This window comes from Gobio gobio (genome assembly GCF_949357685.1).
Source record: "Gobio gobio genome assembly, chromosome: 17".
Classification (NCBI taxonomy): domain Eukaryota; kingdom Metazoa; phylum Chordata; class Actinopteri; order Cypriniformes; family Gobionidae; genus Gobio; species Gobio gobio.
Window position 1 is genome coordinate 5,665,198 of NC_137110.1, and position 72,089 is coordinate 5,737,286.

Genomic DNA, 72,089 nt, shown 5'->3' on the forward strand with positions numbered 1-72,089 from the left:
ATGCAGTTGCTAGGGTGTTCTGAGTGTTTGTGTGTTGCTATGCAGTTGCTATGGTGTTCTGAGTGTTTGTGGGTTGCTATGCAGTTGCTAGGGTGTTCTGAGTGTTTGTGTGTTGCTATGCAGTTGCTAGGGTGTTCTGAGTGTTTGTGTGTTGCTATGCAGTTGCTAGGGTGTTCTGAGTGTTTGTGTGTTGCTATGCAGTTGCTATGGTGTTCTGAGTGTTTGTGTGTTGCTATGCAGCTGCTAGGGTGTTCTGAGTGTTTGTGTGTTGCTATGCAGTTGCTATGGTGTTCTGAGTGTTTGTGTGTTGCTATGCAGCTGCTATGGTGTTCTGAGTGTTTGTGTGTTGCTATGCAGTTGCTATGGTGTTCAGAGTGTTTGTGTGTTGCTATGCAGCTGCTATGGTGTTCTGAGTGTTTGTGTGTTGCTATGCAGTTGCTATGGTGTTCAGAGTGTTTGTGTGTTGCTATGCAGCTGCTATGGTGTTCTGAGTCTTTGTGTGTTGCTATCACTGATCTGTATAAATGACTGGATAGCTCATCGCGTTCTAAACTGCCATCAGGCGGTGAAGCCACCGGAAGTGCTCGAGTGGCCATCTTACTATTCCCCACCAGCAGAGGGCATCACTGACGTACAGCCAAAACATTGAGCATCTCAGTCTCACAGGATCAGCTTTACGATATATGTATGTAAATTAATAGTAACTTCAGATGTTATCTCTAATGTTTATGGTCCTTTCGGAGAGGATTAGTCATATAATGAAATGGTTAATGTGGGTGTGTCTACTGCACACTGCCGACACAGGTAACGCAACTGAACTAACACAAACATATTTCTTTATGTATGCAATTATGGAGGACATATTCATTATTAACGTATATCTGTGTTTAGCTGCAATTAATACAAGGCTCTATATTGCACTATATTGTATTACAATTCAAAGTTTGCCATGCGTCATCTCGGAAATATAGTAGTCGGCGTTATGATGTGTGTATTTTATTTCCTGATTGAGCAACGTCTATTTCAGACACTTAAAGACAGCGCAAATGTGTGCTGTTTACAGTTTCCATATGAGTTGCCATATATTCCAAGTGTTATATGAGTATAAGTGTTTTGTATGCCATGTTGTTGAATTAAATATTTATTTAATCATCATTTAAATAATGAACTGCTTCAAAATTGTTGCCATGTTAACAAAATCATTGTGCTATGGTGTTCTGAGTGTTTGTGTGTTGCTATGCAGTTGCTAGGGTGTTCTGAGTGCTTGTGTGTTGCTATGCAGTTGCTAGGGTGTTCTGAGTGTTTGTGTGTTGCTATGCAGTTGCTAGGGTGTTCTGAGTGTTTGTGTGTTGCTATGCAGTTGCTAGGGTGTTCTGAGTGTTTGTGTGTTGCTATGCAGCTGCTAGGGTGTTCTGAGTGTTTGTGTGTTGCTATGCAGCTGCTATGGTGTTCTGAGTGTTTGTGTGTTGCTATGCAGTTGCTAGGGTGTTCTGAGTGTTTGTGTGTTGCTATGCAGTTGCTATGGTGTTCTGAGTGTTTGTGTGTTGCTATGCAGCTGCTAGGGTGTTCTGAATGTTTGTGTGTTGCTATGCAGCTGCTATGGTGTTCTGAGTGTTTGTGTGTTGCTATGCAGTTGCTAGGGTGTTCTGAGTGTTTGTGTGTTGCTATGCAGTTGCTATGGTGTTCTGAGTGTTTGTGTGTTGCTATGCAGTTGCTATGGTGTTCAGAGTGTTTGTGTGTTGCTATGCAGCTGCTATGGTGTTCTGAGTGTTTGTGTGTTGCTATGGTGTTCTGAGTCTTTGTGTGTTGCTATCACTGATCTATATAAATGACTGGATAGCTCATCGCGTTCTAAACTGCCATCAGGCGGTGAAGCCACCGGAAGTGCTCGAGTGGCCATCTTACTATTCCCCACCAGCAGAGGGCATCACTGACGTACAGCCAAAACATTGAGCATCTCAGTCTCACAGGATCAGCTTTACGATATATGTATGTAAATTAATAGTAACTTCAGATGTTATCTCTAATGTTTATGGTCCTTTCGGAGAGGATTAGTCATATAATGAAATGGTTAATGGGGGTGTGTCTACTGCACACTGCCGACACAGGTAACGCAACTGAACTAACACAAACATATTTCTTTATGTATGCAATTATGGAGGACATATTCATTATTAACGTATATCTGTTTTTAGCTGCAATTAATACAAGGCTCTATATTGCACTAAATTGTATTACAATTCAAAGTTTGCCATGCATCATCTCGGAAATATAGTAGTTTGCGTTATGATGTGTGTATTTTATTTCCTTATTGAGCAACGTCTATTTCAGACACTTAAAGACAGCGCAAATGTGTGCTGTTTACAGTTTCCATATGAGTTGCCATATATTCCAAGTGTTATATGAGTATAAGTGTTTTGTATGCCATGTTGTTGAATTAAATATTTATTTAATCATCATTTAAATAATGAACTGCTTCAAAATTGTTGCCATGTTAACAAAATCATTGTGCTATGGTGTTCTGAGTGTTTGTGTGTTGCTATGCAGTTGCTAGGGTGTTCTGAGTGTTTGTGTGTTGCTATGCAGTTGCTAGGGTGTTCTGAGTGTTTGTGTGTTGCTATGCAGTTGCTAGGGTGTTCTGAGTGTTTGTGTGTTGCTATGCAGTTGCTAGGGTGTTCTGAGTGTTTGTGTGTTGCTATGCAGTTGCTAGGGTGTTCTGAGTGTTTGTGTGTTGCTATGCAGTTGCTATGGTGTTCTGAGTGTTTGTGTGTTGCTATGCAGCTGCTAGGGTGTTCTGAGTGTTTGTGTGTTGCTATGCAGCTGCTAGGGTGTTCTGAGTGTTTGTGTGTTGCTATGCAGCTGCTATGGTGTTCTGAGTGTTTGTGTGTTGCTATGCAGTTGCTATGGTGTTCAGAGTGTTTGTGTGTTGCTATGCAGCTGCTATGGTGTTCTGAGTGTTTGTGTGTTGCTATGCAGTTGCTATGGTGTTCAGAGTGTTTGTGTGTTGCTATGCAGCTGCTATGGTGTTCTGAGTGTTTGTGTGTTGCTATGCAGTTGCTATGGTGTTCTGAGTGTTTGTGTGTTGCTATGCAGCTGCTAGGGTGTTCTGAGTGTTTGTGTGTTGCTATGCAGTTGCTATGGTGTTCTGAGTGTTTGTGTGTTGCTATGCAGCTGCTATTGTGTTCTGAGTCTTTGTGTGTTGCTATCACTGATCTATATAAATGACTGGATAGCTCATCGCGTTCTAAACTGCCATCAGGCGGTGAAGCCACCGGAAGTGCTCGAGTGGCCATCTTACTATTCCCCACCAGCAGAGGGCATCACTGACGTACAGCCAAAACATTGAGCATCTCAGTCTCACAGGATCAGCTTTACGATATATGTATGTAAATTAATAGTAACTTCAGATGTTATCTCTAATGTTTATGGTCCTTTCGGAGAGGATTAGTCATATAATGAAATGGTTAATGTGGGTGTGTCTACTGCACACTGCCGACACAGGTAACGCAACTGAACTAACACAAACATATTTCTTTATGTATGCAATTATGGAGGACATATTCATTATTAACGTATATCTGTGTTTAGCTGCAATTAATACAAGGCTCTATATTGCACTATATTGTATTACAATTCAAAGTTTGCCATGCGTCATCTCGGAAATATAGTAGTCGGCGTTATGATGTGTGTATTTTATTTCCTGATTGAGCAACGTCTATTTCAGACACTTAAAGACAGCGCAAATGTGTGCTGTTTACAGTTTCCATATGAGTTGCCATATATTCCAAGTGTTATATGAGTATAAGTGTTTTGTATGCCATGTTGTTGAATTAAATATTTATTTAATCATCATTTAAATAATGAACTGCTTCAAAATTGTTGCCATGTTAACAAAATCATTGTGCTATGGTGTTCTGAGTGTTTGTGTGTTGCTATGCAGTTGCTAGGGTGTTCTGAGTGCTTGTGTGTTGCTATGCAGTTGCTAGGGTGTTCTGAGTGTTTGTGTGTTGCTATGCAGTTGCTAGGGTGTTCTGAGTGTTTGTGTGTTGCTATGCAGTTGCTAGGGTGTTCTGAGTGTTTGTGTGTTGCTATGCAGCTGCTAGGGTGTTCTGAGTGTTTGTGTGTTGCTATGCAGCTGCTATGGTGTTCTGAGTGTTTGTGTGTTGCTATGCAGTTGCTAGGGTGTTCTGAGTGTTTGTGTGTTGCTATGCAGTTGCTATGGTGTTCTGAGTGTTTGTGTGTTGCTATGCAGCTGCTAGGGTGTTCTGAATGTTTGTGTGTTGCTATGCAGCTGCTATGGTGTTCTGAGTGTTTGTGTGTTGCTATGCAGTTGCTAGGGTGTTCTGAGTGTTTGTGTGTTGCTATGCAGTTGCTATGGTGTTCTGAGTGTTTGTGTGTTGCTATGCAGTTGCTATGGTGTTCAGAGTGTTTGTGTGTTGCTATGCAGCTGCTATGGTGTTCTGAGTGTTTGTGTGTTGCTATGGTGTTCTGAGTCTTTGTGTGTTGCTATCACTGATCTATATAAATGACTGGATAGCTCATCGCGTTCTAAACTGCCATCAGGCGGTGAAGCCACCGGAAGTGCTCGAGTGGCCATCTTACTATTCCCCACCAGCAGAGGGCATCACTGACGTACAGCCAAAACATTGAGCATCTCAGTCTCACAGGATCAGCTTTACGATATATGTATGTAAATTAATAGTAACTTCAGATGTTATCTCTAATGTTTATGGTCCTTTCGGAGAGGATTAGTCATATAATGAAATGGTTAATGTGGGTGTGTCTACTGCACACTGCCGACACAGGTAACGCAACTGAACTAACACAAACATATTTCTTTATGTATGCAATTATGGAGGACATATTCATTATTAACGTATATCTGTTTTTAGCTGCAATTAATACAAGGCTCTATATTGCACTAAATTGTATTACAATTCAAAGTTTGCCATGCATCATCTCGGAAATATAGTAGTTTGCGTTATGATGTGTGTATTTTATTTCCTTATTGAGCAACGTCTATTTCAGACACTTAAAGACAGCGCAAATGTGTGCTGTTTACAGTTTCCATATGAGTTGCCATATATTCCAAGTGTTATATGAGTATAAGTGTTTTGTATGCCATGTTGTTGAATTAAATATTTATTTAATCATCATTTAAATAATGAACTGCTTCAAAATTGTTGCCATGTTAACAAAATCATTGTGCTATGGTGTTCTGAGTGTTTGTGTGTTGCTATGCAGTTGCTAGGGTGTTCTGAGTGTTTGTGTGTTGCTATGCAGTTGCTAGGGTGTTCTGAGTGTTTGTGTGTTGCTATGCAGTTGCTAGGGTGTTCTGAGTGTTTGTGTGTTGCTATGCAGTTGCTAGGGTGTTCTGAGTGTTTGTGTGTTGCTATGCAGTTGCTAGGGTGTTCTGAGTGTTTGTGTGTTGCTATGCAGTTGCTATGGTGTTCTGAGTGTTTGTGTGTTGCTATGCAGCTGCTAGGGTGTTCTGAGTGTTTGTGTGTTGCTATGCAGCTGCTAGGGTGTTCTGAGTGTTTGTGTGTTGCTATGCAGCTGCTATGGTGTTCTGAGTGTTTGTGTGTTGCTATGCAGTTGCTATGGTGTTCAGAGTGTTTGTGTGTTGCTATGCAGCTGCTATGGTGTTCTGAGTGTTTGTGTGTTGCTATGCAGTTGCTATGGTGTTCAGAGTGTTTGTGTGTTGCTATGCAGCTGCTATGGTGTTCTGAGTGTTTGTGTGTTGCTATGCAGTTGCTATGGTGTTCTGAGTGTTTGTGTGTTGCTATGCAGCTGCTAGGGTGTTCTGAGTGTTTGTGTGTTGCTATGCAGTTGCTATGGTGTTCTGAGTGTTTGTGTGTTGCTATGCAGCTGCTATTGTGTTCTGAGTCTTTGTGTGTTGCTATCACTGATCTATATAAATGACTGGATAGCTCATCGCGTTCTAAACTGCCATCAGGCGGTGAAGCCACCGGAAGTGCTCGAGTGGCCATCTTACTATTCCCCACCAGCAGAGGGCATCACTGACGTACAGCCAAAACATTGAGCATCTCAGTCTCACAGGATCAGCTTTACGATATATGTATGTAAATTAATAGTAACTTCAGATGTTATCTCTAATGTTTATGGTCCTTTCGGAGAGGATTAGTCATATAATGAAATGGTTAATGTGGGTGTGTCTACTGCACACTGCCGACACAGGTAACGCAACTGAACTAACACAAACATATTTCTTTATGTATGCAATTATGGAGGACATATTCATTATTAACGTATATCTGTGTTTAGCTGCAATTAATACAAGCCTCTATATTGCACTATATTGTATTACAATTCAAAGTTTGCCATGCATCATCTCGGAAATAAAGTAGTCGGCGTTATGATGTGTGTATTTTATTTCCTGATTGAGCAACGTCTATTTCAGACACTTAAAGACAGCGCAAATGTGTGCTGTTTACAGTTTCCATATGAGTTGCCATATATTCCAAGTACAGCAAAAGATGCAGTGACCAGTGCCTGAGTGGCCTTTGGGTTTATTTAGCTGTGGTTGACACACAATCAAAAGGAGAAAAAGAGAGAAAATAACTGAATATTTGTAAAATATTGCATAAATATATACAAATTAAAACTGTATTAATTAAAGAGTTCTCAAGTCTGGCCGAAATGCACCATCTTGCAGAGTTTATGTCCAGACCTGATCAATCTCACCTGCTTGTGACTTTCTATTGACTGAACCAAAAGAGCTTGATTAGCTTGTTCAGGTGTGCTGGACCAGGGTTGGAGCTAAAATCTGCAGGACTGTGGTCCTCGAGGGCCAGACCTGAGATATTATGTTCTGAGCATGACAATTCAGAGATCCAGACTGAGTACGTTGAGTACATGGACAACAATACTCAGATATTATCCTGATTAAGACAATTCTCTGATTAAGAAGCTACCATGTAAACAACGATTTCTAATGTCCTTAATCCGGTTAAAGTCATGCTTATTTTAGTCGCATTATCGGAGAGCATTACAGACATATACACACCTTAATCTAACTATTAACGGCATGTAGAAGTTTTCGCCACATTGTGTGACTGGACACATTCACACCAGACAAGTGCAGAGGGGAGGGCTTTGGGGGCTCGAGCCCCTGCCCTTTTTAAAAAGTAGCCAAAAGTGCCCCTTTCAACAATCATCAATAATATTGGGGCCAATAAAACAGAATTTGTATTATAATTATTATAACAACACGTACAAAACAGTTACAAAGCGCTCAAATGTGGGAAAATTCCTGTTTATCTTTTACGTAGGGCTGGGCGATAAATCGATTTTATCGATTAACTCGAATGTGTAGTTTACGTCGATTTGTTTGAATGAAAATCGGTTTTCTTTTTAACATCCGCCGACATGCCCCTCTGGCCTCCCGTAGTTCTGAATGGGCTCAGCCCGCCCCCCGCGCGTTTGCCAGAGATACACAAACAACACGGACAGTGTCATCTTACAACATACAGTGTCATTCGCAATTGGTTCGGGTTTTCGGAGCCAGTTGCAGAACAAACAATATCTCGCTGCAAAGTGTGTTTGAAGTAGGGGTGCTCCGATTGATCGGCAACCGATCTCTATCAGCCGATAATCGCTTTGGGATGATTGATCGGCGGTCTCTAAAAAGGCAGATCTCATGAACCGATCGCATGCTGACGACTAATAAAAACCTGCGCCTGCCGTGAGAGCTAGGGCATGATATGCAGCGACACCGTCTCGTTCTCTTTCCGGCGCGGGTAACGTTAAAATAATTATAATGCTGAAGGTGAGGTACAATTCATAGTTCTATATTAAATAACTTACGCAGTCATTTGAAAACTTTCTGTGAGACGCAAGTTCACAAACAGCGCGAGTGAATCACCATGTGCGCGCGCTCTCTCTCTCTTTCCCTCTCAAAATGCTGCATCGCATCTGCACTAAAATCGAGCTGCACAGTTGACAGGATTTGCCACTTACACAATCGAGGCAGTGTCGCATCGTCACTAAAGTTTATCATTTGCATTTATTTTTAAGTCTTGCCAGTGTTCAAACCGCACAGCACTCGAGCGCTCTCCAGACCGTGAGCACGCACACACACACACACACACACAGGCCATCTCAAAAAAAGCTTGCGAGAACAAATTGCACTGAAATGGTCAGATACACACAAATGTATGTACTAAATTACCGTCTTGACGAGTATGCATGTAAACCCCATCGTGACTCGCGAGTGAACATTTGTGCAGCGGCATGTAACCGTGTTCGCTCTTAAAGTGACAGCTGTCGAATAAACTGCTGCTGTCTCCGAGTTTCTCTTTGTCTTGTGTTGTTTGATGAACCTTTATGACACTCACTGCTCTTGAATGACTAACTTTTGCAACCTTAAGTGTAAGGATTAATCTAATGAAATTTATTCAGGGAAGACCAATATTAATTTACATTTGATTTCTTATTAAATGTCTTTAGTATTTCTTACCTCAATACTAATGTTAGACCTACCTGAAAATTTGTCTTTAAAAACAAAAATGCACTGCATGATCAAATATTTAGGTGAGATAATTATATACATTTATTATATACATTTATTTGGGAAAGATGGCCTACAGTAGCCTTAAGTTATCTCATTTTCTAAAATAAACACTTGGTGGTTCTTCAAGATCTTGACTCTAGTCAGGGGTGGGCAACTCCAGTCCTCGAGGGCCACTGTCCTGCAGAGTTTAGCTCCAACCCTGATAAAACTCACCTGCCTGTGGCCTTCTAGTAATCCAGGAGACACTGATTAGCTGGTTCAGGTGTGTTTGATTAGGGTTGGAGCTAAACTCTGCAGGACAGTGGCTTATTTCTACAGTTTTTTTCTCAATACAGTTAATTTAGAGTTAGTTTCATTTCTACAAATGGTGCAAACTCTGCAAGATTATAGATAAAAGATTCCCATTCCCCTGCCATTCTGTGATTGGCAATCGGCAGATCATGATCTTGGTGATCGGTAATCGGCCCCAAAAATGCTGATCGGAGCATCTCTAATATATAACATTACAAAAATAAAAAGTTTTTATATATATATATATATATATATATATATATATATTAGTGCCGGGCAAATTAACGTGTTAACGTGGGCGATTCATTTTTTAATTTTAATGCATTAAAAATATTTTACACAATTAACTGTTTTGCTAACCATTTAACATTTTGCTAACCATTCTGTTTTTATATCCATTTTTGCCTAGCGTTACATTATATGATCACGCTCTTATTCATGTAAATGCTTTTAAACCATCTAAGCGCGACAAGACAAGAGAACGCGATGTATGTCAAGTGTCCTGTCTGTGTTAGGCCGACATCACGATGGAGCGCCACCATCGTGATGCCACGCCCCCGTTGCGAGTGCGACACACACTAATCCGCTTCTATAGTATTAGTTAAACTAAAAACTTAGCAGGGATTGCTCTGTAAATTAAATTGAGAATGTAACTAATGCATATATGCTATTTTAAATACTGTAGTCTATGCCAGATATATATATATAGCCTACATGTTGAAATCATTTGAGGCTGAAACATCCATAAGCATGCGTGTTTATTTTAGCACTTCCATCAGTGAAACAATACAGCCTATAAAACATTTAAACGATTTTCAGAAAATAATGGTTACCTCAAGAATATAAGAAAATTAAATATTAGTTAGAAAAATATTTGATTCATACTATTTCCCCGCAAAGATGCGTCATATACCGCTCTGTGCTTTGAGAGGAATGTGGGACACAAGCTGGATAGACACCTTTTCGAATATCTTCATCTTCATGTTTTCTCCTGATGTTGCAAGGCAACACTGTTTGTAAAATGTCTGAAGAGCGGATTTTATCTTCCACAAGGTCAAGACATTTAGGCAATGTTTGATTATTCACTGCCAGAGAAAACGAAACTAAAATCACCGGCGTGCGTGTGAAATGCGCTATTCAAATAAACCAAACTTGACGCGCCTTACCAAGTTTAATAACAAGAACAAACTGTGTTAAATACAATTTGAAGTAAAAAAGTATTCGTCCCACAGTGTTTTGTTATACTTTCCCACAGTAAAGGATGTGAATAGTTATAATAGACTTAATTATAAGCAAATGAAAGGAAGAAACGTTTATAATCCCCTGCGAAAATGGGTGCGAGTGAAGATTTGGGAAAAGAAACGAGATGTCCATGTCCATTGGGATAAAATGGACTAGGCCTATTGTTAAAATTCACGGAAAATCGAGTGACCAGATCCAGATCTGAAACAGAATGAAAAAGTGCTCTCTGACCATTATTTCCTTTGTAGGCTAAACAAAGCTTTGTGCTTCACTCCTGTGGTAATATTCACGTGAAACAGCATTCACATACAAAACACTGGGTTAGTAAAATAATGAAATTAATTTTTAAAAGTAGAAAATAGTATTTATGTAAAGAGATATATTAAAATAAAAAGAGCTCAACTCTTAAGTGGAAGGAAGCTATTTTTCCCCCTCACGTGCAACCTAGCAGATGAGTCATTATTTGGGTTAGTAAAAATAACGAAATTATGGTTTTAAGTAGAAAATAGTATATGTAAAGAGATATAGTAGCTAAACGGCGATATCATCGACCATCATGATGTTTTACTGTAAACATCGTCAACTGCCAATTTAGGGGATATCGCCCAACCCTAGTCTGTGTGTGTGCGTCTCAATCCTAGTTGCGCCAGTCGCATACACACATTGAAACGGGAACATAAACGGAATATTCTAAAAGCAACTCATGTAAACACCTTAATCAGAATATTGTCTTATTCAGAATAAGCTCAATAATTAGATTACTGCTGTCCATGTAAACATAGTCAGTGACTGCTAGACTGCTAGGTCACTTACAACAGTGGGATCCAGTCCTGGTCATGGAGGACCAACAGAGTTTAGCTCCAGCCTGCCTGTAGTTTCTGCTGATCCTGAAGACCTTGATCAACCGGTTCAGGTCTGTTTAACTGGGAATGGAGCTCAATTCTGCAGTCAGGACTAGACGGCAAGAGAGAGGACAAACAACATTTAATGGTATAAAGCCAGTTTAAAACTTTTATTCATAAATATGTACAACAACATCTGAGAATGTACGACACCGATGTTATTGAGCAATATTTAAATGAAAATACAGTTAACGTTATATGGTGCAAAGAAAGTAAAAAAACTGGGAATGTGTCAAATGGAAGAATACTTACAGAGCAGAACCAATTATCTCATTACACACAAGGAAAAGAAAGAAAACAAACAAAAATTAATATCTCAGTCCAATATTGATCTGTATGAGTGAACGTGCTGATGAACTACTGTATATATTCAAGAGAAATTATTACATTAATATTTAACGCACATATTTCCTGGCCTCAAACATGACTGCTTCAGCCTGGCCATATGACTAGCTCGTTCTTAGATTGCTAAAAAAGCAACTTGAAAACAACAAAAAATCTAATTAACACCAAAATGGACGTAAAACAATTCAAGGTAATGAATTCAAGCAGTTTTAAAGTATATATTACCTCAGAGATTAACAGAAAATGGGCTAGTCGACCGTTATGACCGTTTATCGTTTAAATGGCAGCAGAGTATAACTTTAATCAGATAAACCACTAAAATGAGAGTGTAGTTTAATATCAATTAATTAATTTGTTACCATTTTGACCTGTTTCACTAATTATTATATGAAACTCACATATTAATATGGAAACTTAAAAAGCTTAACGTTAGCTGTTTTGAGCGTTGTTTGACGGTACCAGTCAAATCCGGAATGACGGCTGAGCTCATAAGCGGTGCAGTTCCAGCAGTCTCATTGGTTAGAATTGATCATGTGATGACGCCATCTAGTGTATTACTAATCATATAATTTTCCTTTTCTTTTTTTTTTTGCCATTTCAGATATATAATATTATATAAAAAATATAAAATTAATCAGTGATGTTTTTATTATAATAAAAAATATAATATAAATAATGTATATAAAAATATAAATACATTGTAAATAATAACTGATTAATGCCAATGATAATAATGACCAAATCCAAATATAAAATGACCAAATATTAATTAAATGTATTTATTTATTTAATAAATACAGTAAAAAAAAAAGATATAATCATGGATTTCATAGAAAGTTTTGCATTACAACATACAATTTTTAGTATTATAATAATTTAGTGTTATTTATGAATGTATTAATATATAAGTGCTGTGATTTATTGAGATCTAATGGTCTTATGGTGTTTAAACTACTGTAATATGGTCCCTCTGACTTTATCAGTCTGTGTGGGAACAGCTGCAATGGAGGGTTCCCTCATGGTGGCCCCACAGTGGAAAACGTACTCGGTTACTCACGTAACCTCGGTTCCCTGAGAGAGGGAACGAGTATTGCGTATGGGAAAACTCCTTTTCTCGAGAATATGAAGCAAATACTTTATTCTATAAAGTGTCTATGTAAAACGCAGTGCCGCTGCACAGCCGATAGACCAGCGCGAGCTGCGCGCTGATTGGCTGTGCAGTGGGAACTGCATGAACCTATGGCGAGGCGGCAGAGAGCGAACCAATAGGGGTCGCTAGAATTCCCTGCCCCAATTAGCATATCTAAGGCTATAAAAGACCTTGTTTTGCCATAGGAAATCAGGTTAAAAATCGACTGAAGCGATACCCTGAGAAGCACAAGCACGGCGCGTTACGCAATACTCGTTCCCTCTCTCAGGGAACCGAGGTTACGTGAGTAACCGAGTACGTTCCCTTTCGAGAGGTCTCTCGTATTGCGTATGGGAACCCAATTTAAAACGCCGTGCGTGCTTAACTGACCCAATGGCCTGAGGCACGTAAGATGGGTAACAGTGAGTCACAGGAGACCAACAAAGTGGGTCTCTTGAGAGGACATAAAGAGTATATAGGCCGGATAGAATCGGGCCATATGATATAGAATTATGACCGGACATAGTCGGGCCTTATAGATATATAGTGTAACACATGTTATGAAAGCTCCAACATGCTTGTGAGATCTTATCATGTATGAATAACAGGGAGACCAGACGCATCGGGTCTAGATAATAACGATAGGAAATACCTATTAAATGGAGATAATCCCAGCTTGTAAAGCGGGGACTTCCAGTTTATAAAATCTGATAAAAGTGGACGGAGAGGCCCAGCCTGCCGCCGCACATATATCTTCTAGCGGTATGCCACGTGACCAGGAAGAGTGCGTGTAAATGGCCCACTCGCTTGACTGAGGCAAGTGCCAGCAGAAAAGCGGTTTTCAGTGAGAGGTGCTTTAGGCTCACAGACTGAAGCGGTTCAAAGGTAGAGCCCTTCATAGCTTCTAACACTGTGGCAAGGTCCCATATAGGGACTGAGGGGGGCGAGGCGGGTTCAGCCCTCTGGCCCCTTTAAGAAAGCGTACTATAAGTTCGCTTTTCCCCGGTGATTGTCCCGCGACCTGAGCGTGATAAGCTTTGAGCGTGGAGGGTTGAGCGTTTGAACGACCTGCGTCCATCAGCTCTTGAAGGAAGGCGAGCACTTCTGCCATCTCGCACGAGTGTGCGTCAAGGTTTCGTGCTGTACACCAGTTAGAGAATACCGACCATTTCAGTGCATAGAGCCGCCTGGTTGTGGGTGCTCTAGCTTCAGAAATAGTATTTAGAACTCTTTCAGAAAGGTTCACGGGTTATGGTTGATGGGCCAAACGTGGAGAGCCCACAGTTCGGGGTGGGGATGCCAAATTTTCCCCTTCGCCTGCGTGAGGAGGTCTTTCCTCAGCGGAATCGGCCATGGGACTGTGTCTGACATGAGAGTCAGTTCGGAGACCCATATTTGATTCTTCCACAATGGGGCTATTAAGAGCACTGTGGAATTGGTTTCCCTGATCTTTTTGATGGCCTGCGGCAACATCGCGATCGGAGGAAAAGCATACAGAGGGAGACTGGGCCAGACATGGGCCAGCGCATCTCTGCGTTTGGAGAAAAATATTGGGCAGTGAGCATTGTCTTCTGAGGCGAAAAGGTCTACTTTCGCTTCGCCGAAGGTGCTCCATATCAACTGAATCGTTTGCGGGTGAAGAGACCACTCCCCGGGGGGAATACCGCCTCTGGATAACATATCCGGACCCTGATTCAGGATACCTGGCACGTGAGCCACCCTCAAGGAGCTCAGGAAGTGCTCTGCCCATAAAAGAAGGTGATTCGCCATGGAATGTAGGGAGCGTGATTTCAGCCCGCCCTGGCGATTTATATTGGATACCACTGACATGTTGTCCGTTCGGACCAAGACATGGTGACCCTTTATGTACGGAAGGAAAGCTTTCAGCGATAGGATGACCGCTTTCATCTCTAGACAGTTTATGTGTAGCCTTTTCTCTGTATTCGCCCACTGGCCAGAGACTGGCTTGCCCTCGTGTAGGGCGCCCCAACCTAGGTTCGCGTCTGTCGAGACCACTTTCCGTTTCGTAACTGTACCCATCATAACACCTGTTTGATACCAGGTGGTCGCCTTCCAAGGAGCCAGAGCTTTGACACAGCTGTGGTTCACTTTGATGCGAAACTGGCCTGATCGCCATGCGTGAGCCGGAACGCGGGAGTTTAGCCAGCATTGCAGGGGGCGCATGTGTAATAGACCCAGTTTGAGTACTGCTGATGCCGAGGCCATAAGACCTAGCATCCTCTGAAAACGTTTGAGAGGAACGCAAGCGCCAGCTTTGAATGACTTCACCATGTTCTGAATAGAGAGGGCGCGCTGTGACGTAAGCCGCGCCCTCATCTGTATAGAGTCTATGACCGTACCCAGAAAATATATATTCTGGCTGGGAGACATTGAACTCTTGGCGATATTGATCCTGAGGCCCAAACATTCTAGATGGTTGAGGAGCAAGGACTTGTGTATCGTCAACTGTGCCTCTGATTGGGCTATGACAAGCCAATCGTCGAGGTAGTTGAGTATCCGCATGCCTTTCAGCCTCAGCGGGGCTATGGCTGCGTCCATGCACTTCGTAAAAGTGCAGGGTGCCAGGGATAAACCGAATGGCAGAACTGTGTATTGATAAGCCTGACCCTCGAAGGCGAATCAAAAGAATGGCCTGTGACGGGGCGTTATCTGAATTTGAAAGTAGGCATCTTTCAGATCGACTGGGAAAAAACAATCCCCCGGGCGAATGTGCGCGAGGATTTGTTTTACTGTCAGCATCTTAAACGAGCGCGTCATAAGCACTTTGTTCAGATGTCTGAGGTCTAGGATGGGCCGCCATCCTTTTTTGGAACGAGAAATTAACGACTGTAAAAGCCTGACTCGCTTTGTGTCGGGTGCACGGTTTCCACCGCTCCCTTCTCTAACAGTTTCGATACCTCGGCGCGGAGCACGTGGGTCTGCGAGCGAACTGTAGCGAGTAACCTCGTTTTATAATGTTCAACACCCAATCTGATATACCGGGGATGGCCTGCCAGGCCTGGGCCCGTGAAGCCAGGGGTTGAATTTGAATCGGGGGCGGGCCGCTTAGTGATAGGGACCCGGTAACCCGTATGTTTTGTGCTTGCAACACTGTGGGGATAGTGTTTATGTTTGGCGGCGTACACTGTGCAGTGGGCGCGCGCATTACATTTTTGGCACAGGACAGCGTGTGAGCTGTGTGGGGGGTGCTTGAGTGTAGGGGTGCTGACACATTGTCTACATAGAAAAAGCTCTTTTTGAGATTTATTTGGGTCGCCGTGAGAACGGCGTTTGTGTGCAGGCGAGCGCTTTTGATAATGGGCTTGTTGGCTGCGAAAACTGAGTCGGCAGTCACCTGGTTGCAGGGAACTGTTACCCCTTTTCCACCAAGGCAGAGCTAGAGCTAGATCGGAGCCAGAGCCTAGTTTCAAATCGGTTCTTTGTGTTTCCACACCCAAAGCCCCAGCTCCGAGCCAGGAAAAGTGGTTCTTAAGTAGCACCAAAACATTGCTGGGCTAGAACAGGGCTAGAAGTAAGAACCGATTACGTCAGGCGCTGGGGGCGGGGTCAACAAGACCAACACAAACTTGAGATCCGCCATTGTTGAAATAGCAGCTAATGGAGCTAACAGCTGCTGCTTGTTTGTAATCTCCGTCTATACAAATTACGGCGAACTGCATGAATGCATTGGATTCACTTGGTTGCCTACTAAAATTCGCATTCCCGGGGCTAAATATTACATAATTGGGGTCGCTTCAACCCACAGACATGAAAAATGGCCAGCGGCATAACCGCAGACATGGCAACACTGCCGCTGCCTCACTAGCGTTGCTGAGAGAGATGAGACGTATACAGTGACGTAAGACATGGCTCTGTTGTGGCTCTCAGCATGTGGAAAAGCAAACGGTTCTTAGAAGGCTCCTCAGTCGAACCAACTATGAACTGGGACTAGCTCTGGCTCTGAACTAGCTCTAGCTCTGCCTTGGTGGAAAAGGGGTGTGTGAGACTGAGAGAGTGTGGTGGGGGTCCAGCTGAAGCGGGACCTGGCCACCTTCTTTTCTCCCTTACGGCTAGGACGGCTTCGGTGGCTCGGGTCTCGACGCAGCTTTGGGTCAAGGTCCCCGGGACTCAGGCTGTCTGCCGCGGCTTGCAGAGCGTGAGCGCTGCCGATTCCTGGACACCAAGCGTGGTCGAGAGACCGGCGGCGCCGTCTTGGTTTGAGTGTATGGAAGCCATTTTACAATGTGGTTATGCTCTAGTCTAGACTGAGAGCGCAATGAGCGTGTTTGACCACAGGCTAGTTGACTGCAATATTTACATCTCCAGTCACCTGAACCAAGGGAACTGGGAGAATATAAGGAAGTCCATGGTGGTAATCCGGCCGCAGCGATGGCGCTGAATTAACAGTGCTTATACAGGGGTTAGGGTTTTGTGAAAAACCTTTGATTTGTGAAAAACCGGGACACTCAGATAAAATATGTTTTTTTTTAGGGGGGGGGGGTCAACCCATATTTGCAAATATACTATGTTAACAGTTGTAGGACTCCCTTTATTTGTCATAAACGTTGCAATGGCTGTAGATTTTTGCGTTTGCTTAATGCAAAACTCGGGTGCTTCTTTGTTTTTGCATGATTTTCCGGCGCTTTTTTTCCTTCATATTTAACTGAAATTTTGGCAGAACACAAAACGCAGGTAGCGGAGAATGGGTCTCCTTGGGGGTGGGCCTTACCCATTCAGAAAAAGTTCTCTTTTCGCCCAGTCTGAGTTGTAGGTTGTAAATCGTTTTATCTTTGACACTGGCGGTGGCTCATCCGATTTTGTTGCGTTATCCTCCTAGTCCGTCTCTCCCATTTCACAAAACTGAATTGATATAAAGTTTTAAAAAAGCTAGCAACTGAACACTGTTTTATCCTGCATGTGCGTGGATGGATGCGTGCGTGCGTGCGACCGACAGCACACAGGATTGGATACATAACCATAAAGAAAACACAGTAACAGGAAACGGTTTAATTGAAGCCAGGAAATTCTACTTTAGAAGTACATTTTCACAAAAAAACGGGACAATTTGTGTCCCGGGAAAGAATATACATTTTCCGGGACAGACGTTAAAAAAAAAGAGAACAATCCCGGGAAAACCGGGACGGATGGCAACGCTAACAGGGGTGCATGCTGTATAGTGGACACATTGCCTACAGTGTTGAACCTCTCCAGCCGCCTGAATAGAGGGGACTGGGAGAAGTGATAAAGTGAAAAAGGCGCAGGGCTTGGCAGCCATATTACGACGCCGTTATGCTCTAGTCTAGACAGTCGCGCTTCTAGTCCGCGAACGCGCGCTGTGGAGAGTGCATGCGCGCTGACATAACAAGGCAGCCATTTTACAAATTCCTAGGTAGTAAGCACGCGCTGCAGTGAGAACGGCTGTAACGTAAGCCGCGTTCTCGACATATCCAGCAGCTTGAGTTCGCTTGTCTAACTTACTCTAGCATTCTCTGTCCGCGGCGCTTCTTCCGCGCGGCGGAACGAGAGAACTGGAAAGAGCTCAGTCTGCCCGCGGCGCTTCTCAACGCGGCGGGAGACAGAGAAGAGTAGAGCTTCGGCTCGAGTTCGCTCGTATACTCTAGCATTCTCTGTCTGCGGCGCTTCTTCCGTGCGGCGGAACGAGAGAACTGGAGAGAGCTCAGTCTGCCCGCCGCAGTTCGCTCCTATACTCTAGCATTATTCTCTGTCGAGAGAAGAGGAAGAGTGAAGCTGGTTGAGAGGAACGAGTAAAGCCTCGTATGCTCTATTGAAGAGGCGTTGCAGCGGCAACACACACACACACACACACACATAGATAGACAACAGAATAAAGGATATTAAACGCCGGATGGCGCGGCTGAAGGCGGAGACCAGGCGGGAATCCGGAGTCCTCAAGGCTGCAGAGAAGTTCCGCTGAGTGATTTTCGACGGCGGGGCTTCAATTCCGGAGGTCAACGACGGTATCGCTGAAGGAGATTTAATTTGATTTCCCATGGCAAAACAAGGTATTTTATAGCCTTAGATATGCTAATTCTAGAGACCTTGTTCGGCGGGAATTCTAGCGACCCCTATTAGTTCGCTCTCTGCCGCCTCCCACTGCACAGCCAATCAGCGCGCAGCTCGCGCTGGTCTATCGGCTGTGCAGCGGCACTGCGTTTTACATAGACACTTTATAGAATAAAGTATTTGCTTCATATTCTCGAGAAAAGGAGTTTCCCATACGCAATACGAGAGACCTCTCGAAAGGGAACTACTGTGGGCCCTGCATGAGGTAACCCACTGGGGCCCGTGTGGGTTTTCTGTGGGTACGCCCAACTGTGAGCGTGCCCACAGTAATCCCACATGGGGCCCCAAAGGGTTTGCCCTTGCCCACACTGTCCCACAGAAAACCCACACTGGCGTGTTTGCTGGGTATGAGTATAAGTGTTTTGTATGCCATGTTGTTGAATTACATATTTATTTTATCATAATTTAAATAATGAACTGCTTCAAAAATGCATGCTGTTAACAAAATCATTGTTGAAACATTTGCAGTTAGCCTAGTGTATGAATAAAAACAACACTATAGCACAACATAAACGCAACAGTACAAGGCGATTTCAGGTTACAAGGCATAAATCTTTATTCCGATTTCAAAATGCGCGCTTTGACAGTTGTAATACATGCGCAGAAGTGTCTCGTCCGCCCGCCGAGCTGATGTTCACTACTATAATGAATATGAACGTAACTTTTTAATCAGCTGGGGAAATTCCTGACTATAAACAGGACGTTTGTGTTGTAATAATGTACAGGGAGACTTCAGATATAAAAACGTTGTCTCCTTAGGCAATGTTTTCTCAGTAATATCATATAATGTCCTATTCATTCAATAGAACGCGTGAGCTGACTAGGGAACACCAACATGGCGGCGCGGCGGCTTCACTCTTTATGACGTCATGAGCAATCCAGTCATTTATATAGATCAATGGTTGCTATGCAGTTGCTAGGGTGTTCTGAGTGTTTGTGTGTTGCTATGCAGTTGCTAGGATGTTCTGAGTGTTTGTGTGTTGCTGTGCAGTTGCTAGGGCGTTCTGAGTGTTTGTGTGTTGCTATGCAGTTGCTAGGATGTTCTGAGTGTTTGTGTGTTGCTATGCAGTTGCTAGGATGTTCTGAGTGTTTGTGTGTTGCTATGCAGTTGCTAGGGTGTTCTGAGTGTTTGTGTGTTGCTATGCAGTTGCTAGGATGTTCTGAGTGTTTGTGTGTTGCTATGCAGTTGCTAGGGTGTTCTGAGTGTTTGTGTGTTGCTATGCAGTTGCTATGTGTTCTGAGTGTTTGTGTGTTGCTATGCAGTTGCTAGGGTGTTCTGAGTGTTTGTGTGTTGCTATGCAGTTGCTAGGATGTTCTGAGTGTTTGTGTGTTGCTATGCAGTTGCTAGGGTGTTCTGAGTGTTTGTGTGTTGCTATGCAGTTTCTAGGGTGTTCTGAGTGTTTGTGTGTTGCTTTGGGGTTGCCATGGTGTTTTGAGTGTTTGTGTGTTGCTATGCAGTTGCTAGGGTGTTCTGAGTGTTTGTGTGTTGCTATGCAGTTGCTAGGGTGTTCTGAGTGTTTGTGTGTTGCTATGCAGTTGCTAGGGTGTTCTGAGTGTTTGTGTGTTGCTTTGGGGTTGCTAGGGTGTTCTGAGTGTTTGTGTGTTGCTTTGGGGTTGCTATGGTGTTTTGAGTGTTTGTGTGTTGCTATGCAGTTGCTATGGTGTTCTGAGTGTTTGTGTGTTACTATGCAGTTGCTAGGGTGTTCTGAGTGTTTGTGTGTTGCTATGCAGTTGCTAGGGTGTTCTGAGTGTTTGTGTGTTGCTTTGGGGTTGCTATGGTGTTTTAAGTGTTTGTGTGTTGCTATGCAGTTGCTAGGGTGTTCTGAGTGTTTGTGTGTTGCTTTGCAGTTGCTAGGGTGTTCTGAGTGTTTGTGTGTTGTTATGCTGTTGCTGGGGTGTTCTGAGTGTTTGTGTGTTGTTATGCTGTTGCTGGGGTGTTCTGAGTGTTTGTGAGTTGCTTTGGGATTGCTATGGTATTGAGTGTTTGTGTGTTGCTATGGTGTTCTGGGTGTTTGTGCGTTGCTATGCAGTTGCTAGGGTGTTCTGAGTGTTTGTGTGTTGATATGCTGTTACTAGAGTGTTCTGGGTGTTTGTGTGTTGCTATGCAGTTGCTATGGTGTTCTGAGAGTCTGTATGTTGCTATGGGGTTGCTATGGTTTTCTGTTTGTGTGTTGCTATGCAGTTGCTAGGGTGTTCTGAGTGTTTGTGTGTTGCTATGCAGTTGCTAGGGTTTTCTCAAAAGTTGTTGCTGTTTCTGGAAACATGTTTGCTTTGACCTCATATCTGGAGTTAATGCATTTATGATGTTAATGTGTTGCAGCTTGGAATATTTATAGGCCTACTTAATATTAAAATTGAATATTCAGACATTATATACTCATTGTATCTCTGTGCTTTGACGATTTAGTAAAAAAAAAAATTCTGTGGTAGAAAACGTTGTGGCACCAAGAACAGCTAATATGGGGGCCCTTGGGTTTGTTATTGCCTCAGGGACCCGCTTGTTCTTAATCCTGGCCTGGTTGCAATGGAGTTAAAAATACAAATCACAGTTCCAGTCAATATGCGTTTCAAACTTCAATAGCATTTGAAGGGAATGACAATCATAAAACTGACTGTAAAGGGGTCATCTAGGTGTCAGGTATGATGCACACATTTTGATATTTAATAAAATAAACTGTCAAATCATATGGAAATATGGATATGCATTATTTCACTAGGATACACTGTATGGGCTCTTACACAAAATATGCTAGATTTAAATGCATCATTGCTGAACACTGATGAGAATATTGCTTGAGAAACAGAGATAATATTAGAGATTATATTTACACCAAATTATTATTATTCATGCATTGCTATTGACGACGGCCATTTTAAGGAAGGATATCCCACATAACCTATCTTAAAAAAGTGCATAGAGCTGCTTGATTTATTTGTTGTTTGTTTATTTTCAAAAATAAAACTTGTTGAAATGTTTTAAGTGTGTGCATCTATTCTTTTTGAACACTTTCATCTCATTTCAACAAAACCGTGATAATATTGATAACCGTGAAAATTTGGGTCACTATAATCGTGATGTGAAATTTCCATACTGTTTCATCCCTATATGCACGTGTGTTTGCGCAATCTTCTAAATGCCAAAGTTATGTTATCTACATTTATACTGCGCACTGTAAAAAAGCTGCTGCCTTAAATTTTTAAGTACAATCAACTTGGATGTTTAAGTCATTTCAACTTAAATTACATTAAACTGGCTTAAAAAAATGGTTGAATCTTGTATAACATAAAAAAGTTTAAAATTGCTTAACTTATTAACTTATTGATCTTATATTTTTTACAGTGTGTAAATATATTTTACTATTTCCTCATTTGCCATAATAAGTACTTGAGATATATAAATATATATATATATACAAACACACACACACACACACACACACACACACACACACACACACACACACACACACACACACACAACTATTCAAAAGATTGGAATCTTTTTTTTGTTTTTGAAATGTCTCTTATATGATTGATTGATTGATTGATTGATTGATTGATTGATTGATTGATTGATTGATTGATTGATTGATTGATTGATTGATTGATTGATTGATTGATTGATTGATTGATTGATTGATTGATTGATTGAAAACTTTATTAATCCCGTTAAGGAAACTGATTTGCCACCAACTTCCACAATACAACCAACAAACTCAACACACAGTTAACACAGATAAGTTAAGAAACTAATAATACCTGATTAAGAGCCAGTATGACATGATACAGTATCACAAATCAAAAGTACAGAAAAAAAACAAAAACAAAAAAAACACACATATATATATATATATATAGACCTTCTCATTCGTTCACTAGAGGACCGAGGCATTACCAATCGTTCACTGAAAGAGCTTCTAAGACATTTAAAAATATTGTGAAGTGGATGGCCTTCAAAAAGCAAAACGATTTTTAGTTTTGACCTTATCCTCTTCTCCACAGTGACCTCCAGAGTAAAAGTAAAGTACAGCATAAAAAAGAACACTAGCTAAAATCCCTTGATAAAAAAAACATTTAAAAGCTTTGTGCTAACATTGAATGATCTAAGTTTCCTCAAAAAGAAAAGTCTCGACTGGGCCTTCTTCATTAGGACATTTGTGTTCTCTTTCCAATTCAATTTTTCATCTAAGTGGACACCTAAGAATTTATATGATTGCACAATTTCAATCAACTGACCATTAATTGTGACTGGAAGGACCTTCTCTTTTTTTCCCCTAAAATCGATCACAAGTTCTTTAGTCTTCTCTACATTCAGTTTTAAAAAGTTAGACTCACACCAGCTGAAGAAAGACTGAACCTCCCTTCTGTATGCAAGATCATCACCCTGATTAAGTAAACCCACTAAGGCAGTATCGTCAGAGAATTTTTGTACCCAACAGGATGGCTGACTATGCCTATAGTCAGCAGTATAAAGTGAGAATAAAAAGGGAGCTAAAACTGTGCCCTGAGGTGCTCCAGTATTAGTTAAAATGGTATCAGAAAAGTTATTACCAAACCTTACAAACTGTGTTCGTGATAAGAGATAATCTAAAATTCAGGAGATAGTTGTATTGTGCAATTTAAAATCAATGAATTTATTGGCTAAAATATGTGTCTGCATAGTGTTAAAAGCACTCGAAAAATCAAAAAACATGATCCTAACAGAGCTGGCAGTAGTTTCAAGATGACTGTACATATTATGGACCATAAAAAGTACAGCATCATCTACCCCAACACCCTTCCTATATGCGAATTGCAAGGGGTCCTGAAAAACAGACACCTGCCTCAGGTGATCCAGTACAACCCGCTCAAAACACTTCATAATATGTGAAGTTAAGGCAATAGGCCTCAGATTAGCAAGGTTGTTGGACACCTTAGCTTTTTTGGGAATAGGAACAAGGCAAGATGTTTTCCACATAACTGGGATCTTAGCAGAAAACAGAGACAAAGAAAACAATGAATGAAGAACGGAGTATAGCTGGTCAGCACACACTTTAAGGGTGCGTGGATGAACACCATCAGGGCCTGCTGCCTTATTAGATTTAATACACCTTAACTGCTTACGAACTTCTTCAATGTTAAGATTAATGGCTGGGCTACAATCCTCAGAGCTGCTCTGCCTAAGATCGGAAAGAACATTCTTGTGTAGAGAAGAAAAATCAAATTCATCAAACCTGACAAAAAAAGCATTGGCATCATTAGCCTGAATACCCAATTGACATAAACTGGGATTACTGGTCCCATAACCAGTAATAGACTTCATACCATTCCATAGCCCTCTTGTGTTGGTACAGGACATATTTCCTTCAACCCTTTCCTTATATTTTTGTTTGCCCTGTCTGATAATGACCTTCAGCTCTCTTTGAGGATATTTAATCCTTTCTTTATCACCACTGTAAAAAGCAGCTTTCTTCTTATTAATAGCGGCTTTAACTTCTCTGGTAACCCACGGTTTGTTATTGGGGAAAATTTTGATTTGTTTACTAGGAATTAAAGACTCAACACAATACTTAATATAACAAGTCACTATAACATATGCTCACCAAGGCTGCATTTATTTGATTAAAAACAGTAATATTGTAAAATATTATTACAATTTAATAGAACTGTTTTATATTTGAATATATTTTAAACTGTAATTTATTCCTGTGATCAAAGCTGTATTTTCATCATCATTACTCCAGTCTTCAGTGTCACATGACCCTTCAGAAATCATTGTAATATTGCTGCTCAAGAAACATTTCTTATTATTATTATCAGTTTTGAAAACAGTTTTTGCTTCTTAATAATTTTGTGGAAACTTTACTGTTCAAAAGCTTGAGGTAAAATTAAGACTTTTAGTTTTAAAAGTAATTAATAATTTTATTCAGCAAGGACACAAACTGATCAAATAGGCTATATGACAGTAAAGACTTTTACAATGTTACAAAAGATTTATATTTCAAATAAATTCTGTTCTTATGAATGTATCATGGTTTCCACAAAAGAAAAAAAAACTGTATACTGAATTTATATCTGGCAATTCTGAATCCTTTTCTCAGTATTGTTAGATATTAACTTGCCATTTCGAGTTATAAAGTCCAGTTCAAAGGAAAACATACTTTTTTATCAGAATTTGCAAGTTTATATCTCACAATTCTGATGTTGTAACGCACAATTGCGAGTTTATTTCACAAGAAGAAAGTCAGAATTGTGAGATAACTCACCATTAGCCTACGTTTATTATTATTTTATTCTGTGGCGGAAACAAGCTTCATAGGCTATTCAAGGGGTTTTCAAACTGGGGTCCGGGGACCTCCAGACGGTTCTAACGGGTCCCCAGAAAATTTCAGAAAATAAAAATACAAAGCAAAAATGGATAAAGTCTACCATACATTCTAACGGTTTCATTTTTAAATGGTTCTCCACTTTCTTGTAGTATATACACTTTTGAGAATTCCATATGTTTGCTTTTTACAAAGTTTTTCTCACCATAGTCCCCTTTATCTCGCTCACTGGGGTTGTAAGGCAGTATTCTTAACGCAGTACGTAAGCTTCTTACATACATTTATTGTGAAAGTTGCTTATACAAATATTTTTTTATTTAAAAAAATGTTCTTCTTCAGGTTTATAAATCCAACATTAAGTATAGCCAATTAAAGTTGGGAAACAATATTATATTTATAATGTTTTTTCATGCATAAAAATAGATAGATTTTAGGAAGGGGGTCCCTCATAAAGATTCATCATATTTAGGGGTCCTTGGCATCATAAAGTTTGAAAACCCCTGGGCTATTCAACATTGATAATAATAAGAAATGTTTCTTGAGTACCAAATCTGATAAATTCAGCCTTAGTGAGCATAAGAGACTTCTTTCAAAAACGCTAGTGTAACATTAGCTATTAGGCTACTTTCTATGAAATTTCGGCGGCCTATAATCTATTTCCCCCGAATAATAAGTTAAGTAGGCCTACCTACAGTAATTTAGTGTTACCTACCTTAAATAAAACTGTAGAAAACAACGTAATTTGCTCAAGACTCAAGAAATGCTCTCTGTGGGTGTGAACGTCAGGCCTATTTGTTTATGTTTCGTTCGTTCGCTCACTGAGGTCTCCCCCGAGGTCGTTCAAAACTAAAAATTTGACAAATATTCAAAATACACACACACACACACACACACACACACACACACACACACACACACACACACACACACACACACACACACACACACTATTTAATACATTGATTTAAGTTTTGTGGCCACAAAATTTCTGTGATATTGTGTAAATTTTTTCTGTCTATATACCCAGCTAACAAAAAGTTGTTGTCGGGACGTTTTGTTTACATTCCCTTTAAGTTATGAAAACGTTATTTGGGAATGTTTTTTTCTAACATTTACAACCCCAAATCAGAAAAAGTTGGGACAGTATGGAAAACGCAAATAAATAAAAAAAGAAGTGATTTCTAAATTTACTTCGACGTGTATTTCATTGCAGACAATATGAACACAATATTTCATGTTTTGTCTGGTCAACTTCATGTCATTTGTAAATATGCATCCTTTCCTGTCATTCAGACCTGCAACACATTTAAAAAAAAGTTGGGACAGTAAAGCATTTACCACTTTGTAATGTTGCCATTCCTTTTCACAACAATTAAAAGACGTTTAGGGACTGAAGACACCAGGTGATGAAGTGTTTCAGGTGTAATTTTGTCCCATTCTTCCTGCAAACAAGTCTTAAGGTGGGCAACAGTACGGGGTCTTCCACACACTCTCTAATGGAGACAGGTCGGGACTGCAGGCCAGTCAAGTACCCGAACCCTCTTCCTCCGCGGCCAGGACTTTGTAATGTGTGCAGAATGTGGTTTTGCATTGTCTTGTTGAAATATCCATGGACGTCCCTGGAAAAGATGTCTTCTTGAAGGCAGCATATTATGCTCCAAAATCTCTATGTACTTTTCAGCATTAATGGTGCCTTCACAGAAGTGCAAGTTACCTTTGCCAAGGGCACTGACACAACCCCATACCATGACAGACCCTGGCTTTTGGACTTGTTGCTGGTAACAGTCTGGATGATCCTTTTCTTCTTTGGTCCGGAGCACACGGCGTCCATTCCTCCCAAAAAATACCTGAAATACTGATTCATCTGACCACAGTACACGTCTCCACTGTGCGATGGTCCATCCCAGATGCCTCTGAGCCCAGAGAAGTCGACGCCGCTTCTGGACACTGTTAACATAGGGCTTCCTTTTGGCACAGTACAGTTTTAACTGGCATTTGTGGATGTAACTACGTATTGTGGTACTTGACAAAGGTTTGCCAAAGTAGTCCTGAGCCCATGTGGTGATATCGCTTATAGATGAATGACGATTCTTGATGCAGTGCCGCCTGAGGGATCAGAGATCACGGTTGCTCAGCTTTCGGTCCTTTACGCACTGAAATTCCTCCAGATTCCTTGAATCTTTTAATTATGTTATGCACTGTTGAATGTGAAATATCCAAATCTCTTCCTATCTTTCTTTGAGGAACATTGTTTTTAAACATTTCAATAATTTCTCACGTATTTGTTGCCAAACTGGCGATCCTCTGCCCATCTTTGCTCCTAAAGGATTAGACCTTTCTTGGATGCTGCTTTTGTACCAAATCATAATTACAATCACCTGTTGACATCACCTGTTTCAAATCACATAATTATTTAACCATTTTACCTCATTACTAGCCCTAAATTGCTCCTGTCCCAACTTTTTTTGAAATGTGTTGCAGGTCTGAATGACAGGAAAGGATGCAAATTTACAAATGACATGAAGTTGACCAGACAAAACATGAAATATTTTGTGTTCATATTGTCTGCAATGAAATACAAGTCAAAGTAAATTTAGAAATCACTTCTTTTGTTTTATTTGCGTTTTCCATACTGTCCCAACTTTTTCTGATTTGGGGTTGTACATAACTTTTACATAACGTTAGTGAAAGTTATGGAAACGTTCCCTGTTAGCTGGCCTATAGTTTAATGCGAATCCTCTATATATTATTTGTTTACCTGCATGTCATACCTTTAACCGACATCAGAGAACAGTGCATGTGAGTATTGAAATATTAAAATCTGGTGGATAATTAAATGAATAATAATAAACAACTAATAAAAACACGCCATATCTAGACACGATATCAGAGAAATCTTGAGACATTCAGCAACCACCTAGCTAGTAACCATCTAGAACTCACTAGCAACTTAAAACATATGTATTAAATTAGGGTGTTTATTAATAGCAGAGTTTGTTGACAGTTAACACATGCCGGGTATGTGCATGTGTGTGTAGGGTTAAAAGGTTACAGGCATCTGATCAGTTTAAATAAAGCACACAGAGACACCTGAATAAACGCAACTTACAGACCATATCATTCATTGTTGTAGAATATATTATCAGAGCAATCACATAACCCTACATTAAGCAATGCATCTCTTATAGCAAACACCACTAATAACAGTTCAACCAGTGATGCTTTAATCATACTCATAAATCTTGGAAAAAAGAGGGTGTTTGCATTCTTAGGAAGACATGTGTCAGGTTCGATGCTGCTGGCTCAGCATCAAGTTCACAGCACATCATATAATGTGTCAGTTCACATTGTATTTGGCATGTTTTCTCCGAGACTCCCACTGAGATGTTTAAGTTTTGTAGTGAAATTTCATTGTGAGCTGGTGACCCTGCGCTGAGCGGATGACCTCTGAACTTGGTACCTCTGTAGAAACAGGCAGCCTGCTCATTTCCAACAGAAGACTGACTTTAATGTATTGTATATGTATTTTTATCAGGTGAACACTGCCATCTAGTGCATGCATATGGAACAACGACACTCTGAGAGCAAGGGCTGTTTCTACTGTTTTCTGCTATATTTTTTAAAGACTTTCACTTAGGCTATAGATTGAATGTGGTTTATTGCTCTTTACATTGTCGTTTCTTTTAAAACAGGACCCTAAAAGCAAGTCAATGTTATTCAATCCTAGTTTAATGCGAATTTCTGTCAAAGCTACAGTAACCAGGGTTGATTTGGACTGTTATAAATCACCAAGCAATTTAGAAATTGGCTGAAATATACACACTAATGGCTATTGGCAAGTATAAGGGGAGCCCAGGGTTAGTTTTTACTCCAGCAAATGTTTCTCATTTTTAAAAGTCACAGCACTGTTTGGGTATATTGTTTATGTTTATTGTATTGCATATGCATGTGTATATCTACTGTATATTGTTTATTGTATATCGTGCAATGTTTGGACTACACACCTAAGCTTTTCTCACATCATTTACCTGTAAATGCTGTAGTGACAAAAATGTGAGTTGAGTTGAATTTATGTCTTGACTACAAAAGCTACTGAAAGCTGAAATTGCAGAGGAAATACTGTACATACTGACTTTTATAGCTGGACATGTCACACTAAATGCACAGAGATAAGACCCTGTTGTTTATTGACACTAACATGAGAAAAATGCTCTTTTTATAATATGAAACAGAAAAACTATCCTAAACAAAAATCACTGTGTGTATTTAAAATTCATTAGGCTGCAGTATTTAATGGTTCTTCAACAAAAATTAATTATTAAACAATGATGAAACCCAAACCATTCATGAATCAGCAAAAACTGGTTAGGTGATATAGGGGAAAAAAAGAAAGAAAGAAAATACATGACAGTGCGTGCATAATTATTATATTCTGATCATATTTTTTTTTCTCATGCACATTTTACTGGTCTTTCAAGAGTCTCTCCCACCTTATCTGTCTATAAAGCCTTCATTTATTTCTCAACAATTATTGCATCCTTCTCATGGGCATTGAATCACTTTTGACTTTTCGACTTAAATCTCTTTTTTTTTACCTGTAAAAGAAAACCTGCTTAATAATTATGCACACCTGAATATAAGGCGTTTTATACTTCCAGCTTTCCTTAACAATTATATATCACTTATAAATGATTAAATACAAAATTAATAGTAGTTATTAAGATTGATGTGGTTTGGAATTGGTCAAATGTGCTTGGGAAAACAAATAGATCAACAATAATTTTGCATGTACTGCATAAAGATTCTACCTATATGAATCCCAGAGGGAGTTTGTGTTCACTTACCCAACAGCTTATGCCATTTCTGAATTTTTGTTAAGAGTACACTGTAAAGTTGCCGCCTTAAATTTTTAAGTACAATCAACTTGTATGTTTAAGTCATTTCAACTTAAATTACATTACAATTACTTTATAGAGTTACCAAAATACACCACTGCACAACATTTTATAGAACTTATATTTATTTATTGATCAAATGTCATGTTATTGTAAATGTACATCCAAGTTAGCACACGTTAAAATACAAAAGTCAAGGTTAACATCTGCAATCCTCTTCAGAAAAAGCGTTTTTTCTCAAATAACTTGACAGTCTCACAATACAATACAATATCCCATTTTCATCAGTATCATTTTCAAAACTCCTCATGTTAAGAAAACAGTAAATCTTACTTTGGGGGAGCTAATAGCTTTACAGAGCAAAACTGTGATTTTTCCAATAAATACAATTCAACCGTTGAGTGTGTAAGAGTGCAAATAAATCATATTCAATTCAGCACATTCCCATCCATCTCAAATCAAAAGCAGCATTTTAAGAACATTTCAGTTTTCACAGGGGAACGATAATCAGGTACAAAGGAAAAAAAACGACTCAATGAGTTTAACGGAACAGAAAATAATGCAATATTTAATTTCAGACAATATTTAATTTCAGTCTTTAGACAAAGAATGTACACTGGTGGCAAGTTATCTTGGAAATGTATGTGAAAATAATTAATTTATCACTGATTATTTAAGAATAAATCTGTGCCGCTCATTGGGTCACATGACATCTCCAGAGCCAATCACATAGCTCGATTCCAATGAGACATGGGACTTATCATAGATATGTATCTTGTATTGTTTTAGTTTAACAAAATCTTCGTCTGAAGTCTATTTTATATATAGATATTAAATGCATCTAACTATGGTTGCAGGCACTCCGTTAAGCTCTCAAATGTTCACACACCAGCTTTGACCGTTCTAATATGACGGCTTATGTCAAAGACTTTATATATATGAAGACGGTGAACTCCGATGTCTTCTTTCTTATGAATAACAGAAAATGGGCAAAGAGGCGGGACGTGGGTGGAGCTGAGTTGACCTGATGACTAACAGACAGCAGACAAACGGCAATCCACCTGTCACTCAAAGTGGCCACGCCCTTAATTATGCAGAAATTTAAGGCTTGGAATGAGTTATAAAAAAATTCACCCCCCCTCACAGTTGTCATGAAGGGCAAAATTTGAATCTATATTGATCTATATATATATATATATATATATCAAAATTATGATCTATATGACTATAATTTTATTGCGAGTATTAGGCTTATCATTATTGCTGATCACTGTTGTTGTGCTATGATATTGTAATATTTACCATTATATAACCAGAGGAGCGTATAAAAGTTTACAAAAGTGTCACTCCACAATAGAATAGCAAAATATATAAATATGTGTAGTATTTTTATGTTACATTAATCAGTGTTTCTTTAATGCCGTGCGGTTTATATACATGTTGCTGCTGATCGGGCTGACATATTTGACACACCCACCAAACGAGAGAAAACGCATCTTAAAAACGTTGCACACCGTTTCCAGGAAACATGTCGTCCAACCCGGAAACCGTAGCAAAACGTTGCGCATCGGTTTGAACTTGAACGTGCCCTATTAAAAGCACCTATTAAAAGCAATTTGAACCAATGGGATTGCTTGAGGTCCTAAAGGAGACCCGATTTGTCACTACAGTGGCCCATAGAAACAGCTGCCAATGCCAATATATCTGGGAATGATGCTGCGTTCATGTCATGTCGTAATTTCCATAATTTTGTAATGACAATGTGACGTTCTGAGCTGTTCACGTTATCCGACTGGGAATTATGTGTTTCTTTGGCAACACTATCAACGCCTAACTTATTTAGCAGTTATTTAGCAAATTCCAAGCTTACAAGTTGTAATTACGAGCTCTACAAGGGCGCTTTTTACAAGTTGAAATAATGTAATTACGGTAATAACATGGTGTAAATGCACCTCAAGGTCAAGGTCATGATATTGGCATCTCTTTACACAATTTTACATTGTTTACAAGGAGTGCAAATATAGTGAGGGTATGTGGATAAAAAACACAGAACAACCCGAGGCATGTAAAGCTGTGGAGATTAAGCCCAAACCACATGAAGCTGTTCGTCTGTTACTCATCAGATGTAAATGTACAGTGTCCAACATGGATCTTCTCTTTGTTAATCCACCCTGTCCTGTACTGGGTGCGGTAGTGTTGGGTAACGCCCTCCCCAACTTGTCAATAAAATAAATCCATAAATACAGGGTAATATTGTACACAAAACTTAATACATCTGTATTAAAAAAAAGATGTGCAATATCAGATTGTCAGATCCTGATGATTAAGGTGGCAATATTACAATTAAAATATTTATACAAAAATATATTGTTTATATATATATATATATATTACTAAGAAAAGGAATAAAAGTGACTTCCGTTCCAGAACTTTACATTCCCCACGGAGGTTCTGTGACGGGTGACAGCTTCAAGTTTTTCTGCGCCTTTCTTCTTTCTTGTATCCTTTCATTTTTCCTTGTACCTGTCAAGATAAAACCATATCATGTAGTGAATCATATTCAGTGCAACCATACGAGTTAAAATCTGAACAACAGTTTAAAATTTTTTTTTACTATTACAACATGATCTGCATTTTCATGGGTTTAAATAAAAGATTTTCATTTTAGGAGACAATAAAAACTTTGTGCATCAAAACCCACTCCTTTCCTGGTAAAAAAAATAATATTTTTGTTTAATTTTCCAATAAAAGATTATACATTTTTACATGATTTGTTACATTTAATTACCCCTTAGCAGATTTTGACTCATTACTGATGTTAAGCATTAATAATTCAGTTTTGGTGACTTCAACAAACAAAGAGTTTAGTAAAAAAGCAGAAATGATGACCAGTTACAGCATCTAAACACACTTTTCCACATACAAATACAAGTCAGCATACAATCATGCACAAAAAATATTTTTTTTGCAATAACATGTTTTACCTCAGCCCCTTTTCTATGGAAGTTTCCGCCACAGAATAAAAAATAAAAAAATGTTTACATCTTTAAAAAAAACTTTACAATTCACTTATATACTTTATAACTTTATATTTGTCACAATCATAGACTGTTAAAAAAAAATGGACGTAGTGTCCGTGACGTCACCCATAGGATTCTGAAGAGCAGTTTTGAAGCGTAAAGAAGCTGCCATCTTGGCAGAGCGTCATCACGCATCACTCCCGGATAATAGAAAATGGGCAAAGAGGCGGGACGTGGGTGGAGCTGAGTTGACCTGATGACTAACAGACAGCAGATAAATGGCTATATCCACCTGTCACTCAAAGTGGCCACGCCCTTAATTATGCAGAACTTTAAGGCTTTATATAATGTAAACCAATGAGTTATAAAAAAAATTCAACCCCCTCACAGTCGTCATGAAGGGCAAAATTAGCCGTATAGACCAAAACCACAATTTGTACCAGACTGTAAACATGTGTTTTTCTGCTGTAAAGTTGGGCATTTTAACATAGGGCTCAATGAGATTCTGCTCCTTTCTGGAGCCTGCAGTTGCAGTTTAAGTCCCTTCCGTCTTGGCTTCAAGGGAAACTGCAGGAGGTTGCCGCTTGACAATTCACCAGTGAGAGTGCCCGTGATTACCACCAGAGGGCACTCGACCCCGGACTGTCACTCCATCAAGAACTACATTACCCATAATCCTTTGCCCGGACTCATCAGCACTCATTGTGTACACTTGTGTCTCATTTACCACATTACCTCTGCCTATGACTACGTCCGAAACCTGGAAAATGCTGCCATCGGAGGACACATTTCAAGGTCGGAAGGCATTAAGGCACGTCTGAATCTAATGTTAGCTTCACTTCCTGTCTCCTGAGAGACCTTCACCCACAATCCTGTGCGTTCCATTCTGTGACAGTTGAGCTGGGAAAAAAGATGGCGTCCGAAAGTTGCGTTCGCTGGTCAGTTTGTGTGTAAATGTACGTTTTCTACCAATATTTTCCTCTTCTGATGTCATTTCTAGTGAAACATTACTAATGTAGTAAATCAATATTTGTTTAGTTCTCACCAAAGCTTTCTCTATTTTGCTGTATATCTTTAAACTGTAACGCTGCCTCAGAATTCTGTCCAAAATCAGTTTCGTGAGGTGCCTTCATGCACAAACACTGCCTTACAAGTCATTGTCTGATAAGGCAGCGAGGCAACAAGTTTTCGGATGCAGCTTATGGCCATGTCCATAATAATATGTTTTCGTTTGAAATCGTGTATTTTTCTCTCCGTTTCGGCCTTCCGTCCACACTGAGACGGCGTTTAAAGTAAACGAAAACGTAGCTTTTTGTAAATGCTCTCCAAAGCGGATAAATTTGAAAATGTCGTCTTCGCGTTGTAGTGTGGACTGTGAAAACGGAGGTATGTTTAGTCGTGACGCATATTGCACCAATAGGTATTCATGTCTATACCGCTATATTGTGCCTGTTATGTGCTATGTATAAAATGTTACTTCGCGCATTCTTCATATCACAGTCCTGAAAAGATGACACAAAATTTACTCACAATTGCTGTCCTGTGGTAGCCTGACAAGCCAGACCCACATCATGATGTTGGGTCTGGGAACACACCATTGGCAGGGCTTAATCCAAGGGGCGGGATAAACGGTTGTCTTTCAGATTCCCTCTGCACGCAATAGGATAGCGCTACAACCAACCAGAGCAACGAAGAAGGTGAAGCGGAGCTAGTTGATAGATTAAACTTTCGCCGTATCCGGTCGACAAAACTCTGAACACATCTTCCTTTCTTAAGAAGGACTTCAGTGCTATTCTTTCTTCTTTCCTCAAAGAAAAGCTGAACTCCAAGTCTTCCAGAGTCGTGGCCAAAGCCGATTCGAAAGGCCGCTGTTTGCCAGCTTCTTTTTTTACGAGTATCACGCGGAACCGCCACAACTCTGCCGTCATTATGTTAAGCCCGCCCACCGACTCTATACACGATGTGATTGGCCTGAACAGAGTTTATTTTTTCCAGCTCGCAAGCCAACGGAGTGCGTCTAGATTTCTAGGCTAGTCCTGTTTCAAAACATGACAGCAGTTGCGTTTTAGACCAAACGTATAATGGTGAGTGAGTGCGACCTCGATGTATCAAGTCTGTCATCTCTCTGAGCTTTTATGAGGTTTAACGCATGCACAGTAAGGCGTAAGTAGCGTTTTCCGACGTTTCAGTGTGGAAAAGAAACTTTTAGAAAACACTTGATAATGCTAGTGTGGACAGACAGTGTTTTAAAATGAAAACGGCATTTTCAGATGTATCCGGATTAATGTAGACGTAGCCTATATCTAGCCTGTTCATCCTGTCATTCACAGCGAAGTCTTGTATGTGTTACACTGCATCTCTGAGCGTTTTTCTGGTTCATGTCTCTTAGTTTTTGGATTTCTTGCCTGTCTTTGGATTACCCGTTTGCCTTTGTTCCCAGCCTTGTGTGTTTGTTTGGACTGCCTGCCTGTGTTTTGACCTGTTGCCTGTTGAAGGAATTGAAAATAATCAAAGATATTTGATATTTGAAATCCAACAAAGAAATTTGCTTTACTGTTGTCAACCCACATTCCTTACCAGAAGGGCCATTTGGAAGACAAAAGACAGGCCTGTAGGCCACATGGGTCACACCTTTACAGTGGGGGAAGTTTGGTCTGATCGGTCAGTTGGAATGTCATGTTTGAGTTTGGTCTGATTGGTCAGTTTGAAAGAATACATTTGGTTTCAGTCACATGGTCAAGGAATAGATAAAAGAAGATTGGAACTGTGGCTTTCTCTCTCTTTTTCTCTGACTCTCTTACTCTCTGGCCCTTGAGGTCATTGGGGATTCTCTTCTTTGCTCTCTTCTTCTCTCTCTCCCCCACTCTCTCTCCCTCTCCCCCTCTTGCTCTCTCTCTCTTTCCCTCTCCCCCTCTTGCTCTCTCTCTCTTTCCCTATCTCTCTCTCCCCCTCTTGCTCTCTCTCTCTTTCCCTCTCTCTCTCTCTCTCTCTCTCTCTCTCTCTCTCTATCCCTCAGGTAACATTGTATTCATGTCGTGTACGATTAATGGTTTAAGTTTATCATCTCATACATCCATTTTGAAACTTTTTTAAGTGTAACCATAACCAGATTTTGTCATTAAATCCTTTTTATTACAAATACTGTGCTAACTAGTTTTGATTTGGTATTGACTTTGAAGTGCTCCCTATTGCAATACAATATAGTCATATTATAGCAACGCTCTCCCACATATTTTGCTATTGGAACTGCACTTATCTCCGTTGTTGGTATAAGTTGCAGTGGGTGGAAATAGACGAGAAATGTACAGTTTTCTTCCATCTTTCTGATAACGTTTCTTTAGTCTTCTGGCAACCCTGCAGATTGAACCATATGCAGGAGTCCACTCTTACACTGTATTTTGGATTGCATATCTGGATTGTCCCTCTAATAAAGCTGCATTTGGATCCTCAACCTTTAAGTCTCGGAGCAGTACGTAACAATATTAGACTTTATATTTCAGAATTGGATATAAACTCGAAAGTGCGAGTTATAAAGTTAGAATTACGAGATATAAACTCAACACAAGTGAAAAGGTATGAGATAAAAAAAGTCGCAATCATCTTTAAAAATGTTTTGTTCTATGGCGGAAACAAGCTTCATGCTTTCACTGCCAGGAAAAGAAAAAATATATAGAACAAAGTATAACTTTTGTGTTAGTGGTCAATTTCTGTCTGACAGCTCATAACCTGAGAATGGTGCATCAAGTTTCGTACAGAACTTCCAATGATCATGTCTGGTTTGACTTTAAGATTCAAAATCAACAACAGAGAGGAGCTCCAGGGTGGGATGTACTGTCATTCTCAGAGAAGAGCTGAAAAAATATACTGGAGCCAAAGCGGAACAAATCGTGCACAGAGGTGGGTGCTTACGAGTATTTATTCAACATTTTTGTTCACTAAAACCAGATTATCATCCATGTTTGTCTTTTTAAAGGAGACATAATAAGGGCATCATAAAACTGGAGTAAACAGTTATTATGGCGTAAGGAATGGGGTCTGTGGTCTGGAAAACACCACGGCCTGGCAGGAACATCACATTCTCCATCATTTTACTTGTGTTCTGTTTCTGTCTTTAATCTGGTGTTATTAAATATTGCCTAACTCTGCCCTGCTTTTCACCTGCTATGATTAAAGCTTCCTCTCTTTTTCATTTTCTCCGCTTATGCACTCACAAAGCACTAAAGGCCAATATTTACAGCCCTGAATCACCTGGTTTAAGCCCAAAGCGGCACCGCCCCACCATTATCCCAAAACCCATCATAAATCTCCATGTAAAGATCAGAGTGAGTTATGATTTAGGCAGGTACGTTTGGGTCACCTGTAGTCCTAGAAAAAAACACTGGCTTGTCTTCTGCTGTGATCCGTTCTGAGATGCGCAGCCTGACTTTCATTAGCCCTCAGAGTTACACAAGAAAAAGGAAACTTGAGAAGAAAGGAAATGATCTTGTGTTAATCTAGAGGACATCCTAGGACTAAATTAATTCATCGGGTTCTCATTGGTCACACCATGAGTAAGTCTTTGAGGTGACAGCTTCAGAGATAAACCACAATGGAGAACATCTGAGGTGGAGAGTAACAGTAGAGATACTTGATACTATATTTGAGTAGACTTTTGGTGAATTATGCTTTAATAATTGTTTATCTATTGTCTTATATTATATTTATTATATGTATTATATTATATTATAATATATTAATTATATTATATTATATGAATTATATTTATTACATTATAGTATATATATTATATTAATTATATTATATCATATTATGTTAATTATATTAGATTATATTATATTAATTATGTTTATTATATTATAATGTTTTTGAAAGTATCTTATGTATTCTTATGATCAAAAATACAGTAATATTGTGAAATACTTTTACAAATTTAAAAACTTTTTTTCTATAGTAATATATATTAAAGTGTAATGTATTTCTGTGATCAAAGCTGAATTTTCAGCATCATTGCTCCAGTCTTTAGTAGGGGTGTGCATTGGGACTGCCCTCACAATTCGATTCGATTACAATTCACCAGGTAACGATTCGATTCAATTCGATTCTACGATGCATTGCGATTAGGGGTGTAACGATTCATCTACTACATCGAAGTACTGATTTATTTTCCTACGATCTAACTACATCGATCTGTGCTCGGCAAGTTGGCCTTCCGGACGACATATATCGATCTAACATCGTTTTAAAAGGTAATCAATCGATTGTATCGATCATAGGAAATAACGCATTGGATTTAAGCACAACAGACTTTATATGGATGTTTTTTCTTAGCACTTTTAATGATAACGGCGTTAAACGTTACTCGATTCAGTCGGCCTATCTGTGACATCATCGCAACGCACGCACCAGCAGCAGCGCTAAGAAAACAAAACATAGCATGGCGGATGGCAGAGGAGAAGCCAACCAGCGAGAAATGATCAAGCCACCAGGAGAAACAGCTACCTGTACCTGTACTTTCAACCCTTGCTAAATGTTACCTGTGCATTCCTGACACCAGTGTGCCAGCAGAGCGAGTTTGTAGTACTGCTGGCGACATAGTGAACGCACAGAGAAGTGTTCTGCGGTCAGATCATGTTGATATTTTTGAAAAAGAAATATGTTGAGTCATTGAAGAGTAGTTGGTTACATTTTATCTTTTGTTAAATATTGTTTGTTTATTAAACTGAGAGTAGTAGCAGGTTTCGCCAGTTTATTCAACCTAAAGAAATGTTGGTTGCACTTTATTTTTGATATTAATATTGTATTTGTATTATTTTAATGTTGAAAAACAACAGCAAAAGTAGCAGGTACACCTACTATTAATTAAACCTGAAGAGAAGTTAGTTGCACTTTATTTTTGATATTAATATTGTAACATGAATATGTTGGATAACAAAAGCAGAAGTAGCAGGTTAACCTACTGTTGAAATGTTGGTTGCACTTACTGTGCTTTTATTGAAAATGTATTGAATATTGAAAATGAGAGCAGAAAAGGTTAACTTCCTGTTAATTCAACCTAAACTGTTGGTTGCACTTTATTCAAATAAAATTTGAATGCATTTGCCATTAATTGTTGTTTACTTGTTTGTTTATATCCATAATTAATTGATAACTGATTCCCTTACAAGAAACAACAGGAATCTAGGAAACTTCACCTGCACTGACCAGTGTCCAGATATTTATTTCAGTCACACAATTTTTGGCTAAAAAGTTACTGAATCGATTTCAAGTCTCTGAATCGTTTCGGATCGTATCGTTCTAAATGAACCAAAATCGTCCTTGAATCGTATCGACAACCTCAAATCGTGATACGATACGAATCGAATCGTTGTTAAAACAAATCGTTACACCCCTAATTGCGATGCATCAAAATTCTACTGCACACAACAAGGCAAATTTTTAATCAGTCATGAGGCAATACAAGCAGTCAGATATTGAACAACAGATTGTATTGGCTGCTATGTGTGTATTATCACTCTCCTGTATCTTTGACATAAATGTCATTAAATAAAATAAAATTGAATGGTACAGGGTATTGGATATGGCATTTTCAAACCTGAAAAAGAAAATATAAATCACTGCTTTCAGTGCTTTGAATGAGAAATGTTTCTCTTCTCTGCTTTAGAACCATTTGAAATTAAATAGAGCAATAATAACAGCCAACTTTTTCCAGCAGTGAACATAAGTGTTTTAATTAATCAGTAATCTCCCTCCGCCTCAGCCATCTTGACTGTTGTTGTTGTTATGACCCCGGAAGTAATTGAAACTTCACAACTTTATTGTCCAACTCAAGGCCAGAAAATAAACGATGACATAATCGATTATGGCACTTAGCCGCATCGATGCTGAATCGTGCATGCCCCGCATTGCGATGCATTGCCGAATCGATTATTGTTGACACCACTAGTCTTTAGTGTCCTCCATATATCATTCTAATATGAGGATTTGCTGCTCAAAAAACATTTATGATTATAATACATTGTAAATGCCTTTAATGTCTTTTTATCATTATCATTTTTATTATTATTATTAAAATGTCATTTTGCATACTATATAATATACATAATATATTATTTTTCATTATCAATCCAATTAAAATATTTTTGTCTGTCCAATAAGTCAAGATGTTAAAAAAAAAATGCTGATATTACTTTTTTTTTTTTTTTTTTTTATCAAACTATAAATTTAATATAAAGTTCGCGTGAATCGCTCCAGTTGAAAAATCTGAACTTTGGCGGATATTCGCGCCGCGTTAACCAATCAGGAGCTTGCTCTAGTAAAGTGACAACAATGAGGAGAACATCTGTATATTAATATCTGGTTCAGACAATATGATTATCACTGTGATAACATTAAATGACATGAAACACAACCCAGTCTCAAAGTCAGCGCTAGTCGGCTACAACTGTAACGTAAAGTTATAGACTAAAAATTTAAAAGTAATGAAACTTCACTTTGCCCTCAGCCTAAACGATTTGCCAGGGAACAAATTATAGATCCATGAGACCAAAGATTACCGTTACATCTACACAAGACAAATTATAGCTCGAGACACCACAGAGACATCAGAGCCAGCGGCAGACGTCAGAAGGACTAGCCGAGGAAAGGCTGCTCTCGCCGGAGTAACAGCCATTTATAAGGCTCGTTTCCACTGAGCGGTACGGTTCAATACAGTTCTGAACACAATTTTTGCTGTTTTCATTGTCAGAAGTTGTGAATGGTACCCTAATTCCGAACAATACCATACCACTTTTTTGGCACCCTTCCGTTGGGGTACCTAGCACAGTAGTCTGGTACTAAAGGGTGGAGCTAGACTCACTTGACAGAGAATCGCCACTTGTGAGTGTTTTTTCGGCTGTGTTGCCAAGCGCCAACCTCCCGTGGTCTCTCTTGAAACCAACACGTACAGGACGCTAGAGATAATCTATCTCCCCCATGTTAAAATGCCCAACTTTACAGCAGAAAAAAATGTTTACAGCCTGGTACAAAAAGTGGTTTTGGTCAGCTAATTTTGCTCTTCGCTCTTCATGACAACTGTGAGGAGGGTGAATTTTTTTATAACTCATCCGCTTCTTTGTCCATTGTCAGTTATCCGGGAGTGACGCACAGTGACGCGCTGCCAAGATGGCGACGGCCGGCTTTTAGGCTTCAAAAATGCTCTACGGAAACTTATGGGTGACGTCACGGACACTACGTCCTTATTTTTTTACAGTCTATGGTTTTTCCTTGCAGCCTGCAGCCTTTGCTCAAACAAAGCGTGTCGTCTTCTTGTGATAACAGCCACGCACCGAGAAGCAAGGACAAGATCTGCTGTATGTCGTCCACTGTTTACTTTACTGTGTCGCTTTCTTCTTTGCGCAAGATTGACGTTGATCGCTACAGCACACCTATCAAGTAAGGGTACTGTCAGGCTTTAGTGTCCCGAATCGTACTAAACCGTACCGCTCGGCAGAAACAAGCCATTAGTGGTGTCCGAAACCATAGTGGACGTTATCGAGTGCACTCGTTCAATCCAAGCGGCAACCTCCCCCAGCTTCTCTTGAAGCCAATACGGAAGTGACTTCAACTGCAATTCCTCGACTGGCCACTAGAGACCTCGACCTAACTCCAGAACGGAGCAAAATCTCATTGAGCTCATGTTAAAATGCCCAACTTTACAGCAGAAAAACACGTTTACAGTCTGGTACAAATTGCGGTTTTGCTCTATACGGCTAATTTTGCCCTTCATGACAACTGTGAGGGGGGTGAATTTTTTATAACTCATTAATTTACATTATATAAAGCCTTAAAGTTCTACATAATTAAGGGCGTGGCCACTTTGAGTGACAGGTGGATTGCCGTTTGTCTGCTGTCTGTTAGTCATCACGTCATCTCAGCTCCACCCACGTCCCGACTCTTTGCCCATTTTCTGTTATCTGGGAGTGACGCACGCTGCCAAGCTGGCGAAGGCCAGCTTGACCCTACTTTACGCTTCAAAACTGCTCTTCATCATGGCCGTCGGAACCATTGTACGTGGGTGGGACAAGACCCACCCACTTTTTACGATCAATAATATTGGACCCACTCACTCATGTCTGTTTACCTAAGGCGGCATCGATTTTATAATTTTAGGACCAGGCTAGCTCTAACATGAAAACAAAACACAATTTCTCAAATTTGGTCAAGGAAATGGAACCATTCAAAGATCTTGTGTTTAATGTAGTGGGTAAATCACTGAACACTGAGCCGCAACAAGAAAGACTTTTTAAAGAGGACCACTTTATAATGTCACATTTGGTTTAGCTATATGAAATTCTGCAACTGGCATGAACAATACTAGAAATATTATTCACCTTTTAGACACCTTTTCCTCATCCGGCACTTTCTGCTCTCAGTCTGAGGTGGGCATAACGCTTCAGTCTCTTCAGGCGTGTTGCTGGACAGCTCAAGGGTCCTGCTCTGCTGCCCCCATCTGACACCACAGCTCAGGCCATTTTGCTGACACAGGCTCCATTCGCCCCAGACGCCAACGACACGGAACACACATCCTTCTGGAGATAAAGAATACTGAATCATAAAAGCAAACTGAATTACCAATCTTTAATTAATTTCAAAATATCTCCGGTTTATATTTTTGGTGAGCTATTCCTGATCTGATGAGGTCTGCAACATCGACATTGTTATTGTACTGAAGAGGTTACTTATAATTTGCACCTGTCTTTCATTATGTTCAGTCCTATGTCAGTTCTCATTTATTAATCGAAGTGTTTAGCGTTTATTCCTACGTGAGTTCCTGTGTTTGTAGGATTAAAATAAAGACTGCTCTATTGTATCTTCATCTTTGTGCATGTTTACCACAACAATACTATATGTAGAGCTGCTTATTGCATATTACTAACTTTGCATTATTATTGAACTAAACTGGTGCTGTATGTAATTTTTTTTACATGTTCACATTGCTACAGGCATTTATTCTACTTTGAAATGTGTTTTGGTTTTGGTCTGTGTGATAATAATATTTCAACACCCCGGGTTGCCATTTGGCGGAAAACAACAAACTAGGTCAGTTATAATGTTAGTAAGATTTTTACATAAAAAATTGTAAATAAAAAATAAATAAAAGGCATTTTTCCTACCCTGATTTTAGTCTCTGATTTGAACGCTCTGTTTGAAGGGGCGTGTCTGCTGTGAGACTTTAGTGTAAACGCCCACTGCTGTGATTGGCTGCTGTGAGACTTCAATGTAAACGCCCACTGCTGTGATTGGCTGCTTTGAGACTTCAATGTAAACGCCCACTGCTGTGATTGGCTGCTGTGAGACTTTAGTGTAAACGCCCACTGCTGTGATTGGCTGCTGTGAGACTTCAATGTAAACGCCCACTGCTGTGATTGGCTGCTGTGAGACTTCAGTGTAAACGCCCACTGCTGTGATTGGCTGCTGATCCCAGACATGTTGAGCGCATGAATGCTGTGATCTCGTCATTGTAACTCAATTTCTGCTCTCTCACAAATGCTTTCATCATAACTAACAGTGCAAACACAATGTAAATAAGAGATTCGTTGATTATAACGGGAGTTCAGAACTCAGTCACTGATAAACTTGCGCTGTTTGATTGACAGCTCCAGTGATTTTAAAGGGAGCGTTCTTTGATCACTTTCTATAATTTAATCACAGTTTAAAAAACAGATTATTTTATTTATTTTATTCTACTACTAAGAGAAACAATGTGGAGTTGAGTGTTTAGTCACTGGTTTGATTTACTGACACATAGATAAAGAACATCTGTGTCACATGTCTGTCTTGTCCTGTGTAAGCATGTGTGGTGTATTTGTCATGTTTTGGTATCATGTCATGTCTCTGGTCTCTTGTCAACCCCGACCATCTTGTTATCTGGTTATTAGTCAATTTGCCCCACCTGTTCTCTCTAATTTCCTGCCTTGTTTGTGCCTTCATAATCTCCTTGTGTATGCAGTCCTGTGCTGAATCGTTGGTGGATGTCGTCCATAAATGGGTATTTATTGAATACAAAATCTAAATAAACACAAAACAAAACCAACAAGGGGGAAAATCAAACATAACAAAGACAAACTACCAGGGTCGGGAACAAGGAGCATGAAAACAGGAGACATACCAACGACAACGAACTAGCACAGGACTGAAGACACAATGAGATTAAATAGGGGACAAACAAGGCAGGTAATGGGGAAGAACAGGTGGGGCAAATAAACCAATAATCAGATAACAAGAGGCGTGGGGGTCAAGACAAAAGACAGGAGCGCACATGACACAGAAAATAACAAAAACACAGCGTGCTAAACAAGACAAGACAGACATGTGACAATCTGACTGTACATGAATCATTACATATCAGAAATCACTGGTCTCAGATCAGGCATCAGAATCAACACGGTTACATGTTGTGGCATTACTGTATCGTAAAAGTCTGTTTGCAAAGCCTGTGACGAAATTGTGACCAAAGAATCCACAGTGAAATGTAGTGAATACACATAAATAATGCTCAACTGAGACATTTAAATTGTTATATAAATAAGCACAATCCCAGCATTAGGATCCTTTGGAAGGTAATGTTATTTTTAGTCTAGTGATCCTGTATCGCTCTTCTCTCCTCATCATCTCACTAACACTCCAGTGGGCGGGGCCAAAGTTGGGATGATGAAGTAGGTGTTGATCTTCTTCTACAGAGGCGGTCTTTCCCTGATCTATGATGTCATAAATAGGCACATTCCACAACGAGTCGATCTCTGGGCTTGGTTACAATAAAAGCTGTTTTTGGACTAACAAGTAAGTTTTCAGTTCTGAAACTCACAGGATATTATTATAGTATGATGACCTCATATATGTCAAAAGCTCAAGGAAAATTTGATTTCTCAGTTCATGACCCCTTTAAAACAAGTGCCAGAGCAAATACTTTACATTGTATCAACAATTTTATATAGAAGTGTAATTTTGAATTTGGACTGCAGTACCCTCTTCAACCACTAGCTGTCAATCTTACATACTGCACCTTGAAACAACACTGAACTGACTTGAGCTGATTAATGAGCTGCTTTATAGCTGAACCGAGTGCTTCATGATTTATGAACTTTGCAACACGGTTATTGAACTGAATTAAATCAACACTGAACTAAATTCGAGCTGAATATTGTCTTTTTACAGCTGAAATTGTAATCATTTAATAATAAAAGAACTTTGCAACATTAACACTGTTATTTTCTTGTTTATTACTGTGAAGCTGCAGTATTGTATAAAGTGTAATGAAATGCGACTCGACTTTATCTTTTTTATCAACGCTACTGTGTACGTTTTTTTTTTTGCATCAAGTTAATGGCATGTGAATCCCCTGTAAATGCAACCAGAAATTTCCTCTAAGCCCTAATCTGCTGCTTTTTATTGCCACACATGAGGAAACATCTTGATGTAATTGCTCCAAATAAAACATGACTGATAGGTTTCTTTCAGTATGGTAACGAGAGTTTAATGGCATCATCTACCCATAAAGAAGGTCCATAAACAAGTCAAGCTCTTACCCACGCAGTCTGTGGACTGAGGAAACGTGCCCTCTGGACAGCTTTTGAAGCATTTGCCTTTGAAGAGCAGATATCCACCATTGCACTTGGTGCAAAAGTCCTTGTTGAAGCACCTCTCACAGTCTGGAGCTTTGCATTCTGGGAGATATGTGTATCAGGATTACGGTCATGTATAAGGTGTGTGGTATTAAACAGGCTTTCTCAAGATATCAAGTTCAAATGCATTCTGGCCCCAAAAAACAAACAGATCGTTTTTTGGTTATAAATAAGGATATATTATTATTATATCCCACTTTTTAGAATATTAAATATATTAAATAAACAAATACATATATATTAAAAAAAACTGATTTAATATTAAGGACCTATTTAAAAAATATATTATTATTATTATTATTATTATTATTATTATTATTATTATTATTATTATTATTATTATATTATAGTACTCTAGTACTCATCCCACAGAATTCCTTTTAAAAATATTATCAAGAATATAAAATAAAATATTTATTTTAAACAAACAAACAAAATCCCAAAGACATAAACAAACAGACAAATAAACAAATAACTAAATAGTAAAACAAATTATGATTGAATATTGAGGACATATTTTTAAAACATCATTATTAATAATAATATTAGATTGTAGTACTTTCAGCTCTATGGCATATTTCACCAACTCATCTCACAGAATTACTTTTAAAAATATTAGCAAAAATAAGAAATATTAATTTTAAATAAACAAAATAATATTAAGGACCTATTTTTTATTTATTTATTGTAGTACTTTCCGCTCCATTACACATTTCACCAACACATCCCACAGAGTACCTTAAAATATTAGCAAGTGTTTTAAATAAAATATAAATTTTAAACAAACAAATTCAATCCCAAAGAACAATAAACAAATAAGTAAATTGTAAAAACTTAAGACATATATTTAAAAAATGATAAAATATGATAAAATAAAATATTATTTATTTATTTAAATTTATTTATTTTAAACAAACACCCCCCCCCAAAAAAAAAGATTTAATATTAAGGACATATCAAGCATTATTATTGTTATTATTATTATTATTATTATTATTATTATTATTATCAGCTCCCTGACACATTTCACAGTGTTTAGATTCATCCCACATAATTCTTTAAAAAAATATTTGTGAGAATTTTAAATAAAAATAAAATAAATATATTTGATATTTGTAATAAAGAAATGAAAGGTTTGGAAGAGGTTTGGACTTTTAGATATGATTGTACGCTGATTTGGACTCACTCATGCAGCGGTTGAGATCTTTTCCCCGGAGGCCGAAGTGTCCAGAGGGGCAGGAGTGAAGACAAGATCCGTGGTGGCTCATGCCATCTCTGTTGAGGAACAGGAAGAGCCGCTCAGGGCAGCGCAGGCAGCCATTTTCCTTCGAACACTCCAGACAGCTCCTGCACTCCAGTCGCCAGCTCTCTGAAAAACATTTCAATGATTAGCAGTAAATAGGCAACATCTCAAGGGAACGTTTCTAGGACTCTGCAATGGGATTTATGTGCAATCATATTCTCTGACACATTACACCTTCTGCGCTGACATTTGGGGCTTTGAGATGACATTCTAAAGGCCATGAGCACGCATGGCATCTCTTTGCTTGAAAAGGGCCGGGTTTCTTTCTGTCACCTGGCTAAACTCCAGAAAGTATTTTGCTGCATGCATTTTTTCAGTGCAGTACAGATTTTAAATTTGACATGTGAATTGTCATGGTTAATGGTGATTAATGATGCTATCAGACTTAATAAAAGCACTGACTTGAGTAACCACCTAACAACGACCCAGAAGACGCTATATAATATCAGGCATAACATTATGAAAGAAAATAGTGTTGGCCCTAATCCGGGCCACATCTGGTACATGTGGATTCAATGTGGGCCGGATTTGGGCCAACACTATTTGCTGTCTGCATGCTGCCAAAACCGCCCTGACCCATCTAGGCATGGACTCCATTAGACCCCTGAAGATGTGCTGTGATATCTGCCAACAAGATGTTAGTAGCAGATCCTTTAAGTCCTCTAAGTTTGTGAGGTGCGGCCTCCATGGATCGGACTTGTTTCTTCAGCACACCCCACAGATGCTCGATTGGATTGAGATCTGGGGAATTTGGAGGCCAAGTCAACACCTCAAACTTGTTGTGCTCCTCAAACCATTTTTAACCAGCATTAACTTCTTGAGTAATTTGAGTTACAGTAGCTCGTCTGTTTGATCGGACCACACGGAACAGCCTTCGCTCCCCACGTGCATCAATGAGCCTCGCCCGCCCATGACCCTGTGGCCGGTTCTCCACTGTTCCTTCATTGGAGCACTTTTGATAGAGACTGACCACTGCAGACCGGGAACACCCCACAAGAGCTGCAGTTTTGGAGATGCTCTGACCCAGTCGTCTAGCCATCACAATTTGGCCCTTGTCAAACTCGCTCAAATCCTTACGCTTGCCCATTTTTCCTGCTTCTAACACATCAACTTTGAGGACAAAGTGTTCACTTGCTGCCTAATTGCTGCTTGTTGTTTTAACCCAATTTTAAAGCAAACATTTTAAGCAAACATTTAACCCAACTGCTGGGTTAAAACAACCCAATTGCTGGGTTAGTCCATTTTCAACCCAACTTGGGTTATTTTTAACCCAGCATTTTTTAGAGTGTATTTATAAAATATTTATATATTTATAAAAAATAAAATATAAGTAACTAAAATGTTTTTATGAGACATTTATGTAAACACATTAAAAAAACGATTTAGTAATATAATTTTAGATACTTTTTAGTTTGTTCTATCATTAAAACTCTCCATGGCTAAAACCATTAGGGATGAGCAACAACAACTAGTAGTGGTCAAAGGCCGTGGCCAGAAAACAAAGTTACTGGTTCAGTCCCTTCAAAGAACGTGATTTACCATTGTACCCTTAAGCAAGGCACTTAACTCTGCACCGCTCCAAGAGTTTGTCCCTGTAGTAATTCAACTGTATAAAGCATCTGCTCTAACTGTTTACTCTCTCTCTCTCTCAGTGTCTCTCTTTCTTTTCACAAAATGTGTTCTTAATGTACAGAGTGCATGCATGTTTACATCCGACTAATGCCAAAACCAGAGACGGGAGATTGAAGGCTCTTGTCTGTGTGTGTTGTGTTACACATGAGCCACTGGAGAGGGTTCACGGGGGGAGATGTGAGGAAAGTGGCAGATGGTTCTTATCTTCATGCCCTTCATTAGGGAAATAAAGACAGACACCAATGTCTAAAAAAGACGTTGGTGAGCCAAGCTGAGATGCATCTGCTGCAGTCTCATCCTTGTGTTCTTCTATATTTTGTACATGGATGTCAATCAAATGAAACTGAGAAAATATGTGTGTGTGTGTGGGGGGGGGTACAAATAATAAATCAATGCCATACTTCTACAATGCTTATTGAAGGAGTGAACGTGCTCTTTGAATGTGTATGAACTGATGTCCCTCCAAATCATTGAATTCAGGTGTTCCAAGCACTTCCATGGCCACAGGTGTATAAATCAAGCACTAGGCATGCAGACGCTTATACAACCATTTGTGAAAGAATGGGCCGCTCTCAGGAGCTCAGAGAACTCAAGCGTGGTACCGTGATCGGTGGCCACCTGTGTAAAGTCCATTTGTGAAATTGAATAAATATTCCACGCTCAACTGTTAGTGGTGTTATAACAAAGTGGAAGCAATTGGGAACAACAGCAACTCAGCCACGAAGTGGTAGGCCACGGAAAATCACAGAGCGGGGTCAGCGCATGCTGAGGGTCACAGTGCGCAGAAGTCACCAACTTTCTGCAGAGTCAATATCTACAGACCTCCAAACTTTGTGTGGCCTTCAGATGAGCTCAAGAACAGTGTGTAGAGCTTCATGGAATGGGTTTCCATGGCAGAGCAGCTCATCCAAGCCTTACATCACCAAGTGCAATGCAATGCAAATGGGATGCAGTGGGGTAAAGCGCGCCGCCACTGGACTCTAGAGCAGCGGAGACGTGTTCTCTGGAGTGACCAATCACACTTCTCTGTCTGGGTTTGGCGTTTGCCAGGAGAACGGGACTTGCCTCACTGCATTGTGCCAAGTGTACAGTTTGGTGGAGGGGGGATTATGGTATGGGGGTTGTTTTTCAAGGGTTGGGCTTCGCCCCTTAGTTCCAGTGAAAGGAACTCTTAATGCTTCAGCATACCAAGACATTTTGGACAATTTCATGCTCCCAACTTTGTGGGAACGGTTTGGGGACGGCCCCTGTTCCAACATGACTGACCAGTGCACAAAGCATCGCTCCATAAAGACATGGATGAGCGAGTTTGGTGTGGAGGAACTTGACTGGCCTGCACAGAGTCCTGACCTCAATCCGGAGACTGAGAGCCGCCAGGCCTTCTCGTCCAACATATGGGGCCGGTTGCATAAACAGTTAAGACTAGTCTTACAAGTTAGACATAATTTTTTTTCTTTAAGACTGTTCATAATTTTTTTAAATCAGTTACATAAAAACATAGACTGGACAACTTTGATACGAAAAGTGAGACTGAATGCCACTTGCCTAACTGCTAGTGGCTCATACTAGATCTTAAGACACTGTCTTAACATAATGGCTTAGTTTATGCAACTGGCCCCAGGGCCTGACCTCACAAATGTGCTTCTAGAAGAACGGTCAAAAATTCCCATAAACACAAAGCTTGTGGAAAGCCTTAACCGAAGAGCTGAAGCTGTTAGAGCTGCAAAGGGTGGGCCGACTCCATATTAAACCCTACGGATTAAGAATGGCATGTCATTAAAGTTCATGTGCATGTAAAGGCAGGCGTCCCAAAACTTTTGGCAATATAGTGAATACCAGAGACCATAAACATTTCTTTTTACAGGTTGCACCCTTAATATTAAATAAAACATATTTTGAATTGTTATATAATTAGGGATCATTAGAAAACACAGAAACACTTTAGTTTAGGGTTAAATTCTCACCATTAACTAGTTGCTTATTAACATGCATATTAGGATATTGGCTGTTTATTAGTACTTATAAAGCACATATTCATGCCTTATTCTGCATGATCATATATTTACCCCTAAATGTAACAACCACCTTACTAACTATCATTAAGCAGTAATTAGGAGTTTATTGAGGCAAAAGTCGTAGTTAATAAGTGGGAATTGGACCCTAATCTAAAGTTTGACCAACAACACATAGTAGCAACTGTTTAAAATAAAGATTCTGATTAGCTGAAAAAAAATCTCTATTTTCTCAGCACATTGAATGAGGGACACATGATGTATAAGCAACCACCCTAAACTCTTTAAAGGCACAATATCCAAAAAACAGAACAGTGTTGTATATTTTGTTGACCTGTGTACTTGCATTATCCCAAATGTTTCCAACAATGTTTAAATCCAGAGAAATAAGCGATTTTAACCAGAACACGCGTCGCCTATCAATGACATCATACCCGCGTTACCCTCGATTTCCGGTTTAATTTTGTAGAAACCATGAAAACACCAAAGATATTTTTTTTATTAGACAGGTGAGCAACTGTTTGGATCATTGATGGACAGAAACTAATGATTGTTCTCCAGCTCAACACAGTTAGTCTTATTGTTTAAATCTGGTGTTGTTGATTTACCGCGAGTACATGTTTTACCGCCTAATATGATCTCGCTCACTGCAGTGTGAACAAATGTCTCATAGTAGCGCCGAGTGAACGCACAGAGTACATCACTTTAACATACTCAAATGTGTGTAATATGATAAAACAGCGCTGCGTTCCCCCACACACACATGAGCGGAAGAAGCGGAAGCGCAAGACAACAACTCCCATAATCCCAACATCAAGCTACGCCATGTTTTGAATAAGTGACCTCTAGTGGAGAAAATTACAAATTGCCTTTAACGATGCCAAAGCAACCGTAAAGTCACTGCTGGAGAGGGTTCAAATATGCAAAAAATGCTGGAAAACTGAAGGATTTTATGGATCTGTAGGATTTTTCTGAAGAACGTTGGTCAGTTTAACTGCTCAGGACAAACAAGAGACTCAAGAACAACCATCACAAAACACAAAAACAGCCGTGGATCGTCCAGAGAACGACACACAGTATTACGAATCAAGGGTTCATATGCTTTTGAACAGGGTAATTTTTATAAATTCAGCTTTTTTTTTGTCTTGTAGACTATATGTTAACATCTTGTATGTAAAATATCTCATTCAGGACAGTAATAAATAAAAAATAACATGCATTTTGTATGGTCTCTCTTAATTTGTTAAAATTATTCACATTTTCTCAGATTCTGCAAGGGGTGTGTAAACGTTTGAGACCGTATATCACATATAGACTCATAAACACAGCACTATCAACTCCATTCAGCTGTTAGACCTGTGTCTCCTAATTGGACACATCCCATATAAATATAGGATTTAAAACAAACCGAGCCCTCACAAAGCGTCATATTTAATTTCATCTCAGTGATTTCTAAAGCAAATCCATAATGCTAATTCAGTAGGTTATTCCGTTACTTCTTTCAACAGGATGCCAAAACACAATATGTCATATTAATGTAAGAAAAAGTCCAGGGAATCACTGCAACACACAATGTAGCATTTCCTCACATTAATATAACATTCAACTGATAATCACACACCTGTGGAATCACATAAATCAGCTATTTAAACATCTTTGAACCTGCTTATCTAATCAGATTTGGGAGACGGAACTATTCTTTCCATAAAAAAATAAACATTTGTGTAAGTTTTGGTGCATATATTGAAATTACTGTTACAAAAAAGTACAATGGCACATTAACTGCACTAGTGCATATAGAATTACTCCAAGAATACTATTGTGGATGTCCAAAAACCTTAGGAGTAACATACTTTTTTTGTAAGTGTATATGATTATTCAGCATTTTTTATAAGCAGATATGAAAGAGAAATGATCAATTGATAAAAGTTGTCTTACCACTTTGTTTCCTCGCAGTTACCGTCAGTATAAGTGTCTGATAAAACAGCAAGAGGAGAGCCAAAAGTTGCCAATGCATCTCGACAAGGAACAGGTTCTGTAACATCTGCCTGAAAGACTGCCTCTGAAAGAAAGCCGGCCTCATGGAAACTCATGGCTAACAGTATGATGCTCACCCTGCCCACATCACCTGATCTCCACAAACATCTGTCCAATTTACTTTTCAGCTGTCGAGTAATTGTGCTCGTTTCAGGATGTTGTTTCGCGTGTATTCCACTTTTAATGTCACATACCTGAGGCAAAACTCAACTTTTGACCTTTCCGTCAAACCAGAATCCTTAGCCGAACTATTTCATCCCTCTATATTCAGATGGTTTAGAAAATCTAGGTTTATTTTTCCAAACACATTGGAATACTGATTGCGGTTTGCTGTGGTTGTGGTGCTCTGGATCATGCAGATATCTTTCCTATGAAAAAAAATAGTTTTGTGACTGCCATCAACAGTTTTTTATGGATCTGTCTTAACTAACAGCAAATGTTCCACAAAAAAACAAATGTAGGAATTAGGCTGAAAGTGACCTGATATAAACAAACATGTCAGTGAAAACAGCTTTCGAGGTTAATTAGGCTACTCTTGCTTCCAAATTGGCAAGACGGCTGTTTACAACACACTATTAAATTCCATTTGTTTGTAGTTAGATCTTTCTTGCATCATTTCCAGTGCGTTTATTTAAAGGGGAAATCGGATGCAAAATTCACTTCAACATGGTGTTTGCATATAAATGTGACTTAGCAATGTGTGGACACAACCACCCTACAATGTTATTTCAGCCGCCATTTTTTAAAGTTTGTTGCGGTGTGTGCAGTAAGAGTTGTTTGCTATTCAAATCAACAATGGAGTTTAAAGGAACACGGCAACTTTTTGGGACTTTGGCTTATTCACCGTATCCCCCAGAGTTAGATAAGTCCATACATACCATTCTCATCTCTGTGCGTGCCATAACTCTGTCTGACGCACCACCGCTAGCCCAGCTTAGCACAAAGACTGGAGGTAAATGGCTCCAGCTAGCCAGCTGTGATGTGTATAGTTACATCGTGTACTAAGGCCGACGGAAAATGAAAACTTGCCGATATGGCTAGGAACTATACTCTCATTCCTGTGTAATAATCAAGGAACTTTGAGCCGTACCATGAGTGCAGCGGCGCAATGATATTACACAGCACCTGAAAATAGTCCCCAGCGCACTCTGTGTAAGCAGGTTGTCACATTGGTTATGTTGACAGAAGTTAGCCTATTTTCAGGCGCTGTGTAATATCATTGGGCCGCTGCACTCACTAATTTTCCGTCGGTCTTATTAAACGATATAACTGCACATCACAACATGTAAATAGGAAAATGTTGGCGTTATATTGTCACTTATTGAGCAGTAAGCTAGCTGGAGCCATTTACCTCCAGTGTTTGTGCTAAGCTAGGCTAGCGGTGTGTGCGTCAGACAGAGTTATGGCACGCACGGAGATGAGAATGGTATGTATGGACTTATCTAACTCTGGGGGATACGGTGAATAAGCTAAAGTTCCAAAAAGTCGGCGTGTTCCTTTAAAAAATACGACAGATGGACCGATGACGAGGTTCAGGCTTATTAAGCTTATATGCAGAGGACGAAGTCCGGCGGGAACTGGAAAGTTGCGCGCAGTCCAAGTCACCGGACTAATTTGCCTAATCTTCACGATACTTTAGACTGCGATGGAAACACAGACAGGAAAAAAGGTTCCTGGGACAAATTGTTCCGGGTAATTTCGGTGGAAACGTACTACGATTTGGGACACACTAATTGTAATTTCGAAATACTACTTAGGATGGATAGTATGGGAATTGGGACTTCAGGGTACTTTAGACTGTGATGGAAACGCTGACTGCAACAGGTCTGGGGGAAAAAGTTCCTGGGACAATTTTTTTTGGGTAGAAACGTGACTTTGGATGAGACGTTAAAACAGTGTTGTCAAAAGTACCAAATCGGTACTGAAATGTGACGCTTTGAGCGATGTTGAGCTGGAAGTGTTAAAGCAGCACTAGGTAACTTTTCAACCTTCATAATATATTTTCAAAACTCTTGTGATGATACATCGACTTACAATAGGTTGAATGACACGTCTGCCATAGCCTGACGGGGTCTGTATCGTTTTTAATCGTACTTTTAAACTTCGGGTTTCGGGTAGTAACCCGAGAACAAAAAGAACTACAAAATTCGACTGCTTTACGGTGGCATATACGTCACTTCCACCACCATCCCCACTTCCTTAAATTCGGACGTGCGTGAAAACATCGCTCGCAAATCATTTGTTTGCCGAATGTTATAGTCATGGCCGAAGCAGCACAGAAAAATAAGAAAGCAAAGGTTTTGTCTGAGGAAAGCAAAAAGAGGAAACGAGAAAGTGATCGGATTAAAGGCAGGACGAGGATCAACATTGGGCCAGCGTTTGCTCGTTGGCGTGAGCTGAAGGAGGAGGGGCTACATTCTTGCAAGTAAATACGTAAGACGTACAAAATCATATTTTAGGATACCTAACATGTCTGTGATATTTGTTTATTTGTCTTGCCTCAAGCTATAATGCAAATCGATTTTTCGAATTTGCAGATTCATCTATGGTAGCTTGATATTATAATATTGACGATATATGGTTATTACCCATCACTCAAACATTGAATTGAAGTATCATATAGATTCTGTAAAACGGGAACCAATAGACTAGGCTACTATAATGACGCTGGCTTGTAAACGTGAGCATCGCGATCATTTGGCGTTTGAAAAAAATAAAACCCATGAAATTGTATTCATATGACATGCTGAAACATATGCCACTGTACCTTGGATGAAGACATTTCACACGCGACGCAAGCAGAACACCTGCATGTGAACTCCTGCAGTGTTCAGGGCTATCATAGTTGTCATGTCAACAAATGCACGTGCGATGCATCCACTGATGTAGGATGACAGTTTACGACAGTAGTAGAGGACAATACTGTTTCACAACTGTAGGGGGAGCCCGAGAGCAAAAGTTACCTAGTGCGGCTTTAATACATCTGACTGCTCATTGGATGTGCTTATCTGTGACTGACATCAGCGCACGGGAGCATTTGAAAGCACACGGACGTGTTTGAAAGTGTTTTAAAAGCTGGAGCAGGAGCGTCTGAAAGCACAAGCAGGCGTCGACCAGCGGACCGGTAGACTGAAAGGCGCCCTCATTCAAGCGCTCTGTGAAAAGCGTCATTGATGTATATTTACAACATGTTTTTGAAGCGCTGGTCGTGGTAAGCCAATCACAGAAATTGTTGATGACCGCGTGAGCACAATGGGCAATCAGACCTATTTGCGATTCCGCTCAACAGCACTCAAAGCGTCACATTTTTTACATTTCAGTACCGACTTGGTATCGCCGTCTGTACTTTTGATAACATTCCGTTAAACCAAGGTCCTGACTCTCTGAGGTCATTAAAAATCCCACAGGCCAAATTTGCCCATTGGCCTCTGTCCATCATGGCCTCCTAATCATCCCCATATACTGATTGGCTTTATCAATCTCCTTTCCCCCAATATTATTGGTCTCCTCTCCACAATATTATTGGTCTCCTCTCAGTCTCCACCAATAAGCTGGTGTGTGGTGGGCGTTCTGGCGCAATATGGCTGCCGTCACATCATCCAGGTGATGCACATTGGTGGTGGTCGAGGAGTTTCCCCCTTCCATGTAAAGTGCTTTGAGTGCCTAGAAAACGAATATATAAATGTAACTAATTAAGTCAACGTAACATTCATCAAACATAATTATCCTTCCAAACAATAACAGTGGCAGATGGAACCATGGTATATTTCAACTATCATGGTTTTAGCATCTGATACTATTATTGTACAATGGTATTGAAGCCTTCAGCTTCTCTTACAGTAACCGAAGTGATGCACCATATGACATCAACTGAAATCTTCTTACACCATGTCTACACTGGACGCTACAAAGTGACCATTTGTTCTCAATGTCAGAAGTAGCACGAGTGCTTGGAGTATGTCAGAAATAGAAGAGGGGATCAGTTTACTGTCTGTAATTTGTTGCTTCGTGTTGGACGCACTTCAAAATGGTGGTGGGGATTCCCCTGAGCCTGAGGGAAAGGGCTTAGGCAAGTTTGCGAGTGTATGTCTGTAAATGGAGTCAAGCACAGCCTTAAATTGATGTTAAATTCTCGTTTCCTCGCTCCTCCGTCCTCCATCCCATGACCTGGGGTGCTTCTCATTTGTAATTTGTGCATCCTTGTTTCCTTTCCTCGCGTCTCAGCTCCACCCCCGTAGGATGCGAGGGAAGGCTGCAAAGAAAAAAAATGAGGACGGAGGAATCGAAGAAAGGATTATTTGTATTTTGGATTATTCATGATCACTCAAACGTCCCTTCAAAGCGTCATCAGCTTTGCTCAAAGGATCTGCCCTTATGTTGTTGAAGTTTGGTTATTTAAGAAAGTCATAAATAATAATAATAACAATAATAATAAAGCAAGATGCCCTGTTGAAATATGCATGATATATGATTTATGTAAACTGCAAAGGTAAAGTATAAATTCAAATTATTGTGACAGATGTGAAGGGGGAGGAGAATTTATACGTGCGTCAGGTTTCTAGATAAGAAAAATTTCCAAATAGGATGCACTTGTGTGTCCTTGCCAAGAGGCAACCTCCCCCCGTTTCTCTTGAAGCCAATACGGAAGTGAGTTAAACTGCAATTCATCGACTGGCCGCTAGAGACAGACTCCAGAAAGGAGCAGAATCTCATTGAGCTCATGTTAAAATGCCCAACTTTACAGCAGAAAAAAATATGTCTACAGTCTGGTACAAAGTGTGGTTTTGGTCTATACGGCTAATTTTGCCCTTCATGACGACTGTGAGGGGGGTGAATTTTTTTATAACTCATTCGTTTACATTATATAAAGCCTTAAAGTTATGCATAATTAAGGGCGTGGTCACTTTGAGTGACAGGTGGATTGCCGTTTGTCTGTTGTCTGTTAGTCATCGCGTCATCTCAGCTCCGCCCACGTCCCGCCTCTTTGCCCATTGTCAGTTATCCGGGGATTGACGCGTGATGACGCTCTACCAAGATGGCGACGGCCAGCTCGACCCTACTTTACGCTTCAAAACTGCTCTTCAGAATCCTATGGGTGACGTCACGGACACTACGTCCATATTTTTTTATGGTCCTTGCTCATAAATCTCCTCAGGAAGCTTCCTCACTTCTCACCTCCTCATTGTGCAATTAGAGAATTGTGATGTCTATCAAGATGGCTAACTTTGATCGGTTTCCGGGTCACAGGCTGGAGGACGGAGGAGCGAGGAAACGAGGAAGCATCAATTTGAGTATTGAGAAGCACCCTGGAAACCGATCAAACTCAGCCTTCTTTAAGGACGTCTCAATTCTCTGATTGCTCCGCGAGGAGTGAGGAAGCTTCCTGATGAGCAAGGATACAAAAGTAGCCTATATAATTCCTTCGCGTCCTAAGGGGGTGGAGCTAAAAAGTGCAGAAATGAAGTGAGTTAAGGAAACAACGATGTGCAAATAAGAAATAAGAAGCACCCAGAGTGTACACGGATCTGCACTTCAGATTCTAACCATCTTGGAATACTCATTTCAACATGCTACGATTTGGGACACACTAATTCTGATTTGAATACTGTTTTGGATGGATATTATGTGAATTGAGACACAGCAATGGTGTCATGCACACTTGCAGGCTGAGGTGTGCAGCTCCAGTAAGGTTTTGAACTCTTGAATGGGCTCTGTGTTTGATAACCGGGCTGAAAGTGCATGGAGGGGGGCGGGGGGGATAGGCGCCGTTGCACTCATGACATCCAACTAAATACGAACCAGATGCAGCGGGTAAGATACTGGGCATTCTGAGGCACGCCATGAGGCAGTGACACCACACGTCTTGGGCTCTCTTCCAATCAGTGTAACACCACTGGATTCAAAACGTGCCATCAGCCCTGGGTCTGTTGTGATGTCTGGGAGCCCACGTCCCTGCTGGTTCTCGTTTGTTAGATTGTCTCTCTCTGGTTTCCTTTAAGGCTGTTATGGATGTACTCCTCTCCACGGGCTTGAAGTACTTGGTACTCAATCTTATCAGAAGATAAAGACACAGACTTACAGATACATAACAGATTTCATATCTACCGTTTTTTTTTTTTCAAACCTATGGCAGATATTTTTTTATACCTTTTGTCATGTGTACGGAGTCAAATCACTTTTCCCTTTGACAGAGATCGTGTTATATACGCTTTATTTTAGCAGGAAAGTTCATGCAAAAATTTTAATTGTGCCATTATTTATTCACCCTCATGTTGTTCCAATTCATGCAGGGTGAAACAAAATAAGATGTTTTGGGGAAATATCTGTAGCGGATTTCGGATACACCACAGGATCAACCCCAAATGACGACAAACACCAGTAATGCCTTTTCTTGGATGTTTACTGCAAGCATGAAATGGGACAGTGTTACAACAATGATCTGTTCTGGTTTCACAATCTCTCTTCAGAATGTTTCATGCAGACTCTGTATTACAGATTGTTTTCTTTACAGTATCTTAAATTGTTCCATTCAATAAAATGCATTACACAGACCTGCAAACTCCTCAGAATAAAAAAGGTGACAGTGTCGCGCGCGCTGGGGGGGGTGAGGTATGCAAATGACACATTTCTGAGCGTGACTTAAAGAGAGTGACACATTTAATATTTAAAAAATGATTTTATTTACAACACGGAAACACCTGGAACTCAAGGAAGTGTTGTGACGCATGACAAAAAATAAAAGACTGACAGCAGAGGTGTTACACAAAACTGACGGTTCGGTACGTACCTCGGTTTTGAAATCATGGAGTTCGGTACAGCAGTTTTACAAAATTGCTTTTTAGATTTAACAGTTGTTTACTGAAGAAGAAAAAAAGTGTCTGTCCTTGAATTAATTAAATTATATCTAAAAGTGTATTGAAGATATTGCTGTAAACAAAATAGAGCCCAAACTATTCAGTTGCTATTTATTTTTAGGTATAATAATCAACACTCAAATAACACATTGTATGCAAACATGTAAACTTCACATAAGGCAGTTTTTGCATTAACTTCTAAATCTAATTATAAAATAGTTTTCTTCTCCAATTTGTTGTTTTATACACAGTGTCTGTCATTTTCATGACAGGTTTATTTAACATGCATGAAATAATCAAGACATCACTAACAGGTTAAGTAAAATGTAATGAATATATAGGCTAATATAGAGCTTGTATTTAGTGAAAGAGTTGATTTCTCTAGTGTATAAAATTCTGTGCACACTGAATGACTGCCTGAGGTAATTATGTGATGCTAACGTTATGGTTTAGTTTACAAGCAGTTATATTGACGTCATTGAAACACTGATATAGCGATTACACCACATATATACATGACAGTAAGTTGTAATGTATCCTCAGCATACCTTCATTCATGTTTATTCTTTAGTAAGAGATGATCGCCTTCACAGATGATCGCGTTCACGCGCGCCCGCTTGAACTGTGATCATGAAGTGACCAGTCACGCCATATATAGAGCGTCAAAACGGCATTTATCGTTTGAATCTCGTGATAAAATGGACTGAACAGTCCTTCCAGAAAAATGCGGCTTTTTTTTGTGATTGTTGCGGGCAAAAATCCTTGATTATGCGGCACGTTTTCTTAAAAAATGCGATGAAAAATGCGGGATATTTATGCAATTTTATGCGATAAAATTGCGGGAACTTGCAAAAACTGCGGTTTGATGAGAGAGAAAAAAAGCACTACATCACAGAAAGTGCTGGAATATTTAAGTTCTCATCTTGTTTTATTGAAGACCTTAATAATGGCTCAAATTTACAAAACATTTAGTCAATCAAGTTCTGTAGCTTTACAAAAGGAATATGCTACAACTTCTGAAAAAATTAATAAATAACTTCCTGTTTTACAGATGTCGCTATACAAAACAGACATTTGAGTGCTTCCAATGCACAGTGCAATCTCTTAAAGGGTTAGTTCACCTAAAAATGAAAATTCTGTCATTAATGACTTCCCTTTATGTTGTTGGACACAAATTAAGATATTTTAGTTGAATTCCGATGGCTCAGAAAGGCCTCCATTGGCACAATGTACACTCTCAAGACCCATAAAAGGTAGCCTACTAAAGACGTCGTTACAAAGTCCATCTCACTACAGTGGTTCTACAATAACTTTATGAAGCGACGATAATAGTTATTGTGTGCAAAAAAAACTAAATAACGACTTATATAGTGATGATTTCAAAACACAGCATCATGATGCTATGAATCAGAGTCGATTCATGATTCGGATCGCGTGTCAAACTGCTGAAATACGTGACTTTGGCGATCCAACCCGCTGAATCGACTCATTGATTCATAACGCTTCAAACCGCTGAATCAACTCATTGATTCATAACGCTTCAAACCGCTGAATCGACTCATTGATTCATAACGCTTCAAACCGCTGAATCAACTCATTGATTCATAACGCTTCAAACCGCTGAATCGACTCATTGATTCATAACGCTTCAAAGCTGTGTTTTGAAATCAGTCAGCACACAGGGAAACTGCTTTGCTCTTTTGCTGTTATTTTTGTTGGCCAATGGGAGTTTGTGCTTCATCATGGTTTCAACGGTATCTGTGGTTTCTCCACGGGGTTTGAAGCTTTTCGATGACGTTCGCGTCGGGTAATCACGTCACTTCAAAACGTTCCCATGGCAATAGGCGGAAATGGCGGCTCTTGTGTGAAGTAAACGAAAATTTTTCAACTTTCTGCTAATATATATGACTTTTTTTGCAACGAAAATGCGGGGATTATGAAATCATGATAGCCCGCATATTTTGCACGCGGAAATAGGCAATTTATGCGGCGAAAGTGCGGCGTATTTGAAAAAATGCGGCCCCCGCATGAATATGCAGACTTTGGCTGATTATGCGTTAAATCACGCGATCGCATAATCGCGTTTTTCTGGAGGGACTGACTGAATACTTAATATGTTCGTGTGGGAACTTGGATTGAAGTGTGTTCCGCGCTACAAACAAGCCGACCGTTCGGACACGTTATACGTGTGCACTGAACCCCAATCAAATCAATAAAACAATAATAACTCATACCTGCAAGCATGAAATGAGACAGTGTTACAACAATGATCTGTTCTGGTTTCACAATCTGCAAATACATCATTTAGTTAGTACATTGTCCCATTTTCTAATATGCAGGCGACTTACAATACCAATGTAACAATTCACAGTTTCAGTGCTTCTCCTTAACACATATAACATGCTTTGAGTCATGAACTACATTACCCAAAATGCACCGCCAATTACTGGCGCGCATTTCACTTTGTGCAGCAAACGATCAACCACTCTCATCAACAAAATGTAATGAAATGAAACTCAAATTAATTAATCAAAGCATTAATAAACATCCTCATACTCATGAGAAGGAACATTCACTGTAACTTCTATTTAATATGCTCTAGGAACATGTTTGAGTTGTCCGTTAACAGAGACACATACCTCTCTTCAGAATGTTTCACGCAGACTGAAGAGTGCGGCACCAGGGGAATATACCATTGATCAAAGAGAGGGGTATACCACATCAGCAACACAATAGATAATAAAACATTCTTCTAAACAAACACATGCATTACAAGAAAGTAGTGTGATTATAATGTTTGATAAACCCCAATATTAAATGCTGTGTAAAAGAGACGCAATTTCCATTCTACATAAATGTTATATATATTGCCAACCCCTCCCCCATAATGAAACAATGGATCATCCCTTACCCAGTCTTTCTGCACCTGGTTTTTCTTAACCAAAGTAACAAACAAAGTTTGATGAATTATTTTACACTATTACATTCACCCTGCCCAATTTCATCAAACTTTATGGAACAGGGAAGAAGTTATGAGACGGGACACCTTTGTCCTTATATGACCTTAAAACCATGACATGAGTCGTCTGTGAAGACTGCAGATTAAACTGCCAGGTAGATAAATGCCCGTATACATATATCCACAGATCAGTTAAAGGTTTGTCCCCTATTGTTACACTTTTCTTACTAACTGTATTTAACAACCTCTTTAACTGCATTTTGTCCCTTCTTTTAAGATCATATCACCTTAGATTTCTACAAAGGTGGAGAGCATCTGCATCAAAGCAGTGAGAGTCTCTTTTTTCCCAGGTTCAGCCATCAACATACTCATGGATTCGATCAGTCTCCTTACTGGCTTCACCATTCTACCAGACCGTGTATGCAAGGTACTACCCTTTAATTTTACACTGTTATCTTCCTCCCTAGTGTCAGTCTCGTCAACACTCATGTTTGGACTATTCACACTGGAGCAATGCCTTAAACAGTCATGTGAGCCATTAATACTGCTTAGGGTGCAGTCTGATGCAGTTGTGTTGCTCAAAGTATCTTCCGACTGATTGTGTTCACTCCACTGTTCATCTGGGTCTCCAGTGTCAGTTTTGTTCTCAGAATCGTCATTGAAAAATCCAGTAGGTGGGTCTTGACTACACACAGGATCCTGCCTGGGTTCGCTTTGTGCATCCACTCTCGAGACTTCATAGGGTCGAATCTCTGGGTCCTCAGCCTGAAGCACCCAGGCAGCTGTCCTCTGGTCATCATAATCTTCATCGGCATATGCGGGTGCCCCTTTTTCTGGCCATCCTATGTCTGATCCGTTATTTGACAAGGTTGAAATCAAAGTTGATTCTGCATCATCCTGGCCAATAGGAAGGAAATTCACAGGCAGTATGAAGTTCCTATGGACTACTTTGTTCTTCTTTGTGACAGGATCCTCAACTCTGTAAACATGCACATTAGGATTTTTCCATGTGATTACATAAACAGTAGAATCCCACAGGTCTGCCAATTTCCCTCTTGCTCGTTCCCTACGATTGGCCAACAGAACCTTGTCTCCAATCTCCAAGGCAACACCTTTGACTCGTTTGTTGTACTGTTCAGCTTGCTTCTTCTGAGCCTGTGTTGTGCTACTTTGAGCAATCTTGATAGCTTCCTTTAGGTCTTTCTGGAATGAATTGACATAGTCATCATAATCCACCACTTCATTGTCTCTCAGCACCCTCCCAAACATGATGTCCACTGGCAGTCTTGGGACTCTGCCAAACATGAGGTAGAATGGGGCAAAGCCAGTAGTCTCATGTGTTGTGCAGTTGTATGCAAAAGTTAATGTTTGTATCATCTGGGGCCAGTGCGCTTTTGCTTTAGCAGGGAGAGAGCGAATCATGTTGCCAAGAGTTCTGTTAAACCTTTCCGTTTGGCCATTCCCCATAGCGTGGTAGGGGGTGGTGTGAGATTTCCTTACTCCTGATACCGCCAGCAGCTCAGATATAAGCCTACTCTCAAAATTCGCACCTTGGTCCGAGTGTATCCTACGAGGAAAACCATACACACAGAAGAATTGGTTCCAGAGTCTTTGAGCCACAACTTTTGCTGTCTGATTAGGACAAGGGAACGCATGTGCCAATTTGGTAAAATGGTCTGTGAGAACCAGTACATGCACATTGTCTCCGTTTCTCCCCTCGGCAGACCAAAAATCAATACACACCAGTTCCAATGGTTCACAAGTTTTGACTGATTCCAAAGGTGCCCTGGCATCTGGCTCGGGCGTCTTGCTGAGGACACATCGTTTGCAGTGTGTTACATACTTTCTCACCTCGTTGTCCATGCCACTCCAAAAAAAACGTTGACGAACTAGATGGAGGGTTCTACTCTGGCCCTGATGGCCTACATCATCATGAGTTCCCCTTAAGACTGTTGACTTCAGAGAGCTAGGCACTACAAGCTGATACCTCCTCTTCCCAACTTTATCTTTAGATCTCCTATAAAGGACTCCATCTCTTATCTCCAATTTTTCCCAATGCTTCAACATACGGAGCACCTGAGCTGTCTCGTGGACCTTCTCTCTCTGTGATGGCCGTCTTTTTCTCTCAAGAAAGTAGATCACCCGTACCACCACATCATCATCTTTCTGCTTCTTTCTTATTTCTGCAGCAGTAAACGCTGGAAGGGTAAACGCTGGAACTTTTGTTGTGATATCATTAATCACAGAAACTTTTGCGGGATCCGCAGCAATGCCTTCTGCTATAACTATATGGCCTAAGAATTTGACAGATTTCCTTAAGAAGTAGCACTTCTTTGGGGCTAGCTTCAGATTATGTTCTTTCAAGCGTGAAAATACCAGCTCAAGACGAACCAGGGCTTCTTGTTCACTCTTGCCAAAAACCAAGAGGTCGTCCAAATAACACAGGAGTGACATGTAATTTTGATCTCCAAATATTGAGGTCATCATCCTAGTAAATGTAGCTGGACTATTACACAATCCCTGGGCCATTCGATTGTACTCATAAAGCCCTACAGGTGTAGTACACGCAGTATATTTGCGTTCATCTTCATGTATGGGTATATTATAGAACCCAGATGTAAGGTCCATGGTACTGAAGTAGCAATTGCCACCTAAGGCAGCAAGGGCATCAGCCTGATGAGGAAGGGGATAAGCATCTTTTTCAGTTCTCTGGTTCAACCATCTGAAATCTGTACAAATTCTCAGTTCACCTGAAGGTTTCCAGACTAAGACAAGTGGAGAAGCCCACTCGCTGCTGGATTTACTAAGGATCCCTTTCTCCTCCATCTCATCAAGTGTCTGCTTAAGTTTCTGAAATTGTGATGGTGGAACTCTCCTGTATGGTAACCTTAAGGGTTTCTCATCCTTCAGTCTAATCCGATGTACTACGTCCCTCACTTCACCACAGTCAAGTCTATCTCGGGAGAAAATTGATTCGTACTTAACAACAAGGCTGGACAGTTTTTCCTTCCATTCTTCAGACACGTCACAGCACTGGATATCTATTTGATGTAAGCCCAAACCATGAAGCTTTTCTGAGTATCCAGACCCAACCATTGACTCCTCTGCTGCATTGACGACACACGTGCATTGAATCACTTCTGAATGATCTTCATTACCACAAGTTAGTTCTAGATCTTCTAATGCTAGGCAAGGGTAAACCTGTGCCACTTTGGTATTTCGCTTAAGTGTGAGAGGGCGATCTAGTAAATTGACTACCTTCATTGGAATCCATTTGTCTCCCCATAAGGGACAAACTGTACGTGCAATTAGTACATTTCTCGGTGCAGACTTAGACATTGTGGGCTCTACAACAACAGTGCTGCCAATAGATAAGGGTACTTGCTCTTTCAATTTCCCCCATACCAGGTGCTCATGTCGCGGGGCCAAGGTAATACACTGTTTTAGAATTACTGTACCCACTCTTTTGGGTATTTCCTTGCCTTGCCACCGATCTACGTTGGCTAACAGGTTCATCAAGAGTCCTTCTGTATCATCTGTGGCGGGTTGAGAAAGGTTGTCCCAATACCACTGTGTTTTTTTTAGATGGTGCATCACATGCCTCATGTCGTCTACTTGGCCAGGTACTACAAGCACAGGCACTGCCATTTTGCATTTGAAGAGGTCAATATTTAATTCGTATTCACATTTGGGTGGTGTTTGCTTTCCCCCACACCCAACAAGTATTATCTTAGAGGGTTTACTTGATTCTCTTTGTAGGACCCCTTCGTCGATTAACTTGTGTTCGGCTACTTCACTTAAGGTACAGGCCATAGACCCACTATCTATTAAAGCCTTAAGCTCAACAGAACCCTGTGCTAATATTGGTGCATAGAAGAGGCTGTCGTTGCTGACGACTTTCTGATACACAATGTTACAACTGCTAGCGGGACTCTCTGCTCGGGATTGATGATCAAAGATTGTGGCTTTTGGGGGAGTTACTGACCCCCTCCTGGTATGGGCATTCTAGTTTAAATTGTGACTTGGCCCAGAAGGAGTGGGTTTTCTTGCTGTGCCTGGTTTCTTCTCTGGACACTCAAACCCCCTGTGGCCAGGTTTGTGACAACTGAAACACAGGCCATCTCTAAAACAGTGTGATTGTGTAGTGTGACTTTGCTCGTTACACACTTTGCATGGGAAATCGTTAGGGATGGCAGATGTTGATGGTCGACTGTTCCCTCTCCCTCGGCTCTTCTCTTGAGTCGAAAGCAGTTTCTCTAGAAGGAACACCACTCTATCCATTGTGGCATGATCACTGTTAGAGGCTTGGGGAACTGGAAAAACAGACTGTTGAGGCATGCACCACGCACCAGAAATTTCTCCCTCTTCAGCCTTTGCTACATGCTGAGCTCTGCTAGACTTTGTTGAAAGTTTGTCCCTGTGATAACTATCAACCATTTCTTGAACTTCTCCAACAGTCCATTTCTCAACTGGTTTACTCCGAAAAGCAGTGTAGAGGGCTGGTTCGGGACAGTGTTTTACAAACATCATAGCTGCTTCATGACCTGGATCCTCAACCCTCTTCCCTTGTCTCTGCAAACACTCATTGGCAAGATCGATGGTTTTATTAAGTCTTATCCAGTAGTCAAGGCTGCTCTCCAATTGTCTTGGCAATGTTGAATAAAAATCAGCTAGAGGGGTTGTTGTAGAAATAGACTCTCCAAAGTGCTGTCTGAGAATATCATAGATAACATCAGGGTCTCTGCTTATGTTCACTAATGGGCTGTTGCGAATCCCAATTCGGACGATATCCTTAGCACGTCCAAGTAGTCTGTCCATTATCTCTGCACCACGTTCAGATGCACTACACCTTTTCTTGGTCAAGTACAATTGCATTATTTCTTGCCATTCAGTCACTGTACATCTGTCTGAGCCATCACCATGGAAAAAAGGTGGTTCTTTTATCTCTGGCTTTAGAATTAGATTTACTTTTGACCAGTCATGATTGTGCCCTATGGTACTTGACTCGGGAGTGGTCATTGCAGCGTTAGACTCGAGTCCTTGAGCTTGCAAAACGATACTCGGTTACTTAACGTAACCTCGGTTCTCTCTAGAAGAGGGAACGAGTATTGCGTAAGTTCCTTACGCTACGGGAAAGTATTCTTTCTTCGAGATTTCTGAAAAACCCAAAATTATCCTTAATTTTGTAACATTGTCAACGCAGTGCGGCAGCCTGGCAGACCATAGCAGGCTATTCCAGCGTGCTATTGGCTGCTCTGCTGGCAACTGCAGCAGCCTATCGGTGAGCCCGCGTGACGTGGCGACCAATGAGGGCGCTTCGCGCCCACCTGGCTTCATTTGCCTACAGGTGGGGCGTGGCCACGTGTATATAAGCAGGGCTCACGGGCTGCATATTCGGTTTTCTTAGTTCTGAAGCGTAAAAGCCAGCGGGGCGCACGGCAAGGAACGCAATACTCGTTCCCTCTTCTAGAGAGAACCGAGGTTACGTTAAGTAACCGAGTATCGTTCTCTTACGAGAGGTTCTCTCGTATTGCGTAAGTTCCTTACGCTACGGGAACATATTGTCAACGCCGTGCGCGCCTCGCATACAGCATATGTATCCCAGGGAACCGGGGACCATAACACTGCTCGGGCAGGGTGGCCGGTAAAGAAAAAACGGGCCACCACATATACAGACACTTCATTCGAACTGACGGGTGGTTTACGACGGGTGGTTACAACACCCTGTCCCATGAATGAGGGAACGGCACCTGCCGGTCTCCTTCAAATTCACCACACCTTGTCTCATGAATGAGGGAGCGGCAACGCCGGTCGCCTTCAAATTCACAATATCTTGTTATATGAGTGAGGTAACGGCACCGCCGGTCACCTTCAAACTCACAACAGCTCGTCTCGTAAATGAGGGAACGGCACCGCCGGTCTCCTTCAAATTCACATGAGCCTAGTACCGAACTTACTACCAGTATGTGAGCTATGTCTGCGCAGAATCACTGGGCAGAACCAACGGCCCTATTGAACTGATAACACTTTCGCCTGTAAGGCAGGAACTTCCAGATTGTAAAATCTCACGAACGTAGACGGGGAGGCCCAGCCTGCCGCCATACAGATATCGTGGATGGAAATCCCTCTGGCCCAAGCCCACGAAGAGGCCATGCCTCTGGTGGAGTGTGCTCTGACACCTAGCGGGCACTGCAGGTGTTTGGAAGCGTATGCAGTTGCAATCGCGTCCACTATCCACCTGGACAGGGTCTGTTTCGAGGAGGCGAGACCTTTAGTGCGCCCACCAAACGAAACAAATAGCTGCTCAGAACGCCTGAAGGCGGCGGAGCGTGTGACATAAACCGTCAATGCCCTGACAGGGCAGAGGAAATTGCCACCGTCCCCCTCATCGGATGCTGGCAGAGCCGAGAGGGAGATAATCTGCGCCCTGAAGGGAGTGCCGATCGCTTTGGGGACATAACCATGCCTCGGTCTGAGAATGACCTTAGAGTCATTAGGACCGAACTCCATACACGTCGGGCTCACTGAGAGCGCGTGTAGATCCCCCACGCGTTTCACTGAAGCCAGAGCTATCCGAAACGTGGTTTTCAGCGAAAGGAACCTTGGTTCCACAGTCTCGAGCGGTTCAAAGGGATGAGCCTTCAGGGCCTCTAGGACCAAGGCCAGATCCCATATAGGAACCGACGGGGGCCGCGGGGGATTCATCCGTCTGGCTCCTCTGAGGAAACGGACGATGAGCTCGTTCCTTCCTAGCGTGCTACCTAGCGTTGTCTGAGCGAACGCTGCTATAGCCGCCACATACACTTTGAGCGTGGAAGGGGACCTGCCCAATTCCAAAAGCTCTTGGAGGAAGGAGAGCACCCGCTGGACCCCACATTGCTGTGGGTCCAATCCCTTGGAAACACACCACTCAGTGAACACCGACCACTTAGAACTATATAACCGCCTCGTCGAGGGGGCTCTAGAGTGTGAAATCGTGTTCATAACCCCTTCGGGCAGGTCAACGGGTATCCGTTGGTCACCCATACATGCAGAGACCATCGCTCTGGATGGGGATGCCAAACTGAGCCTCCTGCTTGAGAGAGAAGGTCTGCTCTCAGCGGAACTGGCCAGGGGGGTGAGTGCGACAGCTTCACCAGCTCTGGGTACCAAATCTGGTTCTCCCAGCGCGGTGCTATAAGGAGCACCGGACGGCGCGTTTCCCTGATTTTCGCTATGACCTGGGGCAATAGGGAGATCGGCGGGAAAGCATACAGCGGGAGGCTGGGCCAAGTTTGGGACAGCGCATCCTCGCTTTTGGACAGAAACGTCGGGCAGCGGGCGTTCTCTTTTGTTGCAAAGAGGTCGAGCTCCGCTATGCCGAACAGGCGCCATACCAGCTGGACTGTCTGGGGGTGCAGGGACCATTCTTCTGGGAGAATGAGGCCCCTGGACAGCTTGTCCGGGCCCACATTGAGGTGGCCCGGCACGTGCGCAGCTCTCAACGAGCGCAGCGAGCTGTGTGCCCACACGAGCAGGCGTTCTGTCAGATTGCCCAGACCTCTGGACCTGACACCGCCCTGCCGGTTCACGTAGGACACCACTGTGGTGTTGTCCGACCGGACTAACACATGGTGTCCTCGTATAAGCGGGAGAAACTGCTTGAGCGCGTTCTCTACCGCTATCATCTCCAAACAGTTTATGTGTAGGAGTTTTTCCTCGCTCGACCAAAGGCCCGAGGCTGATCTGCCCTCGAAAACGGCGCCCCAACCCGTGGTGGAGGCGTCCGTCGAGATGACCTTGCGGTGTGAGATGGCTCCCATCGTCACTCCCCTCTGGTACCAGTCGGCTACTAACCAGGGCTGACACGCAGCCCTGAGTCACTCTGATCCTGAAGCCACCGGACGCCCAGGCCCTGTGAGGCACTCGGGCGTTTAACCAGCATTGCAGCGGGCGCATGCGCATTAAGCCCAGCTGGAGCACAGCTGCAGCTGAGGCCATACGTCCCAGCATCCTCTGAAACAGCTTGAGAGGTGCGATTTTGCCTGGCCGAAAGTACGCAGCCATGCGCCGAACTTGGCGCGCGCGATGGGGTGACAGGCGGGCTGACATTGCCACAGTGTCCAGATTCAAACCCAGAAATGAGGTTGATTGCGTGGGCACTAATGAGCTCTTGGTCCAATTGACCGTGAGCCCTAGGCTGTCCAGATGGCTGAGCAGCATTGCCCTGTGGGCGAGGAGCTCGGCCTCCGACTGCGCCAGGATGAGCCAATCGTCCAGATAGTTCAATACTCGCATCCCTTGATTTCTCAGAGGAGCGAGGGCCGCGTCCATGCACTTCGTAAATGTACGGGGTGCTAGTGACAGGCCGAACGGAAGGACGGTGTATTGATAAGCCTGGCCGTCGAAGGCGAATCGTAATGGCCTGTGACGCGGCGTTATCTTGATTTGAAAATATGCGTCTTTCAAATCTAGGGAGATTAGCCAGTCTCTCGGGCGAATATGCGCGAGGATCTGCTTGGTCGTGAGCATCTTGAACGATCTTTTCATAAGAGCTTTGTTCAGACGCCTCAGATCCAGAATCGGTCTGAGCGACCCATCCCTTTTTGGCACGAGAAAATACCGGCTGTAAAAGCCTGACTCGCTCATAGAGTGGGGAACCGGTTCTATAGCCCCTTTGCACAGCAGCGTGGCTATTTCTGCTCGAAGTAGATGTGCTACTTCCTCGCTCACTCTCGTCTCTGTACGCGCACAGAAGCGCGGAGGGCGGCGAGCGAACTGCAGAGTGTAGCCGTGCTTCACTGTTTTCAGCACCCATTCTGATACACCTGGAATGGCTTTTTACTGCATTTGAAACACATACGGCGCGAGCCGTGCGACCAGAAATAATGCAACTTTTGTGATTTCTCTGGTTCGCCGTAAAAACGGCGGTTATTGACAGGCGAGAAGGCATTTTTGCCGGCTCGTTGGCTGCGTGAAATCCATCTGCAGCAGCCACAGTGGTGGGGGCTGACAGGAAAAAGAGTTTTGACGGTGGTCCGGCCGCGGCGGGACTTAACCGTCGTTTCTCGCCTCTTGCTAGGAGGACTTTGGAGGCTCGGGCTTCAGCGTGATCCTAGGCCGGGGGCCCCGAGGTGGAGGCGGCTTACCACGGCTGGAAGAGCGCGATCTGGGGCGGCCGCTCGGTCTTCTCTGAGACGAAGGTGGCCGCGCTGGGCGCTGCGCGGAGCTCGTTGCTGGCTGGTCACGAGGACGGCGAGCAGCGGAGCTATTGCTAGCGCCGGGGCGTCGAGGCAGGAAAAGGTTCATGGCCTGCGTCGTTTTCTGCACTTCGGAGAAACGGTCGACGATCCCCTTGACCGCTGGTCCGAAAAGCCCAGACGGAGAGAGCGGGGCGTTTAGGAAGGCCGCGCGCTCTGTTTCTCGCATGTCCGCGAGCGTGAGCCAGAGGTGGCGCTCAGCTACCGTGAGGGAGGCCATAGAGCGTCCGAGGGCCTGTGCTGCGGTCTTGGTGGCGCGAAGGGAGAGATCCGTCGCGCTTCGCAAATCCGTGATTAACTCAGCGTCACAGCATTTCTCGTCCATGTCGCGGAGGAGATTAGCTTGGAGGATTTGCAGCACGGCCATAGAGTGCAGAGCGGACGCAGCTTGACCGGAGGCAGCGAAAGCGCGGCCGATCAGCGATGACGTCACTCTGCAGGCCTTAGACGGGAGGGCAGCCTTTGAGCGCCAACCAGAAGGCGGGCAAAGGTGCGCTGCGACCGCCTCTTCCACCGGAGGGATAGCGTTGTAGCCTTTCTCGGCCGCGCCGTCAACTTGTGAGAGCGTCGAAGAAGCCTGAGACGAGACCCTCGCGGAGAATGGCGCATTCCAGGACTTTGCGAACTCCTCGTGAAGCTCCGGCAAAA

The 72,089-nt window shown here is 41.1% G+C and overlaps 1 protein-coding gene across 1 annotated transcript; it reads right to left on the reverse strand.

The window, feature by feature from the left end:
* Positions 1 to 32,157: 32,157 nt before the first annotated feature.
* rspo4 (R-spondin 4) lies at positions 32,158 to 52,396 on the reverse strand (the record flags this gene model as incomplete). The annotated part of the gene is made up of 5 exons (XM_079841312.1): positions 32,158 to 32,249; positions 42,115 to 42,312; positions 45,310 to 45,447; positions 46,592 to 46,774; positions 52,291 to 52,396. 5 exons carry the CDS (start codon positions 52,394 to 52,396, stop codon positions 32,158 to 32,160), a joined length of 717 nt encoding a protein of 238 aa, XP_079697438.1.
* Between the last annotated feature and the right edge of the window lie 19,693 nt (positions 52,397 to 72,089).